Here is a 72,089-nt window from a genome sequence, read left to right on the forward strand (position 1 = left end):
ATGCAACGGAGTACGAGGGTGACCAGCAGGGTATGAGAGTGACGCAACGTGGTATATGAGTGACCAGCAGGGTATGAGAGTGATGCAGCGGAGTACGAGAGTGACGCAGCGGGGTACGACAGTGACAAGCAGGGCAGGAGAGTGACACAGCTGGGTAGAGGAGTGACGCAGCGGGGTACAAGATTGACACAATGGAGTACGAAAGTGACCAGCAGGGCAGCTGTCATTCCTATTATTACTAATTTATTAATATTAACACTACAATTACTATTCTACTATTTAAAAAAAATAAATAAAAAATTCGAGGTGGTATTTGCATTGTGCCCCCCCCCCCCTCAAAACCTAACACGGCAGCGGCGGATGGCCGCCCACCATTGAGTCTGGTTCTGCTCGAGGTTTCTGCCTCTTAAAGGAAGTTTTTCCTTGCCACTGTCGCCAAGTGCTTGCTCATGGTGGGATTTGTTGGGTCTCTGTAAATAATATAAAGAGTTCGGTCTAGACCTGCTCTGTAGGAAAAGTGCAATGAGATAACTTCTGTTATGAATTGGCGCTTTATAAATAACATTGAATTGAATTAATCCACGTGGTGGCCTAGCGAGTATTTGGGGCAGCAGGACGTTGTGTGTGTTCATGGTAATGAAGGAACATGTCACCCAGTGCAACAGTGTGGCTCACTGATGGGTTTTTAAGTTTTTGGAATAAGATCGATCAGGCTTTGATACACAATACTTGTTAGTCTGCATATGGGATTAGTTGAGAACAAGAAAAAAAATCTATATCAATTTATCCTTTAATGACCTGGACACTGGAATGACCTGATATCAGAACCAATACTTTCGCATTTAACTAAAAATGTATATTTGTTTTGCTGTCACATGCAGACAAGTTACAGCAGTATTTTCAGCATCTGGACTTCTCACCATGTAACTGCAGTGTGTGCAGAGCCTCTCATGCAGCACTGCAGAGTGTTTTTCCTAAAACAGGAACAGCAACATCTCTGGGAGGCATTTCTTACCTTGATGACACATTTCAGTTCACCCAAACTCACCTCTTCATCTAACCACCTCACTGTGGCTGCTGCCACTTCTAGTATGCCTCCCAAAACTCACCCCCAAATTTCTACAACTCAGCTCTGACCACATGGAAATGCGTGTATTCTTAAATAGACTTGTAAATTGGGATTCAAATGTGGGTGCCCTTCATGTTTAGTCTCATCTATCTACTGTATGTCCACCAAAAAAAGGCTCAAAGCTGCACAGATCTATAATCAATATTTTGAATTTTGTTTGGCCATTTGTTGGGATAACGACAGGCAGCAAGAACAGAAGCAGCAATGTGAAGTGACCGCATTTGTTTTATGATTCAAATGAAGTTTCTTGACTTAATACTGATCACCCATTTCAATTGTTTAAACAGACTTCCGAAGAAAAAGAGGCATTTTATATCACAATTTTGTTAATAAATCAATATTGATCACTGACACCTCTGATGATCAACTAAGTTAACTGCTTTAAAGTCGCAATCCCTATACTCTCACATTGTTTGCCCAACACGGCCTTTAGTAGCTTGTGATCATTTCATTAAATGTTGAGACAGTGCCTTAAGAAGTTTTTTTATTAAATGTTTTACCTTTAAGAGGTTTAGTCTCATGATCCAGCACACTTTGACTCTTCAAAACAACACAGCATAAACACAGGAGAAAGAGCAGAGGGCGGTATGAATTCATTCTGTGTACTGTGCAGCAGCAATATAGTTTCCACTGTTTGGATGTTTATCCTTCAGGCAGAATAACAACACATTTAACATGAAATGTTTAAGATATTCTTAAAATAAAATTAAGAAAACTAATTTGTGGGTTGTTTTATGTACTCTGACTGTACAATGTTCAGTACTGCATGTGCAGTTTGCACTGTGCAATGGCGGCAGATTAACAGGGACAAAAAACAGCAGTGGGAGAAAAGAAGATCACTGTAAAACTCAAAAGTACTTTTAAGTTTAAACGGCGTACGCGTATCAAAAATGCTCATGGTGTGGAGATGGAGAACCTGTAACAATGCCATTTGTATAACCTGAAAAGATCAATCAGCAGGGCATGTTCAGACAGAAATCATACACACGACTGGTGCTTCACATTTTCTTCTGAGACAGTTTTCATTGTGCAGGTGGTTGATAATGACTTGTGCTTGGAGGTCAGAGTTATGTCATGTTTTTATTGGTATTTTTGGAGAAGACCATAGGTTTTACAACAGATTTAATAATAATTCAGAGCTCTAAAGAGAGGGAGAGAGCCAGAGTATCATTCTACCATTGACTGTTGCCATCAGCTGCTTATATTGTCAGGCAAACTCCTAATCACCATAGGAAAACAAAAAAGAAAACAAGAAAAAAATCCAACATTTTTGATTTTTTAGTAAATAACATCCAGGGTTGCATCATTCAATTATTTCAGAAACAAAAAGGGAGAACAGTTTTCAGGTTTACATGTTTTAACATTTGCTTGGTAAAAGGAGGGAGTGAAATAATGAAGGAGTGAAAAGGGGAAGAGATGCTTTGAGATGTTTCCACTGGGAGAGAAGAACAGAGGGTCAGATGACTATCTTCTTAACTTCAGTTTCCAAAGAAACCTTACAAAAAGTCAACAGTGAAAGGAGGACAGAGACAGGGGTGGATGGGGGAAGGGTGTGTGTGTGTGTGTGTGTGTGTGTGTGTGTGTGTCTGGGGTGGGGGCAGGGGGCTACAGCCTCCACATCCAAAAAAACCTGCTTTTTCATTCTTCTTTTCTTTCGGAGTGCAGAGTTTTATTATATATACATATGAATATATAGATAACACAGCTGACAAAGGCGTGTGTAAATCCATACATTTCCATTACATAGATAGTTATTATGGAAGGAGAGACACAGACTTTCTGTTTGTCGCTTGTCCAGGAAGAGAGACTTGTTGGTCCTGGTCACCAACGCTTCTGCAGCTCTGCTCTGGGCAGAGACCACTCAGAAACCTACAGACACAGACAGAAACACAGGCAGCATCATTAGCACAGTGTTCGGAAGCCCACAGACGGTGGTGTCAGAGACACAGGCTCAACAGCCACCAGCAGGTTAGTGTCTGAAAGCAGGACAGCAGTGAAGAACAGGACACTGGAAGGAACAAATGGTACATTAAATAGGAATAGTGTCCTTAAAGGTGGGGTATACGATTCTGGAATAGTCCAATACCATGACAAATACCATGATTCAGAGCGAACAGCGACACAGCAAGTAATGTAACTAACGTTAGCTAGGTTGTGGGTTAGCAAACTGCCAGAGAGGTCGAGACGCTTTCCCAGAGCCAGCACAGCAGCTCCAGACAGCGACGCTCACAACTCTCCTGCTGCTACAGCTAACATCACAACAGCAGCACAGCTTGGCAAACTAGAAAGTTAGCTGAATGTCCGTGGGCAAGTCCTTTAACGTCACCTGACACACACATCATGGCTGGAACAGTGTTTGTTTGTTTCCCATTCACAGAGCCAGGGCTGAGTACAAACACCGGAGGGTTTTTCAGCGCACACACTGAGCGGACAGCTAGCAGATATTCACTGAATTTGCCAAAAAGACGTGTACTGGATTAGAATCTCTGACCCACCTTTAAGAGAGGTGCAGGAGAAAATCATGATACAGGACATACCAAAGTACAGTTCTTTAACTTTGTTCAATATCCCAGTTTGAAATACTCACTCTCCATAGTTGTCTCAGGTAATTTGAACACACTTTCAGGAAGTTATATTCCATTGTCCAGTTGCATTAAGCATCTTCAAATATTTTCTTGAGTTCACTTATTTTATTTTTCAAGACATCAAGTTGCAAAACTCAAATTCTGTGCTTAAACACAGAAAGAACAAAAGGTCCCTGGAAATGCACCAAAGGATAAAGCCAGATATGTGAAAGAACGTTTCCTGTTTTTCCACAGCACAATGTTGTTGGCAGAGGCAATAAGGAAGAACACTCGGAGGTCTTTATACTTTTGGAGAGAGGGAAACCCTGCACACTACTTTGTCTGGTCAGGTTATGTCTTCTGTCATATCGCAATACTTTTCCTCGTTTGTGCTTATTCATTAATCACAGTAGTTCTTAAACTGAGAGACTCACTTGCTATGATACATGGGAGCTACCTGAACATGGACTTAAATAGGAGAACTGTGTGAGCATTTGCACAAATTGTGCATGACATGAAGGCAGATAACCCGTGAACATCACAAGGTTTGGACGCATGTTACTACAGCAGTGTTCTCTGCACTGGGAGCTGATTAATCAGCTTTCAGCTCTAATTTTTTGGACGTTGCCAGCAAGTTTAGTGGTTAGCAATATCTAACGAAACTGGTCCATCTCAGTGGTTTGTAATCAAACAAAGAAAAATCCTCACTGAGATAGGCAGCACAGGCATTATGGATGCGACTGTCAGGCTTTTAGAGCTGATAGGCTAGAGTTCATGACAATCAAAAGACACGATATTTTCCTTTTTTACATTTTTTAAACGATTTAAATTGAGAGGACTAATGCCACTCATTAGGGTTGGGCTGACAGCCATCGACCACTGAAACCTCTACCATCGTTAACATTGTGATTTTGAAAATGCAATAAAAGCTTTGTGAGGTAACTTAAGCATAGTGTTAACTGTTCCTGCTGCAGCTTTCAGACCGTGGTCAGGAAGCACAGGGAAGACTGTTTTCCTCCAGGGCTGAAGTTGATGCTAACCACCTTCACTTTTACCCAGCAGCTGGGAGGCAAGACACGGGAACGTCTTGGGTACTGAGGAGCTGCAGCGTTTATTCATGGGCAAACTGTAACCTACGCTGTACATTTACTGCCACTCCACTGCTAACCTTTCCCTCTGCTCTGATCGCCAACACCTGTCTGCTCTGAGTGCAGTCACCATCACTCTCTCGCTCGCCCGCCCACACACTCACTGAGGATGGGCTTTCTGGACCACTGTCATATTTCCCTTTAAAGCGAGCATTCTGTGGAGGCTAACTCATTACTTTCTGTAAGTGCAACAAAGTAAAATTTCACCAAAGAAGTTATTGTGGCTGTAACTGTGACAAAAGATGCAGGAAGTATGCAGTTAGTCATTAAGGGGGGGGTTCAGAGTATTTTATAGGTTAGAGATGGGTCTCATTTTAACATCTGTTTTTAACATCTGTTTAAGATCTGTTTTATAAGTTGAACTATGTAAGTGACGAGTTGCAGTGCTTACTGTAGTTTAGATTTAAAAATCAGAAAGTTATTCGGTGCCACTGCCTGCTCAACTGGAAATGTATGTAAGAGAAAATTAACAAGAATATTAAGAAAAAATTAAAATGACTGATTGTATAATTTTTTTTTTTAAATTAAAGTGAAAGCTATTAAAAGACAATATGACTCAGCATTAAATCAGGTTTTAAACTGTACAACAGATTGACTAATAAGCCAGTTTTCCAATAAAGTTATGTACAAAGTGCCGTTGATAGCTCATGTCTGAACCAGGAAAACAGCAGCTTGTCCTGGCTGTGTGACTGTCCACACTGGACCTGTTGAAGCCTAAACTGACAGCAAAACTACTTCTACTTCGCAACTCTATAACGACAAAGGCATAAACGATTGGCCCAGTAGCATCCTACGATACATCCATGGCCAGCCAGTGCATCTGTGGAAGTTCACTTCTGATTAGTATCGCTGACCAATCTTGATTTAACTCTGAACTGACTTAGGTGAACGAGAATTGGTGTCCCTACTAGGATTGAGCGAGTACTCGGCTGAAGGGAGTATCCGGTACAAATAATTACCACTTTTTATGAGTACGAGTATCATCAGAGTAAAATGTGTTAATATCTGTAAATGTATCTCGTAAATATAGCTTATAGCTATAGCTAACTTAAAAAAAACAAACAAAAAAAACCCTTACTCTGAAGCTCAATTCTGAGGCTGTTCTGTAAATAGTTTTCTAATAAAGATAGCAACTTCTGATCAATCCATATCAATTAACTTCCGGTCTGTTTAGCACATTTCCGGTTTAAGCACCACCCACATCCGGTTTAAGCCCCGCCCGTTCCAAGTACAGGTACGAATACATATAATTTTGTTGGCTGAACAGATACAGATAATGATGTACTCGCTCATGCCTAGTCCCTACCTTTTCCGTTTCATGAAATGTCGCATTTTCAGAAAGCGTGTTCAGTGTTTACAGATGACACTAAAAAGTGCTGAACACGGCTTTGACATGCTTGTCAAATTTGTTGTCATGGTTTGTGACTCATGAAGTTATTGAAGTCGGAGTATCATTCGTTCATGTTTATGTTGTGGGTTTCTGACTTCTGCTACTGCTCTACTCTGCGCTAAAAGTGACCGCTGCATGCAGCTACTGTAGAAACATGGCAGTTCAACATGGCGGCCTTTGTGGAAGGGGACCCGCTCCCTCTGTCGATATAAACGGCTCACTAAGGTAACGAAAACACAACGACTCTTATTTTCAGGTGATTATACACTAATGAAAACATACTTACAAATATTATATTCCATTTCTGCCAATAGCTCCTCCTAAATGGAGGAGCTGGACCTTTAAATCACAAATAAAGCTACTTCGACGACCCTGGTCACAAGATGCCGCTGTACGACCTGAGCATGTCAAAATCAAGGAGCTTTATTGTCTCCTCATAGTACATCACAGAATAACTGTCTAAACCTAAATGTGGGGACAAAAACCAAGTCACTGGTGGGTTTAATGCAAGAAACCTTACAGACTGTAGGAAATGCTATTTATGTGCACTTGGCCACTCCAACGTTGATAGCAGGCTACAGTCACTGATTAACCTGGTTATTATTTCTGATTAACAGTTGTGCCAACATTTTTTTTTTTTTAATTCCTTCAAATTTACCTTCATTTTTAGTTTCAAAAATGCTTTACAAACATTTTCTTTGAATCTGCATGCGCCCGCGAGGTAAGTGCTGACTGCGCAAACTGGAGAAACAATACAAAACAAAATGCTTGTGTTTTGTCTATTTGCATGTGTTTTCTTAAGTTGCAGTGAGTTTTCCCTTGTCCACCACCGTGGCTCTACTCTGTTAGTGTTTGGTCTAATGTTGGAGGTGTTTTGCACCTCTGAGCCACTGTACAAAATAGTCAAGGCAAAGCAAACAAGTACCCCATATCTAATATTAAAACATGTCCTGAGGAAATTTTTAATACACTGCGTTTCTGAGGCTGTTCCAAGAGAAAGATCTAAGATTGTTGTCAGTTGATTGTCAGTTTGTTGCTTTTTGCAGATCTGTAATGCTCCAAGTAAGGCATATTAGTTGAAATTATATCTCTTGTTCACAAATGGCCCTTTCAAACAGACAGAATGACCTGACTGTACAGTGTCTGCAATCGAATGGGACAGTGTTATCTGACTTATGGCCCTCCTCATCACCAGGACTGGACCACCAGCTTTCATGAACTCTACTAGAGAAGATTATGCCAGGCAATGTTATTAATGTTTTAAGAAATTTATGTAATTAATAACCAAAGTGGTTTTTAACAAGAAAAATCAACAGAAAGTCAAAATGTGACAGTAAGTGTATGAGAAATTAAACTGAAACCATAGTATTTCATGTAATGTTATTTTGTGTAAATCTATGTAAATCTGTGGTTTCGCAGCAATGTGTATGGAACTAGCTGCCACATACTGACAATTTGACTTGATGACATATGCAGTAAAAATGACTTCTTCTGCATATAATAAAATGAAAGCTACGAAAAAGCTAAATGAACAAAAGGTAGTTGTCAACAATTCCATACTTGCTTAACAGTGTGTGTGTCTTATGAGCAGAATCAAAATGCAATATATCATGTTACCGCTTTACACATTTCTGTCTCAACTAAGCTAGCAGCAACTACAAAACTACAAAAAATTATTATATGATAGTGATTGCCTATCTTCAGTAGTGGAGAACAGCTTCTCTGCTGCAACATTAGTACCGGGGAAAGCCATTGTCATCCAAAACGACGCACAGGCGTAAGTCTTTTGAAATAAAAGTGACAATGGATCGAGTTATTTTCTTCACCTGCCCAGAGTTGGTCAGCTGGTCTTATTTGTTAGTGTTGGAGTTCAATGCTTGTGGGCCACCTGCTGCCCCAGTGTTCCTGCTCAACAACTGCTACTACAATTATTATTAGTCGTATTATTCCTACCATTATTATTACTACTATTATTAATTTATTAATATTACGACCACCATACATTTTTTATTATTAAAAAAATATGTAAAAATGTATAATAACCTCTCTCTCATGGCCGCCCACCATTGAGTCTGGTTCTGCTCAAGGTTTCTGCCTCTTAAAGGAAGTTTTTCCTTGCCACTGTTGCCAAGTGCTTGCTCATGGTGGGATTTGTTGGATCTCTAAATATTATAAAGAGTACAGTCTAGACCTGCTCTGCAATAAGATAACTTCTGTTATAAATTGGCAATAAATTGGCAACTGAATTGGTACAAAGTATCAACAAAGTACTTCACTTTCGTCATGCAAAGCTAACTATTAAGCTATTAAATTCAAAATGTGCCCAAATGCTTGATGGATTACAAAATAACTTGTGCATGCTGTACATCGCCAGCGTGTTGCACTGTGCTCTTGTGATTGGGCTCTGCTTTTTTGTTCCATCAACATAACTTTATTAAAAACGTACAAAAAAATTGAGTGAATTGATTCAGATTCATTGAGGGTAAGAATTGCAATTCTTATGTGAAATCGATTGCGAAGTCAATTATACAATAGTGCTTTACCATTTTAGCAGCATTTCCATTTTTTTGTTTCCCATGTGAACCCACTGTGGCAGAACTGACTTGTTTGCCACTCAGGAGAGTGGCTGTGGCAATGTCTGCATACAGTGACATAACGGGTATAACCTTTATTCCAGTCCTGAGGGACCAATATTCCTCAGGTTGTTGTTCCGAATGAGCCACACCTAGTCTCCATCTGCCTGACACCAAGTGTGGATCATTAATGTCACAGTGAAATAGCAAGGGAAAACAAGTGTTTAGTAAGGGGGGAAAAACAATGAAGATATTTTCAACATTATCCAGTTTGGAGAGGGAATGTTAATAAAGACAGACTGCAGAAGAGTCATAGGTGTGTGATCAGAGTGAGTTGGTCAGCATTAAAGCAGTGTCACAACGGAGAGAGCCCGTTGTCCAGCCCCAACAAAGGAACAGAATAGCATGGCAGCAAAGTTAGTAGTCAAATTCCCCAAGGACGTCTTTGCTTCTGCAAGACAGACCAATTGTGTCAAATTCTTTTATTTTGGATTTTCTGTTCTTTTAGGGTGCCTCCTCAAACTTATAATGCTGTTTTGCTCCATCATTCCATCAGGAATAATAAGCTTTATTTGCTTTTGATGTCCAATTTGGTGTTTTTACTCTTTTTAAAAAGGGGGCACTGGGGTGTGGGTTAGGGAATAAAACAATATTTAATAGTCCTAAATACAATACTGAATGAATATATGAGCAATTGGTGTCTGTAAAAAACGTCGCTTGGCTGTTTGCTACTAACCTTTCATGTTAGGCTTGGGTTTGTCAGTTTGCTTGCCTGTGGGGGTTTGTGCCTGCTGGCCCTGGCCCCCAGAGGAGGCCCCCTGCTGGGCAGCTTTCTGTTTCAGCATGGTCCAGTCAAATGTGTAGTCATACTGGTGGTTCAGAGTTCTAAAAAAACACACAGAAACACATTATCAACACAATATTCCAAACAATCAGCTGTTTGAAACAAGTTATAGAATGACAGCGGGACAAGGACTGCAGGACAACAACAGCAGCGTGAAAGTAGCAAGAGATGGAGGGCAAAGTCAGACAGGAGAGAAGAGGAGGGTAGGGAGGAAGGAAGGTAGAAAGGAAGAATAGTAGGAAGAAAAAATTTATTCCTACATGTGATGACATACAAATCACAAGAAAAACCAACAGTGGAGTACAAAAAAGAGAAAGTGGAGCATTCAGAAGCAGTTTTACTTAACTCTACTGCTGAGATAAAGATGTTACCAAAAGTGATGAAATAAGCAACAACGTCAGAACCTATAAGAATATATGTTGCTGATGTGGATAACGGCTGATAAGCAGTATAAACTCAATGACCAAAAATTGTAACTCCTCTACAATAGTTAGTCAAACTTGTGGATTTAACATTTATTGTATTGCTGTTGACTGCGACAGTTGTCATTTTAACCAGCACAAGTGATGGACTGGAGTAACCCATAATGACTGTCCTACTTTGCAAACTAACACTTCTGTCATAAGTAGTACAGACCTGTACTACCTACAGTAGACAGACGTGAATCAGTGCTGGTATAAAAACTGGCCACTGCAAAAATCGCCTTTTTCCTTAAGGATGTGTTTGCGTGTTTACCTGAAGAGGATGCGGAACAGTTGGCGCAGGTACATGTAGTCTGGAGCCTCCTCAAAGCGCAAGCCACGGCAGTAATTCAGATACATGGCAAACTCTGCTGGGAAACCCTGGGAACATGCATTCATAAAATTGAGTTGTGTGGATGTGAAGTAAGATAACTTTCACCACTGTCTCTGTTTAACATGGACTTACCTTACAGAGGACCTCAACAGGGGTGGACATTTTCTTCTCCGAGATCTTCTCATACTTCTGCTTCTTTGTGGCAGCCTGACAAACACGTGGAAACATTAATGCTACTAGCAACATAATATCACTGAAATGTCTGACACGGACAACATTAGCTTTTGCAACATGAATGCAGTATCTGCGTTACTATTTCTGCACCATAACCATGTTGGCACCACAGCTCACCGGCTGCTGTTGTAGTAGCTGGTCAACACTAGTGCTCGGTGGCATCAAACTGCATTTTCATGTGCATTCCGTGTCAATGCAAATGACACATTTTCAGTATTCACACATTGTGGCTCATCAACCCCCTAGTACAACTGCCCTCCGTGCTTCTGACCTGGACATGTCAAGTGGACCACTGACCATAGTTAAGTTACCAAGGCTTTAAAAACTTTATGCTCACCTTAACGCAAAAAAGCACCATTAGCAGTATAGACCATATACTGGAAAACACAATGTTTTTATAATGTGTATTTAAGTGTCGAATAAAATGAAAAACAAAACACACACACAAAAAAGGACAAAAAACAGCTTGAGAATAGAGGTCAGTCACATCCACAGTTATATTTTCATACCTTTAATCCCTGCCACGGCAGACTGGTTCTGTTGAAGTACATCAGCACATAGCCTAGTGACTCCATGTCATCACGGCGACTGCAGACAGCAATAATGTTAGTTGTTGAGTACACAAGCAGGGCATTACTGCTCTAAAAAAATTGTGTGTAGTAGATCTAATTTATTACAGTCATGGAAATTCAAACATTTAGTGAAAGGCTGGTTCCAGTGACCAGGATAAACTGCAACTTCAACAGATTCCTCTGAAAGCCAACTCAAGTCTTGCTTGGGTTGCTCTGCTCATCTGAGAAACAAGTTCCCATGTTTTCAAATGCCAAGTCCAAACACATTTTAATTATTGGCTTGATTTCTCTCTCAAAAGAAATTTAAAGTTATCAAGAAATCAAATATTAAATGTGCACAGACCTCTGTTCAATGCCCAGGTGTGCATTGATGGAGGCATAGCGTGCTGTGCCAGTCAGGTTCTTGTCTTCTCTGTAGGGGATGTGCTGTCGTGTTCGGTTGTCTCGGTACTTCTTCGCCAAACCAAAGTCAATAAGGAACAACTGATAGAGAGGGAGAGAACACATGGTGGTTATCTGTCAGTGACACCCCACAGAACCGTGATAATAATCCAAAAGTTAAATCAGAAATGATGATGCACAAAATTACTTCAACATATTTTCTTCTTTTTAGACACGGAAAATGAGTCCTGCTGTAAAACACGAATGTCAAAAACATTATTGCAGTGACTGATGAGATCCTTGTGACGACATTAATATGTACAGGGGGGAAAGTGCCATATCGACTACATCCCTAAAAAATGAAGTCACTTCTCATAGCTTCAGTGTAGCAACAGTACTCTTACACCATAGTAAAACTAGCCAACTTCCAGATGTGTTCTGTGAAAGCTGCAGACGACAAGTTTCACCTTCACTTTATTATTGTACAATATGAGAGTGCATTTTTTTCTTTTAATCAGCAAGAACCTTTTAAGATGTTGTAAAAAACAAAAGGAATACAAATTGAAGTTATTACCATTATTCCACTACAACACCTTGTTGTCATTAGGCTGAGAGACCACACTCAGCTTTTTCACCCATTTAAAAAAAAGGGCATTTGACTGTTTAGTGCAGAGGCTATGAAAAGTGGTTATTAACACATGACTTCTACATATAAGAGATTCAGCAATGGAATACAGTTAGCACTGTGCGATCCATTGAATAATCAACTGAGGTTGCTTAGTTTCACACTTGACTCAAGATCAAGCTGCCTTGTTTCAATTTCCTACCATGTATTGGGTGGCTTACTTATCCAGTTAAGCAGCTACTTTCCTAAAGCTTTGCTGTTCAGTCTGCTCTTTTGTTGGACTCTCTGACAATTATGCCACTTAGTTATACCCACATTTTGAGAGGTTGCGTTATATGGGTTACTGTGCTGCAGAGTCAGATTTTTTTCCATAAAAGTGACAGATGCCATCTGTACTTTTTAATGGCTTAATGACAGTAAACATCCAAGGTATGCTGAGGGATCAAGCACAAGTCGAACACTTCCTGAACAAGCAGACCAAAACCCACATTAAACCCACCACAAACTCTCCATGCCTTTGTGCTAACTGCTAATCTAAACAACAGCCAGATAAGCAGGCTATACGTTGGCTTTCCAGGCCAAAAAAAGCAATCGTGTGGATTCCGGGGCCAGTAGCAAGAGCTTCTGTTTCACCATAACAGGAGTTCAGCAGGGCACAAAATGACAGGCTGAGGGCGCTGCCTTCATGTTGTCCTGTGTCAGCTTATCCACCTGCATACTTCCTCAATAGTCAAGACAAGCCCTGTTGGCCCATTACCCATTGCTTTTCACAGTGACTGCTTTGGCAAATATTGACTAGCTGTGTGTTACTGGTGTAAATAAAGTCCAGAGAACACACCTCTGCAGTTTCAGTTCAGACTGCTGCTATTTGAAAAAAACAAAACAAAACAGCAGTTCTTAGTATTTACAGTTAGTGATTGTTTTCACCATCTTAAACCTGAATTCAACCCATATTAAAAAGGTAAGTAATAGTATGTGCCATGTTGTTTGTGAATGTAAATGATGAACATCTACAAAATATGTTCTACATTAAGGTCTTTTCATACAGACCTTGACACCAGGGCTTATATTGCCATTACATTAAAGAACCGAATAAATATTGATGTGGCATCTTAAACTAAAGCAGGGAACTGTAAAGCCCAACAAAAACTGATTTACAACCCTAACAGGTCTGTCAAAGGGAACACAACCAGAAGTGAGCTGTAAAGTCAACGCATTATTATAGAGAAACACTATTGAAAAAGTGTTTCACACACTGAAGATACCACAACATTATACTGCCACTTTGCACAATATATGGAAATTCCTTGTCCATACACACTATGACATGCTAGACCAAACGTGACCATACCAGACTATCTGGGATAGCCGCTTACACATATTGTGTCTTGAAATTTTGGTAAATTCAGACAAACTACAGGTGTGATTTAGGTGCACTTGCTCCCCAGTACACCTGAAATACATCCCCATACTGGCCATTATTGTCAAACAACTGTCCAATTACTCAGTGCATAATAAGCAAGCTGCTTCTGGGAAATGTCTACTTATCTGCATTTTAAATGTACACTTGCAATTCGTTTTAAGCCCTGGATGGAGTTAAGCTTTCTAGTTTGTGTAATTTAGATGTATTTACAATGCTGCCAATGGGTACTTCCATTGCCACAATTTCAATAACTCATGCACCACACCAATAAAATTTAAATAAAAACAAAAACTAATTTAAAAACAGAAAATCCAGTTAATACTTTACAGAGTGAAACAAATACAAATCAATCAAAAAAGGACCTAATCAATCCCAAGTTTGGACAGCACAAGCAGCAACAGCCAATATGAGAGGCCAATTCCTGGTAAACCTTGTGATATTTACATTGGCCTGAGAATAGCCTTCAGGAAGAAAATATTGTGTTTAGGTTTGTCGGACAACTATCACCAAAATTTCAAAAGACACATGGCGTGGATGTTGTGGTGCTTACTGCTAACCCAACTGCCTGATGAAAGCCCTGTGGGGCTAATGCTAAATGAATGTGAGTCACATGCCCTTATGACACCCATGGAAAATTAGACCGTACTTGTAGTTAAGCTGAGCTGGACAAAGACATTCAAATTTTTGAAAAAGAACAAGGTCCTTAAAAATTCTGGTAGTAATCAGTAATCACATGAAGCAGATGAGCGGTTAAAATGGTGCCTTAGTTTAGGTGGGCTGGCAGTGGATTATATGAAATAGGCAAGCTGTTTTTTAACAAGGGAAAGTGACTGCTTACTCAGACTTTGATGAAGCAGCTTCATCTTCTCTTTGTATCTTGGTGAGTAACTTGACATTTTAATCTAAGTGGTAGCTTGGCTGTGATTCATCTACTTACAAATCATTTCACAAATTGGACACACATTTTACATAAAAGGACTGGGTTTAAGTTAGTCTGAATATTATGATTGACCTGATTCCTTTTACTTGCTTGTATAACTTTAAATGACCGAGCACTTTCTTAAAATCTAAGATTGTGTTTCATTTTATGTTCCAGCCAAAACACTGTCTTCCATTGCCTCTTTTTTAGATGTCCCCAATGTTTCCCACAAGGATACAGGTGACGTTGCTTTCTGATTTATACCTCTAAACTATGAAATACCTGCAGGCTCGCTTGGCATTTTAAAATGAATTTGTTTGAGTTTGTTTTGTACTATTACCAAACATTTTATTAAGTCCTGATTTTTTTCTGATCTAATCTCATGAAAGGAGTCATGCAAGTAGATATAAAATATATTTTATATACAATATAAAATGATTATGTTATACTGTCTATGTGGTAGTATTATATTATTAGTTGTCTATACATTGTCTAATAACATTCTCCTAGTCAGCTAGCCTGCTATTTAATGATATATGATCAGGTCAAGTTCAATACTGCCTTAGCTCTGAGCTCAGGTTTGATTTTAGTTTAATATGAATTATTATAGAAAGAATCATTGGATTTCACTTGGATAAATGCTTTCACTACTCTCAGGCCAAACATCACATTAAAGAGAGACAGGACCTGGCTTTTAATGCTAAGAATCCATTTGAGCCACAATTAGAGGGAATGGTACCCCTTGTTACAACAAATAGGAACAATAGCTAATCCCTAGGCAACGCTGATGGAAAGTTTGCTTTTCTCTCCCACTGTTAATGAAGTGCACACTGGGTGGAGGAGTACATAACATTGGGCATTATGAGTGCAAGATGGGTGCTGGTGGTCTGATTCACTTTAAACCAGTGTAGTTAGGTAGTGATTGCAAAGCGACAACTGCTGTTGTGAGGCAGCTGGTGTTGTGGTAAAGGTCACACCTGGTTTAATCCTGAGAAAGATGGGTCCTGAGAAGAGCTAACAGCCAAGCTTCTTTTCCTCTTCCCCACTGACGAGTCTAAACACTAGGGCAGACAGTAGAGGGGCAGGGGTCAAAATCACACAGCCTCTATCCACCTTCAGTCACAGTTAGCATGAGTACAACAGGCACTTCTGGTTGCACCCACATGGTTTGCTCCCTTTGATACAACTAACTGTGTCCTGTACAGCTAGGATAGACACCACCTTCTGTACATCGAAGGCTGGACCTACACAGGCAAAGAAATCCACTTTAAATCTTTGTGGTACAGATATGATCATTCTGGCCATCAGTCTAGAAGAAACCACATGACTGTGATTTTCTTCTGTCAGGACAACCATGGAAAGATCAACCCTGTACAACAAGAAGCCAAAGGGGTCTCTGGAGACGTGGAGATGTTGAAACTTCAATATCATGTCTGACAGTGACAATAAAGGCCAGTGCAGACAGGCAACATCATGGCTCAGAAAAGACCTGGGGGAGAGGGGGATTTGGGCAGCAGATAAAAGGTCAAGAGCCCATGGTTGTTCATCCTCCAAAAACAAAGAATGCATATAAATATCTCCTAACCAAGAAAGCTTTAACAGGCCACTGAAGAGTGATTTCCTTAAATTGATATTATTTTAACCAGGTTGTTCATAGGCCAGCACTGACATAGGGAGAGTTCCTGTCTCTTACTTGTATGAAAAACTAAACAGACAGATAATAGGTTAAATCTGTACCAGAGTTGGGTTAGTACTGGAGAAAAGCGGGTAATAAGCCAGCTGTAAATTGCGTAATTGACTATCTTACACTAGCAACCATCTGTATCACATTAAGATGTCCTCTGACGTACTGTAGCCTTACCTTAGAACTCAAACTGTTCTCTTATCTGTCACTATGATGGACAAATGCTCCACACAAACGGTTAGCTGTGAAATAATGTGCTGGTTTATTGCAGAGCTCATTTGTAGGGACGGGAACTGATAAGATTTTACCGACACCATTCTGATTATCGGTCCTATTATCCTTTATCGATTCCCTTGTTGATTCCTGATCAATTTTCTATGTGGAAAAAAAGTAGGCCTACACAGGTTTTCAGCGTCAACGCAACAGTTTTATTATATCTGAGTGTGAACACAGTAGAAAAAAGGCATGCATGTGACTCAAGTGTGCAAAAGTTGCACGTTTAATAGGCAAGAAATCGCACACAGTCTATGTCTGCCTTAAGCTGTACATCAATTTACACAACTAACCTCTAGGAAAGCAGGTAACCTACCAAAATTCTGGTTCTTCTACTGTTGAGAAAGGGTGCAAAACGTTCACTACAAATTTTGTGACTGCACGGTGACACTCGTTCACCCTTTCTTCGCACCAAGTGTGAAAGGGTTTTGCTGGCTGGGAGCTGATTGGTGAGTTGAGCTGGCTGTAGCGTGAGAGCTAGCTGTAGCAACAGTCTGTCATCTAAAATGGATGAAATGAGAGAATATTTGTACAGCAGTCGTTTTCATTTAGTTTTCGTAGTGAAAGAAAAAAAATATGCTAAGCCTGGCCTGCGTAGTGCCAATGTTATTATAACATAGGATATTTACCCTCGGTAATGAATGTGCTGCTTGGTTGGGAAGCAGAGTGTCAAATACATGGCATTCCTGGAATGTAAGCCCATGCTGCGTGGAAAGATGTTTCAGCATACTGCTCGTGTTTCCACCCTTCCTTCCAAAATGATCATTTTACAGACATTACAACTAGCACTGTTATCTTTCTTTGTGAAATGAAGCCACGCTTTGGACCTTTTCTTCCTCTCCGCCATGACTCCTTGAAAGTTTACAGCAACACAGACGCATGAGTTTGACGTCATGGTTTTGCAATGCGCAATTGTCCGGAAAAAAATGCCAGCATCGATAAAAGGAATTGATAAGCTTTGAGTCATACAATTTCGATGGATCGGACATTTGGAACCGGTTCTCGATTCCCATCCCTACTCAGTGTTTTAGAAACCAACAAATTAAAAACTTACCCAAATACTCATGTACTTGAGCACAAATGACTACTGCAAGTACTTTTGTAGTTACACAGGCTACATCATAGGCTATGAAGAAAGGTAGCCAAACAACGGCAGCCCCAGCTTCAGGACGAAGTATCTCTACAAAGACAAGCGTGTGGTCTGCATTTGTCTTTTTCTGGCCAAACCAAAAAATGCTGGTCCTAGCACTGCTCTGGGGTCTGATCCCAGAACAATGTTTACTAAATTATATTGTTAACTTTGCTAAGTAAAGTAAGTAAGCCCCCTCAAATATAATGTAGACCCATTTTATAAAGCCGACACGTGAGACCAGCTGAGCCCCAAGTCGTACTCAGCCCTAGCCTAACCTGAGCCTGTATGTAGGGGTACGTGATACAATCAAAGCATGTGTTGACATTACGGTAAAAATCAGGAGCAGAGAGAGTACGTGGTAGCAGTGGGCTGCCGAACAATCTATTTTTTAAAGCAAGAATGTACAAAAAAAATCTTGTTTGCCGTTTGTCTGTCATGCTAACATTTGAAGGTAAACGCAGCAGTGTGCTCAGTATAAAACAAGGGCTTCAACTGTAACATGATCAAGTGCCTGCTGAATATAAAATACTTAACCATCATATAGTTGAGAGTCAACACTAGTCAATAAGATACTGAAAAGCATAATTTTGCCCAAAGCACATCAATATTAACACTAGTACACATCAGGTGCTGGTGCTAGTTAGGGTTGTAAAAATATATTGCTGCACAATTTTTCACAATACAAAAAGCACTGACGCACATATTGGTGCTTAAAAATGAGTTGAAAACAAATCTGGGGTTTATGACCAACTAAGTAAAGTGAGATGGAGAATGTTAGTCCAACAATGCAGGGCTCAACAATAAGGATTGACTGGTGCAAGTAAAATGCCACATTGGGCAAGTAAATCTAGCAAAAAAGAATGAAACATTACAAACAAACATATTTTTCGGGAGTTGATGATGGAGTAACGCATATCGATCGGGCACTCGCGAGTATTGATGGGTACTGAAACCCTGTCTTAAACAGCCCCCAGGGCTAAATCATTAAAGACTGTAGTATTCAGAGCCGCTGCAGCCTCCTGCTGTCTGTGTCGGGCTGAGCTCGTCCACACACAGAGCGCAGTCAGCGGTCAGCAGATCAGACAGGCAGCGGTGGAGATTACTTGAGTTCACAACAACTACGCTCGTTACTGTAAGTAAGTGCAATAAAACCTCCGTGAGTAAAAAGCCAATTCTGTATCAATACACCTGTTTAACAAGCACAACGTCTGAACATGTAGAAAGCGATATTTTAATCTGCTCTGTCTGCAGTCTCATGTTTTACACAAGCACAGCAAGCTAGCTCAGCTAATTGTGAATTGTTACAAACAAGCTAAAACGAAGCTGTCTGTATGGAGTCTGACTGTTTAGCTTAGTGTGCCACAGATCTTAAAATTTGGCTAATTCTGCACTGGCTGAGACAAAGCAGCCCTCCCCCCTCTACCAGGTAACTTACCTGCAGTGAATCACAGCAGCAGCAGAGGGAGGAGGACAGAGGACAGGAGGAAGGACTGATACTGACTGATGTTCAGAAAGAATGAAGAACACCGACATCACTCAGTATTTTGATATCACAAATCTGATTTATTTTACTGACATTTTAGATTTGTTTCCAGTGAGATTACTGCCATTGTAAACTTTACTGTTGCTGCTCTACAAACATTTAGTTATATAAAATATTCAGTTCCAATCCTGTTCTGAATGTATTCTTTTTTTTTTTAAAGGGAATATACTTTTAAAAAGCAATTATTTAGTAAAGAAAAAGAACCGAACTGATAAGAGCATCGATAAGAATAGCAGTATCAATAAAATTCTTACGATAGCCATCCCTACTCCAGAGAAAATGGCTGCGAGTTTATGATAATTTATCACTCACTCACAGTTAAGGAGTCCATCTCTTGGGGGGGGGATGTTTGTTGCTTTGCATTTATGACACACTGTCTTTGTTCATTTGCTTTCTGACCCACTTGCCCAGCTGGGCAAAAAAAATAAAAATAAAAGACCTTAATATTGAACCCAGCAATGTTCTTTATCTTCATGAGGACATTCGAAGAATTGTTTTATTCCAGTTTACAATATGCATAGACAGAACTAATGCCACCCAACACACCAGCTGCTCAAAACTGTCGTGGTTGTGGGACACATTCTCTGTTTCTGCAGTTACACTGGTTTCACTATAACTAGGTTTATTCCTTGTTTCAAGCAATTGCAATTCAAGTCTAATACTTGCCTGGGTCCAGACTCCACCGAGTGGACTGAGTGACACGAAACAGCGGTTTCTCAATTGAAAAAGCGATTATCCAATGGGCGCCGCAGGGGGACAACTACCAATTAGCCAATCAGCGCCAAGGGCGGGACTAACAGTTGTCAAGCTGTGCACCAGAACCAAGGAGTAATAACAATGGCGACCGCAATAGACAAGACAGATGCTGCTATCGAGGCTGTTCTAAAATCGATAGCAGCCCGACATCTAAGCTTGTTTTTTCTACATTCCAAGGCAAAACCAGTAGGTTGGCACATCTAACTATCAGTGTCGACTTAAAATGATGTTAGATCAGGCGGATACGTTGGTCTCAAATGATTGGCTAGGGAAAATTGAATTCCCCTCCCCCACGGAAATCGGTTAGAGTGGAGGCAATGTCAGACTGAAGATGACATGGTGGAGTGTTGAGAGAGCTGACAATTCTGTCTGATATCAGGCAAGTCTAATACTACAGTGATACACAAATTCTGTCATCTGGCATGGACATTAATATGGCAGAAAATGGCTTTTCTGAGTATGCTTTTATGATACTCAAGCCATAACAGTTCCTCCTTCAATGATCTTACCTTGTTGAGAGATTAAATATTGAGATTAAATACAACCTAACATTATGGTATGTCAGATATCTGTGGCATAGGATGCCTGAGCATCATATGTTGCCGGTTCTATGGTACACAGTGAATATACTGACTATCCTCAAAAAAACAACCAAAAAAACAAAAAAAAAAAAAAAAAAAAAAAACAAAACAAAACAAAAAAAAAAAACTACTGCCAACAATAGCTGGCCGTTCAAATGCTTTGCGTTGCCTCAGGTCTTCTTTTAACAGTTTCACTTTAACACAGTGCAAAGACCCCAGCCAGCAGCCAATTGATGGCCAACATACTTGTACATTCTGCATCTGAATGTGAGACGATAGCTGCTCAGTATTCTAAGACCAAGCATTCTGTTTAAACTTCGAGTGGCATACAGTAAGCTCTGATTTGCTTTAAGCTGGACTAATACTTCGATGTCATAGTATACAGACTAACAAAAAATTATAATGAAACATTCAAAAGAAGTGATTTAATATATTCTTCTATACAGCTGACCCATCTGTCAAATTCATAATTTTTCCAAGATGCTTCCCATTGTTTTTGGAATGGAATAATCCACAAAAGAATTCAGTTAAAACCATTCCATTATATTTGAAATATTCCATATTAGCCTGTACCCTTCCTGTCAATAAATGAACATTTGTCTGCAACAAACAAACTGAGCTAGACTGCAGTGTCAGGGATGGAAGGCTGGCTGCAGCAAGGCCGTCACATCCCACATCAATAAGCAAGAAAACATCAATGGAGGTTGGGCTGTGGTTGCACACCTGTTGTGCAGCAGAGCGCACATTCCTTTGGAAGTTGGCAAAATATACATCCCAAACTTTAACTTAACCAAACGTTGCCTGTCTGCAAGGGCTCAACATAATGGGCACAGAATATTCCATTTTAATTTCAGGCAACTTGATTATAGACCTCTGACCAGATGCAAACAAATGACATCACAAAGAGACAAAATTGGTTGAATATTTTTGTGGTGTGGGTAGCTAGAAAACCAGCATCATTGTCCAGCATGCAAAATGAGTTCTTCAGCAAGTATCCAGTACACAGATACTGGGCTACACCACCCTGCAACCTTTAAGTTACATCAACAATGATCTTTATAATGAAGGGTCGGTTCTATAACTTCAGGAAAATTTGTTTACATAACTAGAGTCTTAATTTGATCACTTGATCGGCTTAAGTGTGGACAGGCTTAAAGGGTCCATTCACTCAAAACTACACAAAATATTGTCTCAGTTGACTGCAGTATCACTCAAATACTAGTTTAAATGACCTTTTCAAAGCTACCCCCCCCCAAAAAAAAACACGAAGAGGTGCAAAATGAACAATAATTGACGCTAGGGAACTGCTGTCTAGCTTCTAAATTCTAAGTCTGAGCCGGCTTTGGATTTCAAAAAAGACCATTTGTGTCTGTGCCATGAAAATCAGGAGTATGGGTAACACTCAACATGTATTTCTATCTCGTTTCATCATTATCCTTAACTTGTGGGGGAAAAACAGCTAATACCACGAAAGCTGTATGTTAGCCTATACTAGATATGATGTATAAAGGGAAGCTGTCGTTGGGTCTCAAAAGGGGCTTCAAGTGTAACATATATAAAGTCATAGCATTTGAACAGAGTTCATATTTTTGAGATGCTACGAGACAACAGGGGCCACCTTCCTTCACTACAAACATCTTAACACTTTGACAGCTGCATGTTAAAATAGACTAAGAGGACACTTTATTTACATTGATTCTCCTCAGTCTACCAATATTCTGTGAAAACATGCAATGTGTGAAATTTGACGTTTTGAAACCTCGCAACTCATGATTTTATTAAAAACGCCGTTACAGATACCAACTAAGTGGAGAGTCATCTTTTATCTTGTTTAAACTCAGTGAAAAGCTGATTTTTAACATTAGCTATCGTTCAAGGAAGACAGCTTGTTAATGTTAATTACACAGCTCGTGTTCATGTTTGTGAGCAGGAATTATTGCTATTATTAGTAACTTAAAGTTACTGTCAACACTTAGAGATCACAGCAATCATGGCCGGAGGTTTAATATGTTGAACTGTCTGTTTTTTGCTGCTAGTTGCTCAACATTTTACTAAGTTTATGCTCCTAACTGGGTTTGTGTAGGTTTAGCCACTAACTTGTGTATTTCCGCAGACATTAACTGATGACAGAGATTACATTCAAAGCTCAGGCTCTGACAGTCATAACACTAGCTTGTGCACACTAAAAAGTGAAGGCAAATTTGGGAGCAGAAAGAGACCAGAAGTTCACTGGAAAAAAGGACAGCAGACAGACGGACAGCAGCAAACAAAAAAGAATGTAGCCTAAAATAATGAGAAAGCATCACAGACATTGACAGCGAAACCTAATTTATTGCATTATTGTGAATTCCATTGTTAGTGAAACTTTATGAATTGTGTTGTCAGTTTAACTTACAGTGGAAATCTCTGATTTGACTAAATGTTTTAGTTTCTAAAATAAAGCATGTTACTGAATTGTTGCCTGTTAAAAAATCTTATATCATAACTCCATTCAGTAATTAATACATTAATTTTGTGTATTAAAACAAAAGTAAGAGTAAACTGTCTTTATTCAAGAAAATCCTTAATTTTTTCCTGCCTAAGTAGATAGAACCTTGTAATTCCAAGCAAAAACTGGGCCATCAGTATTAGAAAGTTCAATCTGCAAAACACCTGTTCTAAAAACCCCATTTAAAAATGTGATAGGATTTTGATATTGTATATTCAGAGTGCCTTTGGGGTATCAGAGACTTAATAGAATAGACAAGTAAAGAAGTAGATCAGTTAATTAATGAACTGACAATGAAACATAAGTGTGATGAAATATATTAATACTGGTGTATTTATTTCAGGTCCCACGGAAAGCCAAAGTCAGCCAGGCGCATAAGCCAAGGTTTTAAAGTTGTACTGTTTAAAATGATTTCTAACAAAGTTAGTTATTTTTGTTTTATTTATGTCATGTAAATGCTGTATGGCATACTGGCATTGTGAGCAATAACATTGTTAGGAATCATTTTAACAATATACATTTAAAAGCTTGGCTTAACGTTATACGCCTAGCTTATCTTGGCACGGAGTCCTCAGCCTGGAGTTATCCCTGGTGCAGGTGCCACTTTAAATTTTTCAGAACTCCTCCACTAACTGTACTAGTTATGTCCTCTCTCCTTTTTAGATTATTTTTCATATAGGGTAATAACCATTATTGGTTGTTGCTGTGTCGAGACTAAGCAATGTGCTGTCAGTCAAAGTGATAAAAGTACGACATTTGATAGTGTTTGCAGGCTTACAAAAACATGCCATGGACCAAGTGCCAATTACAAGGTTTTTCTGAAACGGCAGTGATGGTGGGTCAAGTCATAGCCATGAAAATGTTCTTCTAAAATGGGATCTTTTCTGTCCTCGGCTGATGCAGAGATCCTAACTGACGCCTTTGTTTCATCCAGACTTGATTACTGTAACGTTTGTTGTCAGGCCTGCCGTGTGCTAGTACTAAAAAGGCTTCAAATGGTTCAGAATGCCGCAGCTAGAATCTTAACTAAAACTAGAAAATTTGATCATCTCACACCAATCTTAGCTTCCCGTCATTGGCTCCCTATCCATGTCAGATCAGACTTTAAGGTGCTTCTGATGGCTTATTAAACTGTAAAAGGGCTCTCAGAATACAGGACTCCTGTCTGTCCCCAGAGTTAAACGTCAAACGACAAAAGTCAGATGGCTGCAGGGCCTTTTCCTATCGTGCCCCCTTCCTCTGGAATAACCTCCCTGCTGACATTAGACAGTCCGACTCTGTTGAGACCTTTAAATCTAGGCTGAAATCTCCTCTTTTTGCTTCAACTTTCAATTAGTAACTATTCTTCCATACTTCAGGCCTTGTACCTGATTTTGATATCGACTGCATTTCTCCAACCCTCTGCTGGTTATGTTTCTGTGTCCTAAAAGCTGCCAAGCTGTGTATGCCCCCCCTTCCATTGTGAATCTATTCTGTACACATGACATCTATTTCCTGTCTGCCCGTGCTGGGAGACTGATCCCTCCTCTGTTGCTCTTCCTGAGCTTTCGAACATTTTTCCCCTTAAAAGGGGTTTTTGGGGAGTTTATCCTTATCCGAATTGAGGGTCTAAGGACAGAGGGTGTCGGATCCTGTACAGATTGTAAAACTCCCTGAGGCAAATTGTGATTTGTGATATTGGGCTATATAAATAAAATTGACTTTTAGAAGTATTAAGTATAGATATGACATCACCATGGAGAGATCACCATTTCTAAAGCTAAATTTGTAGCTCAGCTAGGGATCAGAACTGTCGAGTTAACATGGCTACCATGACATACAGCTGTCTACCAACAGCTCTATATAGACCTTCAATAATCCATACTGTCAGTATCAGGTCTTACCTTGTTACAGTGACGGCCGATGCCCATAAGAAAGTTGTCTGGTTTGATATCTCTGTGGATGAAGTTCTTTGTGTGTACATATTCAATTCTGCTGATCATCTGAAGATGAAAAAAAGGTCATGGTTAAATATTTCACCAAGTTATTTACCATCCTCCCAATTCTCTGCATGACGTAGTAAATGTGTTTACATTTTAATGAAAGTGATTCCATCAATTCAAGTTGCAAACGGCTTATCCTGTCCTGGGATGAGAGTCACCAACGGACCTTTTTCCACAGAGGACACTTTGATGTGTTATAACAGGGAAAACACAGGTTTAATTAATTAATAGAAATATCCCAGTAAACCAAGACAACGAAGCAGCATGCACAACATCACGGTCAACACAGCCCTTATTAATGTTATTAGTTACACCTGTGCTTTCCTGCTATGACAAGTCAAAATGTCTGCTGAAAAAAGCCTATTCAGCAGACCTGCATGTCTTCGGACTGTGGGAGGGAACTGGAGTGTCCACTGGAAACCCAACCAGAGATCACGCATACGCCACACAGATAGACAAAAGCTAGCAGCTTGGAACCAGGACCTTCCTGCTGAGAGGCGGCAAGGCCCCACTACTTGCATTTAACTATGTTCCTCAGGCACCTTCACTGCTTCAGAAGATTGCATAGGAGGTGGGTGTGTAAGTGTACGCTACCTGGTCTGCCAGCATAAGGACCGTCTTCATGGTGAAACGGCGAGAGCAGAAGTTGAACAGGTCCTCCAGACTGGGTCCAAGCAGGTCCATGACTAGGACATTGTAGTCCTTCTCTTGGCCATACCACCTGGTGACACAATAGTGATATAATGAGGGTGGGTCCGTGGCTGATCTGAATCAATCATAGTATATTGTCTGATCCGACTCATTGGGTTGAACACAGATCCGATACTGGTCGGCTTTCTTATGAAAGGGTTAACACGCATTTATAAAAAGGGATCTGTGTTGTCAAAAGGTATTGTTTTATCGATAGATAGAAAACTATTAATCCACAGAGGGGAGCCTAGTTTGGTCGCCCATGCACAATGACAAAAAGGTACATGAGTCAGACAGCTCATAGCAGACAACATATGAAAGACATAATGTCACAGTAATACTAACACCAACACCCAGACTAACGTATTCCAAGAGGACATTAGTGGAGCTCAGGAGTCTGCCTAGCCACCGAAAAAAAAAAAGGGGGGGGAAAAACCAAGATGTTTTAATTGATTGTATTAACAAACATCAAATACATAAAAAGCTGACCGTAAGTGATGCACCTTAAAACAGGACCAATAATACAGGCAATAAATGTGATGTGGTCACTCAACATACTTTTTAAGACTACTAAAAAACAACAAACAGGGGATGACCTTCAAACTAAAGTCTGGTCTGAACTCTCCTTCTGGTTCTTTCCTCCAAAACCGTCTCCAATGAATCAGGACTCAACCCAATTATAGAACTAGCCTTTTCAATAAACTTCTTTATCCTGTTCCTATCATTGGCAGTAATGCTATTACCACAACATACAACAGCATAAAACAAGTCACTCGCCATAAAACTCATAAGCTTTTAAAGGTTTTCTATCAAAGGACTTTATTGAATTCCATATCAATATGATATATTTGCATGATGAAACAATTTTGACCTGCCGATTATTGATGAGAATTGCTGACGGCCCCTCTTTTCTTTTTCGCAACTTTGTAACTAGCTTCAACATTTCAACATCTGTTAACATTTTTTGACATGATGCCTGGCTATGCCTACAATCAGCTGTGGAAAGGGTGAATAAAAAAAGGTGGCAAAACTGTTCTCCGAGCAGCTTGTGTTTTAATAAAAATGACACCAGAGACTTTGTTGTTCACTCTAAAGTCCAAGCTATTGTGGAGCTATGGAGTTTAAAATTCAGAAGTTTAAAAAAAAAAAAAAAAAAAAAGTCAGGAATTGGGCTTGTACTGTATTAATTGCACTTGAACAGAACTACCAGCTACTTTTGAATGACTTTAATAGTATGTAACAAGTAAAGCAGTGCATCATCAATGCCAAATCTTTCTATAATCAAACTGCATGGGATCTTGGAATGGGTGGACTTGGTTGGGCATATTAAGCGGTTCTAATATAACCTTCTCCAAACATTTCATAACATGTTAAGTCAGGGCGATCGGTCTTATGTCCTGAAAGACGACAAACCTGGTCAACAGTGATCGTAATGGGGGAATGTGTTGTTGGGGTTCCTCTGTGGTATGGCAAATAACGTTACATCCAAATTGTGATGGCTAGTGTTCACTAAATCTAAACAACTCAACCATATCAGGCTAATTAACGGTCTCAAGCTTGTCATATATCAGCATATAACAAGGCTGCAGGCCCCGATGGTGTTTGCCCTGGGGTTCTAAAAGCCTGTGCCCCCCAGCTATGTGGATGTCCTTCAGCATGTCTTCAACCTGAGCCTGAGTCTTCAGAGGGTCCCTGTTCTGTGGAAGACATCTTGCCTCGTTCCTGTGCCAGAGACGCCGCGTCCCAGTGGCTCCAAGGACTACAGACCGGTGGCACTGACTTCCCACATAATGAAGACCCTGGAGAGACTAGTGCTGGAACAGCTGCGGCCCATGGTCAGACCCCTTCTGGACCCCCTTCAGTTCGCCTACCAGCCCCGGCTGGGAGTTGAGGACGCCATTATCTTCCTGCTTAACCGCATCCACACCCACCTGGACAAGCCGGCAAGCACGGTGAGGATCATGTTTTTTGACTTCTCCAGTGCTTTCAACACCATCCGTTCAGCCCTGCCGGGTGAGAAGCTGGCAGCGATGCAGGTGGATGCCCCCCTCGTGTCCTGGATTGTGGACTACCTGACTGGCAGACCACAGCACGTGCGCCTGCAGCACTGTGTGTCGGACAGCGTGGTCAGCAACACTGGGGCCCCTCAGGGGACTGTCCTCTCTCCCTTCCTCTTCACCATCTACACCACAGACTTCAGCCACCACACAGAGTCCTGCCACCTTCAGAAGCTTTCTGAGGACTCTGCTGTGGTGGGATATATCAGCGGTGGTGATGAGACCGAGTACAGGGCTGTGGTGGGGAGCTTTGTCTCATGGTGTGAGCAGAACCATCTGCAGCTCAATGCGACAAAGTCTAAGGAGCTGGTTGTGGATCTACGAAGGGCCAAGGCACCAGCGACCCCGGTTTCCATCCAGGGGGTCAGTGTGGACATTGTGGAGGACTGCAAGTACCTGGGAGTACACATGGACAATAAACTGGACTGGGCTATCATTCCTGCCTGTGGCCATCAAAGTCTTTAACTCCTTAGACACTCCTCTTTAAGTGTCAGTCTATATAACCCTAAGTCATTAAACTGGACATTGGATCATTAACATCACTGCAATACTTAAAATTTTGTGCAATATTCTCTGTTTAATACTGCTGTGCAATATACTCTGTTTTCAGTTTAATTTATTGATATTTATTAATACTTATTACTGCTGTGCAATATCCACCGTCTAATCTGGTTAATCTGCACTTAACTTGAAAGTACTCATTATTGCACTATTACTTCTTACTTATATTATTACATTGCATTATTATACCGTACTATACTTAACCTGTTAATCCACTTTTGTACTTAATTTATCTTAGCTGTATTATAGTGTATTAAATTTTGATTTGCACATCTCTTATTTCTTACTAGAAATAATTATTAATATTTCTATTTTATTAGTACTTTTATTCCTGTGTGGATTGATGTGACAGGTTGCAGCTGTAACCAAAGTTTCCCCTCGGGGGTTCAATAAAGTATTTCTGATTCAGATATAAGACAATTAAGGTTATCGTAACGCTGCTGTAAGAGATTCTTACGGCATGCGAGCAGTCAGAAACTGATCTCCCAGAGATGGCCCTCTTCAGTCTTCACTCTTCTCAGGTACGTTGCACATACCAAGCACAGAAGACAGGAGCTTTTTTTTGGACCACTCAGAAGGCATGGTTCTCATTTAACTCCCTGTGACTCTGTCCTTGCAGATATTTTGGATTTAAAATGCCGATTTTCAAAGAAAGGTGACAAGTTTGCATCCCTGTCATTGTATCTGGCGAAAAACAAGTTAGCCTCATCAGGAGCAATAGTGCCCTCAAAAGCACATGTTGTGATCAGACTGCCCCAGAAGGTGGTAGTGCATGGGAGACATAGCTGATCTTAATGTCAAAACAAGTCAATTGTCTCTGGTGGGACAGGTAACAAATTGTTAAAAAGAGTGGGATGGCTGAGAGTGTGCAGTGATTAAATTCTGTTAATAAAAGATGTTAGCTATATTAATGCTCATTTCTATTGATTCTATTCATAAATCACATATGCTGCCATACTTCCTTTATCTTTTGACAATGAGCTATGTACACACACACACACACACCCCACTCCATCAGTGGAGCTGTGGCCCCACCTCCACACATTCACTATGCTTCTTTGCAGACTGTAAGCTAGCTTGCTGGTAGCTGCTGCAGAGCCTTGGCTCTGTGTGGAAATACTTCAGCTGAGAGGCTGGCAAACTAAAAGGATATCAGCTAGCCTCAAAGCAAAACATAGTACAGAGCAGTACCAACTTATGTTGCAAACAAGAAATTTAGCAAATTTCAACATTTCAAAAATCACTACATTAAACAAGATGACAAATTAAACCATGCACTGTGTTGTGCAGCCCCAATGGTTTGGTATTTCAATAGCAACATATGTGTGTTTATTTAACAGATAATTACAATCTTCTGCTGACTCAGATTGCTGTGCTGCTTCATAGATGTAAGTCAAATGGAAATAAAAACCAGTAACTTTCCTTTTAAAACCTTTTTGCTTGCATGTGTGCCATTGTTGGCCATTACAGTCACTGCTGACGTGTCCAGGGCACGCACCCTATTTTTCCGCTGATAATGCTACATTGTGAACAACAAATCTGTGTTGAAATTGTAGAAATAAACAAAGAAACCTCACTGAGAAAGAAAACTTACTGTCTGAACATGTACTGTATGTCTCCAGCACCAAATGGAAAGCAGCAAACCGGGTAGTTACTTTGGTAATGGCTGAAAAAAACTCCTCAAATACCGTTTCACCAGTCACACACGATAGATGGTGAAATAACAGTGTTATGAGCCGTGTTTAATTCAGCGTGTATCTGATCCACCAACCAGCATGTATTTTAGTGAGCAATCATACATTTTTGAAACGTTTGCCTCTCATTTCCGCGGTCTCACGTCTCCCACTAAAATAGCGCAGTTAAACAACGGAGGCTGGTAGCAAGTTGAGGTGACAAAATCTGAAATGTGAAGTTTGTATGGAAATACAGTTTCTTTATTGATGCCAAATTGACAAGAGGACTGTCGACATATGACGCCTTTTATCTTGTGTTTTAGCGGACACGTAAGGAATTGTTAGTGCGTCATTTCTTAAAGGGAGTCTGGTGTAATACTTTCCCCGTAACGTGCAGGGAGCTTCTGTTAAACTTTAAAAAATATACATACGGTATGTATATTTTTATACATACAATAAATAAATGATTGCCCTTTGTATGCGTGTTTTTAAACTACTTTCCTAATTTAACATGATGTGCTTGATGGTGTTTGACTCCTGATGAAACTTGAAAGCTCAGAATTCCCGGTGCCCTTTAGCTTCCCTTTTCAGCATTTGTTCACCCAGAAAAAGCTAATATTTCTCTGTATAATATAACTTGCTCTTTGTCAGCTGCTGTGCGTCTGCAGTGTATTTATAGACATGTTTCATTTTCAGATACATTTTCAACATACATGAATAGCCATAAATTATAACCACGAGTTTAACACTACAATTTGTCAAAAAAACAAAAACAAAACTCAAATGACCACCTGTGGGTCGCGGGGACTCACTAAATTGAAAACCTATCGACATCACTGTCAGTGCGAGACTAGCTATTACCAGTGATTTGGCCATAATTTTTCCCCCCCCGTTTAACTGTAATCCCTAAAATCTATCAAGCCTGAGAAATGTCACAAGCTATTCAGGAAGACACTGACACAGGTCAAACCCATGTTGGTAGTCTATCTCAATGGGTCAACGTACCTTATATTGTAGTTTTCACATTAGCTAAACATTTATTAAGAGAATTGAGACTCTGTGACAGGGCAGATGTGGCTTGGTGGTAGAGCGGGTTGTCAACCAATCGGAAGGTCGGCGGTTTGATCCTGGCTTCCCCCGGCCCACATGTCAAGGTGTCCTTGGGCAAGACATTGAACCCCAAATTGCTCCCGAGGGCTGTGCTTTTGGTGTGTGTGACGGATTAGTTTATTTGTACTGATGAGCAGTTGGCACCTGCCATCAGTGCATGAATGGGGTGAATGTGATATGTAGTGTTAAGCGCTTTGAGTAGTCGGAAAGTCTCGAAAGGCGCTATACAAGTACAGTTCCTTTAACATCAAAGACAGTCCAATTTCCCAGATTAGAAAAAGTTTTATTAGCTGGCAAATTGCACAATACTAATCAACATGTGCTCCAATTCAATTACTTGTACATAACCCATCATTATGCAATTACCAAACAGAGACAAAAGCTGAAACGCAAAGCTTTTCCTTTCTCAAACATGGTAAATATCTTAAATCTAAAATACTGGTGATGTGTGGGGAATGGGAAGCTCAGTCATACTTGCACACTTCGCTAACACTGTTTTAAAAAGGTGCATTACACCATGAAAAAGGACCAGAGTTCTTTCAACTTCATAAAATTCTAATTCACCATTAAGCCTGCTTTCTTCAACTGCACCAAAAGGCTTGAGTCAGTGTGAAACAACAGAGCAAGAATGGGGAAAAGACAGAAACTATGATAGGTGGTGACTGTATAAAAAGGTAAGCCAGGTTATAGTACAAGTGGAGGAGGGGCAGCAGGACCAGCAGGTTGGACAGGCTCTAACAAGACTTTGCGGCAACATGAAGCCAGTATTACCAGAACAAATATTCAATGAACAGTCCCTGCTTGCATTACAGTAAAGGTGGAAAACCTTTGCTTCAAAACCTGCAGGAAAAGTGGACCAAAACAACCACCAACATTGGCTGGTTTTCTCAGCCTCAGCTGATATTCACTGTCCTATGAAGGGATATTTGGTTAAAAGGTCAGGAATAAAAAGGTCCCCATTTTCTATCCAGCATAATAAAAACAACAGTAGTACATATGGCAGTGTTTAAACACAGGTCAGATCAGGTCAAAATGTGTTGTGTAGGCCAATGTGCTCACCAAATTTCAAGCAGAAGCTTCAAACGAGTTATTGTAATTAACACTGCCTCCCATTAGTCATACTGATGCTAGTTTGACAACCCATTATTACAACTCACTTCCTGGAGCCTACAAAAATTATTTTAAGTTGCCAGTTCTAGGACTCCACAGTGGGAGTGGCATCCAACCCACGTGTGATTATATCCATGACAGGGGTTACCTTACGCAGCTGGTGTAATTTGTAAAGATGTGTGTGTTCAGAGTTCAGGTTTCAACCAAGTCATCATGCCTTAGTGGCTCCACAGTCATTGTGTCCATTCATTCATGTGCCAGCTGTACTGTATAGTGAATATGGCCGCACATGTTAGCCAGATATAGAACAGGGAAAGAAAATCTACACCATGCAAATGATGGTATGTTCTGCCTCTTTCTCTGGCAGCCCTTTTAACATGTACAAGTATATTGGAAGAATATGCATGGTGTGCTTAGTAAATTCTTAATAATCTGCTATTGATCATTAACATGGCTGACATTTCATCTCAAAACATTAAAATGTGCACCCTTAATTTGCACTCTTTTTTTCCCTGTTAATGTCAAAAAAAATTCTAATCCTCTGATTCAATGCTGTTAACATTAACAGCTGACTAGTAGAATATAGACAATTCACACTGTCGCTCAGAGTGACTGAGGGGACAAGAATTTCTAGTAAATCAGGCCATGATGCACAGCACTACTTTAACCATGTGCCATCATGACCAACGTTTACGTTCCAACCCTACAGCAGTCAATTAGACAGTTCCTCTTCTCTGCTGTTGCAGAAGTTACTCAGAGTTGTACTATTTCAGGGGACTGTAGACAAACAGTAATTGTAAGAAGCTGTTGAGAATGCCTCTACACTTGCTAAACAGGCTGAGATCAAGTTTTAATTGGGGGTATGCAGTAAGTACACAGGTAGAGTTTCCATCTTTCAGACAAATTATGAACAAGATAGCAGACAGATAAGGGTTGTATGTCTTTTAGAAAGTAACACAAAGTCAATGGGCAATAGGATTGGGCCGATGAACGATGCCATCGTCCATCGCCAATGACTGACAGCCACTGAGCCCTCTACCATCATGATTTATCCATCAACAACACTACTAAATACCCATATACATTGGTTTTCAGCTGAAAAAAAGTGTTTGGGGTTTAGCTACTCTTTAAGCATAGTGTTCCTGCTGCAGCTTTCAGACCGTGGTCGGGAAGCACAGGGAAGACTGTTTTCCTCCAGGGCTGAAGTTGATGCTAACCACCTTCACTTTTACCCAGCAGCTGGGAGGCAAGACACGGGAACGTCTTGGGTACTGAGGAGCTGCAGCGTTTATTCATGGGCAAACTGTAACCTACGCTGTACATTTACTGCCACTCCACTGCTAACCTTTCCCTCTGCTCCGATCGCCAACACCTGTCTGCTCTGAGTGCAGTCACCATCACTCTCTCGCTCGCCCGCCCACACACACACTCACTACGCACTGCTCCTCAAAGAAGCCACGCTGCTCTTATAACATAGGGAGGAAAAGTAAAGAAAGACCAGGTGAGGATGGGATGTGAATGGGCTCAAATGACCCCCCCCAAACACACACACAACCATGTCATTGTCCATCCCGATGTTTCTCTGTGGACATCGTCATGTGCCAATTTGGTAGACATCGCCCAACCCTAATGGGTAACATGATATTTTCCACGAGAAGTGCAACAGAGGCCAAAATGACCCTTTTTACTTAAAAAAAAAAAAAATAAATAAAAAAAAGTATGCACCGCTGTTAATGATGACCCATACATCATGCCAGTCCTTGACCTTCCCTAAAATGGTATTAACGATAAGGTACAAGTAGATTTATTCTACAGAATATGTTAAATAAATCTGTGAGCTAATTAATCCGATACAAGTTGAACCATGATAATACTGACTGATGCTGAGTAAAATCTGCACAACTGTTGGAATTATAACATGCATTCTATTTCACCTTAACAAAATATTCAACACTAATGAATTTCACATATAATTTTATGTGGCAGACAAGAGAATGAAACAAACACATTAAAAAGAGAATAATAAAGAAATGATAAGCTGCGTTTCCCCAGGGACTAGGAACCTTTGGAGGAACTCAGTGTGTTTTCACCGCAGTGCCCAGGGTCTAAATTAAGGGACATTTTTTGTAGACCAGTGTGTTTACTCCTGCGACCACCGGTAGCCCTCGTCCCATGCCTCCTGCTGAAGCGCACAAACGCTGTATTTCGCACATTTATATTTCTGCAGATTAATAAATAGTTGTGGAAGTAAATGTGTGTAAAGTGGCTGTTCTTGTATCTGAAAACAAGTATATACTACTGTATATGTAAAAAGAAACGTAATGCTTATGCTTGTGCTATCATATTCTAATATTACAACACTCTGAGAAAGTAGTGGCTCTCAATTTCACCAATATACACTGGTAAGCTCAGTATTTAAAACAGGTGAGAGTGCACAGGTTAAAATAAGCAAAAGGTCTTTATGCTGAATTGCACGCGATGTGTTTAAGTTAAAACAATAGAGTTATGCAGCTGTGTGATGGGTGTAATTTGCCTTATCCTGGTTCCTGGTACTTTTGGTGGAACAGCAGCTTATAGTGATTTTTCAGTGGGACTGGTGGACCAAATAAACAGTGAAAAATACAGGAAAGGAAATCTATAATATTTCTCCACCGCTTTTGTCTGTAACTGTCAAAATTATTAAGAGGTAAGCACACACAGTGGCTTAAGCTTTTGTTGTATCTCACTCACAAAAAACCTTGGGTGTACCAAACAATCCTGCTACCATGATCAAACAATAAATATTAACATTCAATTTGTTTTTTGCTAAATTAACTTGCATTGACCGCAAATGACTTCTCATCACTTATGACTGTATTTCCACTTTGGTACATCTAGTGCCCAGTAGTACTGTCTTCCTCAATGGCTGCACGCACACAACCGTCTCATTTTATCCAATAAATAAACAAATAAATAACTGCCACAGGCACATGTGTCAGCTACTGTTTTCCAGTGACTGATCAATTTTACATGCCAATTCATAATATAAACATAAAGGTAAAACAGCACACCATAAATACTAGTACATAGTGTATGTTCTATAGCTGTAGTACACATAGTGGAAGTGGGGCACAGCTTGTGTCTCTCCAACGGTACCATTTGCTCCTTTGGGCTACACCCCACTCTTAACAGTTACTTGAATACAACAAAACATATTGTGTGACCCGTTACAGGGTAAGGCAGGGGCTGAAATCTCGCGCTGAAAACACGCTTCTACCGTGGGGCTCTGATTGTTGTTTTCGCTTCTGTGCTCCGCCGCCATTTTCTAACAGGGTAGAGGAGGACATGTTGGGAGCTAACAACAAAAGAGGAGCGGCCATTTCCAACCACATAGCTGCTTTTCCTCAGACCTAACAGCTGTTTTTCACGATAAAAGTGCACATCTGGGGTCTAAACAGGACTGACACAAAACAACGTAAGATGTTTAGTGAAAACGCGCCGGGGTTTTTAAGCGTTCGCGGAAAATATATCGTTACTAGAATAGACTAAGTAACGTTAGGCAGATTAGCAGGCCTAATACCAACAAGGTTGCTGCCACTTTAACATTAGGTGTCTTTTCCCCGAAAGCAAGCTTTACCACACCAATATAGACAATGAAACGTAACAAAAGTGTGTCACTTTATTGTCGGTAACGACAGCACGATGTAAAAACCAATTCCCCTTACCTGATGTGTGGAATCCCGACACCACCTTGTAGGATTTTGTACAGCTTGCTTTCGTATAACAACTGTGGATGTCTGGCTTTCTGTGATTCCAATTTTACAGCTACCTCCTGAAAATGTCACACACAAAAGATAACATTCATATTAACAGCTCTGTTGTCACTGCGCCAGTTACAGTTACGACAAACATCTTGGCACACGCTGTAAACTGAATAATGCCAATTAATGCGCTGTGTAGCCGCTGTAGCCGCATCAATGTTACAGCTTGATGGCGACAAGTTAGACTTGCTAACTTACAAAGCTATGTTGCAATCTGCCTCAAATACTTTTGGCTCAGCCACCGTTGTGTTCGCTACCAACTTTCCTACAAGAACAGACAAATGTAACGTCAGACGTTGATGCAGTAAATTACCTCTCCATTTGTGATGTTGATGGCCAGATATATGTCACCGAAAGATCCCGATCCAATTTTTCTGACAAGCTTGTATTTTCCACCGACTATAAATTCGGCTTTGGAGCCACTGCTGCTCGCCATAATATCCACCAAATGACAATCTCCGCCCGATTCAATTGTGTGTGGCAGTCTAGCCCGGTTGTCAGCAGAACACACAGAGTCCTGTATATCCACTTGGTGTTGATGAGGGTAATTATGGGCTAGCTGTTACTCCAAACAATATTATCGACAACTAACGTAACAAGCAAGTTGGAAAATAGATTTCTCCTGGCGTTATTCGCTTTATTCATATGCTACCGGCTACAATGGATCTGTGTTAAAATGAAATCTCCTCACGGGATACCGTGTCAGTATATACATCCAAAACTAAATCCGAAAAAGCTTACGGCCTTCAACAACCACCCAGCTACCTCGAAGTAGCAGCTAAGTTAGTGATATCTAACGTTAGCTAACGTTAGCATCAAGCTAAAGCTGTCTCAAGGACCGCCGCGGAAAAAGATGTCCGGACCTCCTCCGTGCTGAGGGGCAGAAACTGCCTTTTTAATTACACGTCCGATAGTATTGTTGCTTTTTCAATCTTTTCAGTCCTTTAAGAGCGTTTTCGGCAAACTTCAAGGGTCGCAACCGTCTGTACAAAGCGCAACCCACTCACTCCGCCATCTTGTCTTCTCTACCCTTTCTCTCAGCTGGTTTCCGTTGGAGGCGATTAGCTAAGGTTAGATATCTCATGACCACTTCAGGTACTATCGGAAAAAGTAGAATCTAGACTCATGACATATATGAACGCCGCAACAAGGTGATAAGAAATGGTGACGGGATAAGAAGGGGTTTCTCTGTGATGCCCGCAATGTACCCAGTCAACAACTGCAAAGTTAAAAAGTGATTTATTATGCAACCAGTGTTTGTTAATAGGATGCTAATTTATGCTAAAACACGAGTGTATTTTGTATTGCACTTTTGTGCACCTGTGCATCTTTTCGCGTCAGAATTTTAATGTCAAATATAAACGAAGCAACCACCAAAGCTTCTGGAGACCCTGTGATTATTTGTACATGGTCCGTGTTTTTGTCGTGTTCGACCCCAGAGCCCTTGAATGCACCCACAGGTGGTATTTACTACTGACGTTTGAATAGGCTGCGTCATGTTTCAGAAGCTGCCCATTTTCGACATTTTTCAGCAGCCAGATGTTGTGCTGTTTAGTTCATTTTTCTTTATCTTTTATTGGGTTTTTGCTCTCTCAATTCAATGGAGCTTTATTGACATGGAAAAACAGACGTTAACATTGCCAAAGCATTTGTGAAATAAAAACATAAACATAAAGAGAAGAAATGTGCCATTAAAATATATACAGATAAGTAAGATAAGATAATAATAATACAAATCTCTCTCTCTCTCAAACTTTATGATACGTTTCTCTTAAAGGAGACCCCCCCCAAAAAAAAAAAAAAATCATCCACTGGTGGTTTGTTTTATTAACATAATAACAACATAATGATGTAAAGGCCCATTTATACTCATAGGCCTAGGCCTGCACTGTTTTGTATCTGGTTTCACTTGTTAACGAACCACTATAAATATGTAGCACAACAAAAGCTAGTTTAGGCTGATTTAAATAATCTGACTAAGGCTGGCAGTGGGGGTAACAGTCTGTTCTTCCTATTCTGCCAATGTTGCCTGAATGCAGCATGAGGGTGGGGACTACATTGGTGTGGGCACGTTGCTTCAGGTACAGGTGAGAAAATCATAGCACAATCCAGATAGTCCAGTTTGAGCAATAAATCCACAAGTTTGAAGGTTTATCAGACAGCAGAACACAGAAACAACCGTCTGTTGGGGCAATACAAAATCATTAATTTCCTTATTTGCCTAAAAGTAGTAGATTTTATACAGAGAATAAAAAATACTGTAATCGGCCAATAAAATATTCACCAAGTATTAGATTTCCATTGTAGAATGTAACTTCCTCCCAGTTTCCTAAACAGGAAACATACAGAGGAGGTCAAGTGTCGTGCTTGGGTGATTGAATGTTGATCTTAGAGGTGCATTTATTTATAATTGCTGATTAGTTTGAGGACATATATCAGCCATATGCTGTTCAATGTCCACCCGCTTTTCCAGATGGACTTTAGAGTCCGTAAGTGCACTACAGTTGCACATAGACTACACTGCACAGTTTTTTTTTCACCTGCTGCCTCCTGCAGGTGTTTAACAGGAAGGTATTAGCCAGTCCGTGGGCACCACCTACTGCTGATCCACCTTTCACAACACATACTAAATGTACTGTGAAGGAAAAACAGCCAAACTACAGTGATTCAGTAATTGTATAGTATAGTACATTTAATTCAATTCAATACAACTTTGTTTAAAACTGCAAGGGCAATTGTAAGCAGCAGCTTGCCACCCAGGTCAACAAATACACACACAATAAGAGAAGAAAAAACACTGTCAATCACAAAGCTAAAAACAGTGAAAAGCTATAAAACTTTATGAGGAATTGGTAATTGGTAACAATAAATTGATATAGATATCTCAAAATATCTAAAGAAAATACAAACTAATGAAAAAAATAGTATAGTATTGTACAGCATGTTACAGTGTATAGTATAATAAAGTATAATAATACAGTGGTAGTATTGTACAATACTACAGTATAGTCAGGGATAGAAAGAGTACTAGACTATTTTATTAAAGTAAAAGAAGGTATATCCATCAGTGAGTTTGTCTTTGTACTCACCTGTCTGAAAATCATTCTGTGAGCCACGAAGTCCTCCACAATTCAATTCAATTCAATTCAGTTTTATTTATATACAACCAATTCATAACAGAAGTTATCTCATTGCACTTTTCCTATAGAGCAGGTCTAGACCGGACTCTTTATAATATTAATTACAGAGACCCAACAAATCCCACCATGAGCAAACATTTGGCCACAGTGGCAAGGAAAAACTTCCTTTAAGAGGCAGAAACCTTGGACAGAACCAGACTCAATGGTGGGCGGCCATCCGCTGCTACCATGTTAGGTTTTGAGGGGGGGGGCGCACAATGCAAATACCACGTAGAATTATTATTTATTTTTTAAATAGTAGAATAGTAATTGTAGTGTTAATATTAATTAATTAGTAATAATAGGAATGACAGCTACCTGGGGCACAATCTGCCCCAGGTTCAGTTTCTCTGCCTCTTTATTTTTATAGTCCACTCAACCTCTCCGTCAGCTGCGCTCCACAAACAGCCTCCAAACATTCTGAGCTGAGTGAGCGCTTTGTAGTCACACTGTGACAGACATTAACAGTCAAAAACAGCAGAAAGGTTGTGCACACAGTGATGTGTAGTAACAAGTGCTTAACCTGCTTTACCTGTTACAGAGTAAAAGAAGGATTCAGTAAACAGTGCTTGCTCTTCACCTAACTCTGTTGGGCAGTGAGGGAATGGAGGAGAGAGGAGACGAAGCTTCATTTATATGACGTAAAACTGCCTGGCAAACTAGCAGGGCTCATGCAGCATTCATGACAACTCGGAACTCAAACACTTCCAACCTCCTACTAGAAAATGTCCAGTGGAACGCCACTCACAGTTAGAGTTCCTACTTGTGAATTCAGGCAAATCCATCCACCCCGACTACAAGAAACAGCAGTCTGATGTCACAACAATGGCAGTACCATGGAAGCACACATTAGGCTACATTTCACTCAATAGAGGGGTGTAGGATGTATTTGTATACTACAGTATTGTGTTAGGCTAGCGAATGGAATATTAAGATACGTTTCGAGTATAAAAGTGCCGTAAAAAATATGCATAATGGCGTCTGTTCACACAATGTTTTTTCCTCCTTTGTTTCGTTTATATATATGACGAGGCTGCTCTCAGATCACTGCTGAGAGATCAGTTGTGTGTACAATCAAACAGTTTGTCACGGTCAGCCATGTTTTTTGTTTACGTTTGATGTCGTGCACCTGGAACTCTTGGAGGTTGGAAGTCGGAAATTTCAACTGGGAAATTCCGACCTCCGACACTGTCTGGAACGCAGCATTACAGTTCTGACCTACAGTCTATGGTGCTGACAAGCTCTTAGAAGTGATGGGAATTTTGGCTCTTTGAAGGGAGCCGGATCTTATGGCTCCGTTCCTTTCCGAGAGCCGGCTCTTTCGGCACCCAAACGGCTCTTCATTTCGTATCACTTCTGCTTCTGCTGGTCACTGCCTAAGTTAATTTCTTATTTGTTGCAAGAAATAAATATGCAAGATTCTTCTTCTGCAATACACTGAAATATTCTGTCATATTGATGGTTAAAAAGTTAAAGATATATCATAAATAAGTATCAACTAACAAAAATAACTCCCTACTAATGAAATAGTATAGTTAATAAATAATTACAAAAATCTATTCTGGGGGGTGGCTCTCAGACTGGAGCAGGCCGGCACATCACTTGCTAGGCCCGGCCCAGGTGCAACCAGCAGTGAACGTTTACATTTAGAACATGTATCTTTTCCAGAATGTCAGCTACGTGTTGAGTGACACATCTCTGGACGTGGAGCTCTGCCCTCCTGTGGTGGCAGACTAGTGCTGGGAGGTTCAGTGTTATGTTAGGCTTGTTTGAGATGAACTGCGCCTTGCCTGGAAAGTGGACGAGATCAGGCAGCAGGGGGCGGTGACAGAAAGCTGCCGTCAAGATGGACAGTTTCAAGCAGCCTTCAAAGAATATACAGGAAGTCACAGAAATATTTACATCCTGTTAGATCCATCTGGAGGCCGCCAGTAGTTTGCAGACCACGTTTGGGTAACTATGGCTGAAGAAATCTATGTGTTCTTGGTCGCTGGTGAAGTTGAAGCAGAAGAGATCCCCCTACTTTATACATGAAGACGGACAATAAACAATAACAATAAATCTACTTTTCACAGTGGTCTAAGTTTTTCTCATAACTTTTTATTTGTTTTCGATGCCACTGTTATAACTGAGGAAAGAATCAGAGAAAGACTGGGCAGATTTTAGCCCTTGGAAGTCACATATTGAATAATTATAGCCTACACAGAAAATTTAAGTAAAGGTGCTGTCATTTAAAAATCAGAATTGAACTCCTGAAACAGTCCAAACATTCTCACAGCTACATACAAGCTGCAGACAGGGAGGAGAAGCAACAATTATGATCACAAGTTTCCTTCAGAGACATAATTAGACTCAGTTCCAAACAGTTGTGTTATTCTTTTAATAGGTTTTTTGTCGCTTCACAATAGTTATAACCTATGGAATTCTTGGACTAAACATATTCCACTTCTCTGTCTGACAAAAGTCATCAAGTTGTAATTAGGCTTTCTAGTAATCTTTATGTATTGATATTTGTTTGTAATTATATATATGTGGAAATTTGTGTATTCTATCCTTTGTTCTTTTTATGTCTGCCTTGTAAAGCACTTTGTAATTGTTAATTTTTCTATTAACCTTTATTATTATTATTATCAACCACATAACTTGTTTGTTAACATATTAAACCGTCATTGAACAACATGAGACTATTATCCTACAATCTAGCGTTAAATTTTACAATTACACAGAAAATAAGGATCTTTGATCAGGTGACAGCCAGGCATTTCCCATCCTGGCCTAGGCGGTGTCTGGGGGTGTGGGCATGTTTATTTGTGCTTTGGAACGTAACTGCTGTGAAACAATCAGAAAATAACATTTTATTTCTCTGATTCACCGGCTTTCCTGCTAACAAGGCTCCCTCTCCTCCCCTCCTTGAACCGCCACCTTAACGTGGTGGAGGGGTTTGAGTACCCGAATGACCCTGGGAGCTATGTTGCCTGGGGCTGTATGCCCCTGGTAGGGTCACCCATGGCAAACAGGTCCAGGGTGACGGGTCAGACCAAGAGCGGTTCAGAAGACCCTTATGGATTATTTAAAATCAAGGCCAGTTACGTCGCCCGGATTGGCGCTACGGGGCCCCATCCTGGAGCCAGGCCTGGGGTGGGTGCCCGACGGCGAAGCGCCTGGTGGCCGGGCCTTTCCCCACGGGGCCCGGCCGGGCACAGCCCGGAAGGAGCGACGTGGGGCCGTCCTCCCGTGGACCCACCACCCGCAGGAGGATCCGTGAGGGGCCGGTGCAGAGAGATCTGGGCGGCAGTCGAAGGCAGGGGCTTCGCGACCAGATCTCCGGACACAGAAACTGGCTCTAGGGACATGGAATGTCACTTCGCTGGGGAAGGAGCCTGAGCTTGTGCGGGAGGTTGAGCGTTACCGGCTAGATATAGTTGGCCTCGCCTCCACGCACAGCCTGGGCTCTGGAACCCGTCTCCTCGAGAGGGGCTGGACGCTCCATTTCTCTGGCGTTGCCGGGCGGGGAGAGGCGGCGGGCTGGTGTGGGCCTGCTCATAGCCCCACAGCTCAGCCGTCACGTGTTGGAGTTTACCCCAGTGAGCGAGAGGGTCGCGTCCCTCCGCCTCCGGGTGGGGACAGGTCTCTCACTGTTGTGGCGGCCTACGGACCGAACAGCAGTGCAGAGTACCAGGCCTTCTTGGAGTCCCTGGGAGGGTACTAGACAGTGCACCACCTGGGGACTCCGTTGTTCTACTGGGGGACTTCAACGCCCATGTGGGCAACGACAGTGACACCTGGAGAGGGGTAATCGGAAGGAACGGCCCCCCTGATCTGAACCCGAGCGGTGTTCAGTTGTTGGACTTCTGTGCTAGTTACAGTTTGTCCATAACTAACACCATGTTCAAGCACAAGGGTGTCCATCAGTGCACGTGGCACCAGGACACCCTAGGCGGGAGGTCGATGATCGACTTTGTTGTCGTATCATCTGACCTCCGCCGCGTGTCTTGGACACTCGGGTGAAGAGAGGGCGGAGCTGTCAACCGATCACCACCTGGTGGTGAGTTGGATCCGCTGGCGGGGAGGAAGCCGGACAGACTTGGCAGGCCCAAGCGTATCGTGAGGGTCTGCTGGGAACGTCTGGCGGAGCCCTCTGTCAGCAGGGTCTACAACTCACACCTCCGGGAGAGCTTCTCCCAGATCCCGGGGGAGGTTGGGGACATTGAGTCCGAGTGGACCATGTTTTCCACCTCCATTGTTGATGCGCGGCTCGTAGCTGTGGTTGCAAGGTTTCTGGTGCCTGTCGCGGCGGCAATCCCCGAACACGGTGGTGGGCGCCGGAAGTAAGGGATGCCGTCAGGCTGAAGAAGGAGTCCTATCGGGCCTTGTTGGCTCGTGGGACTCCCGAGGCAGCTGACAGGTACCGGCAGGCTAAGCGTGCTGCAGCCCGTGCGGTCACAGAGGCAAAAACTCAGGACTGGGAGAGGTTCGGAGAGGCCATGGAGGAGGACTATCGGTCGGCCTCAAAGAAATTCTGGCAAACCGTCCGACGGCTCAGGAGGGGGAAGCAGTGCTTCACCAACACCTTGTGCGGTGCGGGTGGAGAGCTGTTGACCTCGACTGGGGATGTTGTCGGACGGTGGAAGGAATACTTTGAGGATCTCCTCAATCCCGCTGTCACGTCTTCCGAAGAGGAAGCGGAGGCTGGGGACCCGGAGGCGGACTCATCCATCACCCTGGCCGAAGTCACTGAGGTTGTTGGCAAGCTCCTTGGTGGCAAGGCTTCGGGGGTGGATGAGATCCGTCCTGAGTATCTTAAGTCTCTGGATGTTGTGGGACTGTCTTGGCTGACACGTCTCTGCAACATCGCGTGGCGATCTGGGACAGTGCCTCTGGACTGGCAGACCGGGGTGGTGGTCCCTCTGTATAAGAAGGGGGGACCGGAGGGTGTGTTCCAATCACAGAGGGATCACACTTCTCAGCCTCCCGGTAAGGTCTATTCCAGGGTACTGGAGAGGAGAATTGTCCGATAGTCGAACCTCGGATTCAGGAGGAGCAGAGTGGTTTCGTCCCGGTCGTGGAACACTGGACCAGCTCTATACTCTCCATCGGGTGCTCGAGGGTTCATGGGAGTTTGCCCAACCAGTCCACATGTGCTTTGTGGATCTGGAGAAGGCATTCGACCGTGTGCCCCGGGCGCTTTGTGGGGAGTGCTCTGGGAGTATGGGGTCCGGGGCCCTTTGCTAAGGGCTGTCCGGTCCCTGTATAACGGAGCAGGAGCTGTGTTCGCATTGCCGGCAGTAAGTCAGACCTGTTCCCGGTGCATGTTGGACTCCGCCAGGGCTGCCCTTTGTCACCGGTTCTGTTCATAATTTATATGGACAGAATTTCTAGGCGCAGTCAGGGGCCAGAGGGTGTCGGTTTGGGAACCACAGGATCTCATCTCTGCTGTTTGCAGATGATGTCGTTCTGATGGCTTCTTCAAACCAGGACCTGCAGCATGCACTGGGACGGTTTGCAGCCGAGTGTGAAGCAGCTGGGATGAGAATCAGCTCTTCCAAATCTGAGGCCATGGTTCTTGACCGGAAAAAGGTGGTTTGCTCTCTTGGCGTGGGTGGGAGTCCTTGCCCCAAGTGGAGGAGTTTAGTATCTCGGGGTCTTGTTCACGAGTGAGGGACGGATGGAGCGTGAGATTGACAGGCGGATCGGTGCAGCGTCTGCAGTGATGCGGGCGCTGTATCGGACCGTTGTGGTAAAGAAGGAGCTGAGTCGAAAGACAAAGCTCTCGATTTACCGGTCAATCTACGCTCCTGCCCTCACCTATGGTCATGAGCTTTGGGTAGTGACCGAAAGGACAAGATCGCGGATACAAGCGGCCGAAATGGGCTTCCTCCGCCGAGTGGCTGGGCGCTCCCTTAGAGATAGGGTGAGGAGCTCAGTCACACGGGGGGAGCTCGGAGTAGAGCCGCTGCTCCTCCACGTCGAGAGGAGCCAGCTGAGGTGGCTAGGGCATCTGATCCGGATGCCTCCTGGACGCCTCCCTCGGGAGGTGTTCTGGGCATGTCCCACCGGGAGGCGGCCCCGGGGAAGACCCAGGACACGCTGGAGGGACTATGTCTCTCGGCTGGCCTGGGAACGCCTCGGGATCCCCCCGGAGGAGCTGGAGGAAGTGTCTGGGGCGAAGGAAGTCTGGGAGTCCCTGCTTAGACTGCTGCCCCCGCGACCCGGCCCCGATAAGCGGAAGAAGATGGATGGATGGATGGATGGAAGGCTCCTCTCCTGCATTCACTCTCTCGGTTGCTCGACCACAGCTGTCTCTCTCTCTCTCTCTCTCTCTCTCTCTATCTCTCTCTCTCAAACAAATGAACACAAACCAAAGGAACACGATATGCGGCTATCAAGTGGAAGCAATATGCTTCATTATCCTCACAAAATATTAAGCTGTAGGCTACCTAAAGATAATAACTTATAAAATCAAGAAGGGTTTTTACTTAACTTGCTACATGAGGATTATTTTTATAGTAAGTAAAAAGAAATCTATCAACTTATTTGTACGTTGTTTTATGACAGTAGCAGAAATGAGAAATTACCTGCAGGAAATAAAAGTGTTTAAATCAAAATGCAAAACAGTTATTAACAATAACAGGCACTAAAAGTTATCAACCAAACAGCAGCAGTGTGTCGACAAAGTCTGCAGGCAGCAGGAATTGTGGCAGTTTAAGGTTTTGTCACTTCGTGTTTTATTTTGTAGTGTGTTCCTTCTCTTGTGTGTCTTGTGGTTTTAATTCCTGTCTTTGTTTGCGTTCCCTCCAGTTTTGATTGTTGGCCCATCCTTGATTGTTTGCATCTGTGTCTCGTCGGCTCACCTCCCCTAGGGTATTTAGTTCGGGCCTCTGTCTTTGTTCAGTGTTGGATCATTGTTGTTACTACTGTCTGGTGTGATTCCTGTCTGATGTTGCGCCTATCTTGAGTTTTGTTAATGTCTTGTGAGTGTTCCTGACAATGTGTGTGTCGCCGTTTGGTGCACTTTTGTTGTACCTGGTTCCTGTGCCCAGTTCCCGGCATTCTTACCTTGAGTTCTGCTTTGGATTCTTTGTCTCCGTGGACCTTGGTTGGATTCTGGATTTTGTATTTTGCCTGCACCCTATTGGACTGTTTAGCCACAATGGACTCACTTCCCTGTTTCCACCACTGCCAGCCGGTAACCCATTTTCCTGTTGCCTGTTACGGTCACGGTTCACGGTCTGCCTACCGGTCTGCCTGTACCTGCCTGTAAACCACATCACCCCCAATAAACACTGCAGCCATCCGGCTACTTCACCTCATTCCGCTTCCTGGTCATCTGCATTTGGGTCCACATATCACTAGCACAGCACACATGACAGAATGATCCGACCATAAAGATGGACCCAGCAGAGACCATGTCTGGCGAGTCTAACAAACTAGTTTTGGACCTTTTGAGCTTACTGGAGTGTTGGGAGACAGCAAGCAGCGAACAGTCCAGTTGAACAGTCAAAGCTGCCGTGCTTTTTGCTGTGTCCTGCAAGCCCTGGCTGTGGGACTCCCTTCCTGAGTTTTCCAAGGACTTTGTGTCTGCTCCCGGTTCCCAGCCAGACTCCCGGCCCACCAGTCATCAGCCTGCACCCCGGCCTGCTGGTCTCCAGTCAGCATCTCCACCTGCAAACCAGGTGGTACCTCAGGCTGTTGCTGTCTTGTTTCCTTCTGGGAAAACCCTCAGGAGGAAGCGTGGCTCCCACAGCCGCTCGCCTGTCCCGCTGCCGCCTCCAGTCCCGGCTGGATCACAGCAGCCATCACTCCCTGCTGGATTGCAGTCGCCTCCTTTCCTGGCTGCATCGCAGCAGCACCAATCCCTTGCTGCCGCTGGATCACAGTCGCCTCCTTTCCCAGCTGGATCGCAGCAGCACCAATCCCTTGACGCTGCTGGATTGCAACCGCCTTTTCCCGCTGGATCGCAGCAGCACCAATCCCTCGTCACCGCTGGATCGCAGCAGCACCAATCCCTCGCCTCCGGCCTCCTGTGACCTTCCTCCTGTGCCACCAGCATTCCGCCAGGCCTCCAGATGGGGTTGATCTTCGTCACAGACCTCATGAGATCAGCTCCGCACCTGTCCAGCCCCCGGGCCGTCCGCCCAAGGTCCTTGAAAGTACAAGTACACAAAAATGACTTTAATACAGTAACAAGAGTAAATGTAATCAGTTACTTCCACCCCTGAGGATAGTATAGCCTACTATTGTGTACAGTATGGAGTATATTATTCATTCATTCAACCTTTATTTAAATCTGGAGGAATCATTGAGGACATGCCCTCATTTTCAATGATGTCGAGAGTACAAAACAGAATAAATACACACAAAAAGTAAGTAACGAGAAAACAAACAAACAGACAGAAACAGAACACAGTTAAAAACAGTTACATTCAAGTGCGGAGTAGTTTGTACTACTGGGACTATCTGCTTGTATTTGGACTTTGGATTTTATTGTGTTCTCTGCCTGCCTGACCACCCCTGTAAGTCTTTGTACATTGACTTTTATTAAACCATTGCACTGCACCAGCTCTGCTTCTACCTCTGTGTCTGCACTTGGGTACAATCCCTCGTGTTTCCTGTTACTCAGCTTGAACTCTGATAATAGATCTAAGAAAATAACTAAGACCAAACCTTCATGTGTTCACGTGTTCATCAGAATTTAAATTTTTTTATGAGATAGAAAAACAATGGTATCATCAGCAAATAAAATAGCAAATACAGTTTGGGAAACAAAAGCTAGGTCATTTATATAAATCAGAAAAATAAAAGGGCCAAGGATTGACCCTTGTGGGACCCCACACAAGATGTTTGCTTTATGAGAAGAGCACTTCTGATTAGAGACGAACTGTTTTCTATTCCTTAAGTACTCACGTAACCATTGAAGTATAATATAGTATTGTAATGCAGTATATCATATTAGAGTATAGAGTAAAACAGAGTAAATTACAAGATAGTATATTACAGTATGGTGTAGTATATTATAGTATAGTTCAGTATAGTATAGTGTTACAAACCCTCCTCAGAGGGAAGCAACATGAAGGCGGAAACAAAGTTGGATAAACCAAATTTTAAGTTTATTAAGTAAATGAACAAAGAACAAACAATGTGGTGTGGGGAGACTCAGCTGGCAGAGAGAGTGAGGAGGTGGAGGAAGGGCCCATTGTGGCAGCCAGTTAATCCAAGTACAGTATAATATAGTGTATAATAGTATAGTTGCCCATATTTTAGTATAGTACAGTATCATATAGTACAGTAGTTTAGTATAATCTAGTATAGCACAGTACAGTGTAATATAGCATATTATAGTGCAATATAGTATAGATAGTATAATGCTGAATTATCAAAGAACTGCATGCAGAGAGAGAGAATAGGTTGTCCAGCAGGAACCCACAATCATAGATCCAGACTCTGCAGCTCCGAGTCAGAAATACCCATCATAATACCCATCAGCATCATGAGGCGAAAGCACGAAACGACGGGAGAGAGATGTCGAGTTAGTAACATGCATTAGTGGGATAAGAATGCATACAGAGGGAGAGGAGGATAAAGTTCGGGGTGGATGAGATCCGTCCTGAGTATCTTAAGTCTCTGGATGTTGTGGGACTGTCTTGGCTGACACGTCTCTGCAACATCGCGCGTGGCGGTCTGGGACAGTGCCTCTGGACTGGCAGACCGGGGTGGTGGTCCCTCTGTATAAGAAGGGGGACCGGAGGGTGTGTTCCAATCACAGAGGATCACACTTCTCAGCCTCCCGGTAAGGTCTATTCCAGGGTACTGGAGAGGAGAATTCGTCCGATAGTCGAACCTCGGATTCAGGAGGAGCAGAGTGGTTTTCGTCCCGGTCGTGGAACACTGGACCAGCTCTATACTCTCCATCGGGTGCTCGAGGGTTCATGGGAGTTTGCCCAACCAGTCCACATGTGCTTTGTGGATCTGGAGAAGGCATTCGACCGTGTGCCCCGGGCGCTTTGTGGGGAGTGCTCTGGGAGTATGGGGTCCGGGGCCCTTTGCTAAGGGCTGTCCGGTCCCTGTATAACCGAGCAGGAGCTGTGTTCGCATTGCCGGCAGTAAGTCAGACCTGTTCCCGGTGCATGTTGGACTCCGCCAGGCTGCCCTTTGTCACCGGTTCTGTTCATAATTTATATGGACAGAATTTCTAGGCGCAGTCAGGGGCCAGAGGGTGTCCGGTTTGGGAACCACAGGATCTCATCTCTGCTGTTTGCAGATGATGTCGTTCTGATGGCTTCTTCAAACCAGGACCTGCAGCATGCACTGGGACGGTTTGCAGCCGAGTGTGAAGCAGCTGGGATGAGAATCAGCTCTTCCAAATCTGAGGCCATGGTTCTTGACCGGAAAAGGTGGTTTGCTCTCTTCGCGTGGGTGGGGAGTCCTTGCCCCAAGTGGAGGAGTTTAAGTATCTCGGGTCTTGTTCACGAGTGAGGGACGGATGGAGCGTGAGATTGACAGGCGGATCGGTGCAGCGCCTGCAGTGATGCGGGCGCTGTATCGGACCGTTGTGGTAAAGAAGGAGCTGAGTCGAAAGACAAAGCTCTCGATTTACCGGTCAATCTACGCTCCTGCCCTCACCTATGGTCATGAGCTTTGGGTAGTGACCGAAAGGACAAGATCGCGGATACAAGCGGCCGAAATGGGCTTCCTCCGCCGAGTGGCTGGGCGCTCCCTTAGAGATAGGGTGAGGAGCTCAGTCACACGGGGAGCTCGAGTAGAGCCGCTGCTCCTCCACGCCGAGAGGAGCCAGCTGAGGTGGCTAGGGCATCTGATCCGGATGCCTCCTGGACGCCCCTCGGGAGGTGTTCTGGGCATGTCCCACCGGGAGGCGGCCCCGGGAAGACCCAGGACACGCTGGAGGGACTATGTCTCTCGGCTGGCCTGGGAACGCCTCGGGATCCCCCCGGAGGAGCTGGAGGAAGTGTCTGGGGCGAAGGAAGTCTGGGAGTCCCTGCTTAGACTGCTGCCCCCGCGACCCGGCCCCGGATAAGCGGAAGAAGATGGATGGATGGATGGATGGAAGGCTCCCTCTCCTGCATTCACTCTCTCGGTTGCTCGACCACAGCTGTCTCTCTCTCTCTCTCTCTCTCTCTCTCTCTATCTCTCTCTCTCAAACAAATGAACACAAACCAAAGGAACACGATATGCGGCTATCAAGTGGAAGCAATATGCTTCATTATCCTCACAAAATATTAAGCTGTAGGCTACCTAAAGATAATAACTTATAAAATCAAGAAGGGTTTTTACTTAACTTGCTACATGAGGATTATTTTTATAGTAAGTAAAAAGAAATCTATCAACTTATTTGTACGTTGTTTTATGACAGTAGCAGAAATGAGAAATTACCTGCAGGAAATAAAAGTGTTTAAATCAAAATGCAAAACAGTTATTAACAATAACAGGCACTAAAAGTTATCAACCAAACAGCAGCAGTGTGTCGACAAAGTCTGCAGGCAGCAGGAATTGTGGCAGTTTAAGGTTTTGTCACTTCGTGTTTTATTTTGTAGTGTGTTCCTTCTCTTGTGTGTCTTGTGGTTTTAATTCCTGTCTTTGTTTATGCTTCCTCCAGTTTTGATTGTTGGCCCATCCTTGATTGTTTGCATCTGTGTCTCGTCGGCTCACCTCCCCTAGGGTATTTAGTTCGGGCCTCTGTCTTTGTTCAGTGTTGGATCATTGTTGTTACTACTGTCTGGTGTGATTCCTGTCTGATGTTGCGCCTATCTTGAGTTTTGTTAATGTCTTGTGAGTGTTCCTGACAATGTGTGTGTCGCCGTTTGGTGCACTTTTGTTGTACCTGGTTCCTGTGCCCAGTTCCCCGGCATTCTTACCTTGAGTTCTGCTTTGGATTCTTTGTCTCCCGTGGACCTTGGTTGGATTCTGGATTTTGTATTTTGTCTGCACCCTATTGGACTGTTTAGCCACAATGGACTCACTTCCCTGTTTCCACCACTGCCAGCCGGTAACCCATTTTCCTGTTGCCTGTTACGGTCACGGTTACGGTCTGCCTACCGGTCTGCCTGTACCTGCCTGTAAACCACATCACCCCCAATAAACACTGCAGCCATCCGGCTACTTCACCTCATTCCGCTTCCTGGTCATCTGCATTTGGGTCCACATATCACTAGCACAGCACACATGACAGAATGATCCGACCATAAAGATGGACCCAGCAGAGACCATGTCTGACGAGTCTAACAAACTAGTTTTGGACCTTTTGAGCTTACTGGAGTGTTGGGAGACAGCAAGCAGCGAACAGTCCAGTTGAACAGTCAAAGCTGCCGTGCTTTTTGCTGTGTCCTGCAAGCCCTGGCTGTGGGACTCCCTTCCTGAGTTTTCCAAGGACTTTGTGTCTGCTCCCGGTTCCCAGCCAGACTCCCGGCCCACCAGTCATCAGCCTGCACCCCGGCCTGCTGGTCTCCAGTCAGCATCTCCACCTGCAAACCAGGTGGTACCTCAGGCTGTTGCTGTCTTGTTTCCTTCTGGGAAAACCCTCAGGAGGAAGCGTGGCTCCCACAGCCGCTCGCCTGTCCCGCTGCCGCCTCCAGTCCCGGCTGGATCACAGCAGCCATCACTCCCTGCTGGATTGCAGTCGCCTCCTTTCCTGGCTGCATCGCAGCAGCACCAATCCTTGCTGCCGCTGGATCACAGTTGCCTCCTTTCCCAGCTGGATCGCAGCAGCACCAATCCCTTGACGCTGCTGGATTGCAACCGCCTTTTTCCCCGCTGGATCGCAGCAGCACCAATCCCTCGTCACCGCTGGATCGCAGCAGCACCAATCCCTCGCCTCCGGCCTCCTGTGACCTTCCTCCTGTGCCACCAGCATTCCGCCAGGCCTCCAGATGGGGTTGATCTTCGTCACAGACCTCATGAGATCAGCTCCGCACCTGTCCAGCCCCCGGGCCGTCCGCCCAAGGTCCTTGAAAGTACAAGTACACAAAAATGACTTTAATACAGTAACAAGAGTAAATGTAATCAGTTACTTCCACCCCTGAGGATAGTATAGCCTACTATTGTGTACAGTATGGAGTATATTATTCATTCATTCAACCTTTATTTAAATCTGGAGGAATCATTGAGGACATGCCCTCATTTTCAATGATGTCGAGAGAGTACAAAACAGAATAAATACACACAAAAAGTAAGTAACGAGAAAACAAACAAACAGACAGAAACAGAACACAGTTAAAAACAGTTACATTCAAGTGCGGAGTAGTTTGTACTACTGGGACTATCTGCTTGTATTTGGACTTTGGATTTTATTGTGTTCTCTGCCTGCCTGACCACCCCTGTAAGTCTTTGTACATTGACTTTTATTAAACCATTGCACTGCACCAGCTCTGCTTCTACCTCTGTGTCTGCACTTGGGTACAATCCCTCGTGTTTCCTGTTACTCAGCTTGAACTCTGATAATAGATCTAAGAAAATAACTAAGACCAAACCTTCATGTGTTCACGTGTTCATCAGAATTTAAATTTTTTTATGAGATAGAAAAACAATGGTATCATCAGCAAATAAAATAGCAAATACAGTTTGGGAAACAAAAGCTAGGTCATTTATCTAAATCAGAAAATAAAAGGGCCAAGGATTGACCCTTGTGGGACCCACACAAGATGTTTGCTTTATGAGAAGAGCACTTCTGATTAGAGACGAACTGTTTTCTATTCCTTAAGTACTCACGTAACCATTGAAGTATAATATAGTATTGTAATGCAGTATATCATATTAGAGTATAGAGTAAAACAGAGTAAATTACAAGATAGTATATTACAGTATGGTGTAGTATATTATAGTATAGTTCAGTATAGTATAGTGTTACAAACCCTCCTCAGAGGGAAGCAACATGAAGGCGGAAACAAAGTTGGATAAACCAAATTTTAAGTTTATTAAGTAAATGAACAAAGAACAAACAATGTGGTGTGGGGAGACTCAGCTGGCAGAGAGAGTGAGGGAGGTGGAGGAAGGGCCCATTGTGGCAGCCAGTTAATCCAAGTACAGTATAATATAGTGTATAATAGTATAGTTGCCCATATTTTAGTATAGTACAGTATCATATAGTACAGTAGTTTAGTATAATCTAGTATAGCACAGTACAGTGTAATATAGCATATTATAGTGCAATATAGTATAGATAGTATAATGCTGAATTATCAAAGAACTGCATGCAGAGAGAGAGAATAGGTTGTCCAGCAGGAACCCACAATCATAGATCCAGACTCTGCAGCTCCGGAGTCAGAAATACCCATCATAATACCCATCAGCATCATGAGACGAAAGCACGAAACGACGGGAGAGAGATGTCGAGTTAGTAACATGCATTAGTGGGATAAGAATGCATACAGAGGGAGAGGAGGATAAAGGTGCATCATGGGAAGTCTCCTGGCAGTCTAAACCTATAGCAGCATAACTAAGGGATGGTTTAAGGCTCACCCAAGCCAGCCCTAACTATAAGCTTTATTTAAGAGGAGTGTTAAGCAGGTCATCCAGGTTTTTATGTACTTAAGGCATGCTTGAAGTTGATTGACTAACTGATTAGTGTTATCTGGCTTGATTGAAAAATATAATTGGGTTTCATCCGCATAACAATGAAAAGTTTATAGAGTGTTTTCTAATAATATTGCCTAAAGGAAGCATATATAAGATGAATAGAATCAGTCCAAGCACAGAACCTTGCGAACTGCGTGACTAACTTTGACATGTATGGAGGATTCATTGTTAACATGTACAAACTGAGATCTGATAGATAGAATTTGAACCATCTTAGTGCGGTTCATTTAAGACAAGTACAGAGACAAGTCCATGGTCTGATGTAATTAGAAGATCATTTGTACTCTAAATACTGACTGAAAAAATAAAATAATCAAATAAACTGTTAATATAGAAAGTCACACAACTGCTTGGTGACTTTCGTGCTTTCTCAAGGATCTTAGAGAGAAAGTGAAGGTTAGATATAGGTCTATAATTGGCTAAAACCCCTGGATCAAGAGTGGGCTTTTTAATTACAGCAATTTTAAAAGACTGTGGTACATATCCTGTTAATAAAGACAGATTGATCATATCTAGTAAAATGCTAACTAAGTTTAAAACTTCTTTAAGCAGCATAGTTGGAATGGGGTCTAAGAGACAGGTTGAAGGTGTAGGTGAAGAAATCGTTGGAAGTTAGTTGGAGAAGGTTGATAGGAGAGAAGCAGTCTAAATATATATCAGGTTTTACAGTTGTTTCTAAGATTCCTGTGTTTGAAGATAAATTGGTACCTGTTGATGGCAGGACTCTCATGGAAGCTCATGAAGTCGTTACTACTGAGGGCTATAGGAATACATGGCTCAATAGAGCTATGACTTTGTCAGCCTAGCTACAGTGCTGAAAAGAAACCTGGGGTTGTTTTTATTTTCCTCTATTAATGATGAGTATTAAGCTGCTCTGGCATTACGGAGGGCCTTCCTGTATGTTTTAAGTCTATCTTGCCAGACTAAACAAGATTCTTCCAGGTTGTTGGAACCATTTCCTTTCAAGTTTTCACGATGTTTGCTTTATTTTGCAGGTTTGGGGGTTATACTATGGAGCTAAACTTATCTTCTTTTTTAGAGGGGAGATAGAATCGAGTGTCGTTCGCAGTGAGCCTGCAGCACTATCAACTAGATAGTCAATTTGGGAGGGGCTGAAATTTGCATAGGAGTCCTCTGTTATATTGAGACATAGCACTGAATTAAATACAGATGGAATCGGTTCCTTAAATTTAGCTACAGCACTATCAGATAGACATCTAGAGTAGGAGTTTTTGCCTAATGGTGTGTAGTCCAGTAATAGCAGTTCAAAAGTTATTAAATAATGGTCCGATAAAGAAGGATTCTGTGGAAAGACTATTAAATGTTCAATTTCAATGCCATATACCAGAACAAGGTCGAGGGTGTGGTTAAAACAGTGAATGGGTTTATGTACAGTCTGACAAAAGCAAGTCGAATCTAATGATGAGATGAATGCAGTACTAAGGCTAATCATTATCAATGCCCACATGAATGTTAAAATCGCCTACAATAATTTATCTGTTTTAAGGACTAAACTTGATAAAAAGAAGAGAATTCACATAAAAATACAGAATAAGTACCAGGAGTGTGGTACACTATAACAAATAGTGTAGAATAAGGCTTTTGAATGAGTTATTTAGTTTAGGTTTAGGGTTGATTAATAGGCTTGAGTTGAAGATGGCTGCAACTCCACCTCCTCGGCCGGTGTGAGTATTAATATGACTGGGCGGAGTGGATTAATTTAGGCTAACATATTTTTCTTTACCAGCCAGGTTTCAGTAAGAAAAAATAAGTCAGTGTGATACTCTGATATTAAATTGTTCACTAATACACCTTTAGATGACAGAGATCTGATGTTTAAGAGTCCACATTTAATTCTCCTATTTTGTTGTGCTATTTCAACGATGGTAATTTTGTTTAGGTTTTTATGTTTAACTCTTCTTCTGTTAACTTTTTAATTAATTTAAGTGGTCGGGGGGCAGACACCATCACTAAGGATTAAGGATTTCTAGATATAAGAGCTGCTTCATCCAAAGTGGGATGAATGACATCTCTCCTAATCAGACCAGGTCTTCCCCAGAAAGTCCTCCATTTATCTACAAAGCCAACATCGTTTGTTGGACACCACCTTGACAGCCAGAGGCGAAATGAAGTAATATGACTAATAAGGCTGGGTTTAAAAAATCAATTTTCCGATTCAAATAGATCTACATGTGAATTATCATATATCGATTCATAAAATCCGAGATAGATCTTTTAATATATGCCTCTTCCTGTGGATGTGTGAAGCTGTAATCCCATTAGGACTTGTGTCCATATTGTTACAACCTGTCATTGCCTCACCAGCCACTATTCTCATCACAGTCACTCTGCACTCCCTCACCTGATTATTAATTCCCAGCACCTGTCACCTTTAGCACACCTGCACATAATCAACCACCCTACTCCCTATAAGACCCAGCTCCGCACCTCAGTCAGTGTCCGGTCTCGTTTCTACAAAGGACAGATCAGAGCAGTCTGCCTGTGTATGTTTCACGGACTCAACACTACGAATATTGGATAATTCTCGCTACGAACTCTAAACCTCAGCTCCTATCGATCTACCGTCTCCTGAGTGTGCCGCTCCTAATCCTGGCTCCCGCCTGTCTCCTGTGTGCGGAGCTCCTGAGTGTTCCCGCGCTTCGGTGTGTGGTGCCCCGGTGCCCACACGCCTCCGCCATCCGTAAGAGAAAGGACAGTATCTACTCCTCTCTATATACTTCTGTGTTTGCAATAAACTCTCTAGTCACGTTACCATTGTCTCCGGTGGTCTGTCCGTAACAGAAGACCGGACCAGTGAACAAAGATGACGGCCAAAACTTCCCTACTTCACCTGGGGGAGTTGGCCAAACGATATATCCTCAGCCTCCCTAGTCCCTTTATTGCGGTGGACGAGTTTCTACAGTCGGGGATTTTCTCCGGTAGAGTGGAAAATTGCGAAGAGTTCCTCACGGTGCTTCTTCGCGCTCCTGTTACACCCTGATCAGTTCCCGCCTGAGCGACACAGGTAGCCTTCGTGGTGCTTCGCTAGCCGGTCCGGCACTGCACTGGGCCGGATCCTGGCGGTTAAGGAAGAGGCAGTTCTCCATTCTCTGGACCTCTTCCTGGCGAGATTCTGCCAGGAGTTTGGCCCGCCAACCTATGGTCATCCACGAATCCCCAACCTGTCTGCCAGCCGCCGCCGCCTGCCTCTAGCCCTGAGCGCGCAGCTGCCGCCACCACCGCCTACCTCTAGCCCTGAGGCGCAGCCGCCGCCGCGGCCGCCGCCGCCTGCCTCTTGCCCCGAGGCGCGCAGCCGCCGCCTGTCTCCAGAGGGTCCCAGCCTTCGCCGCCTGTCTCCAGAGGGTCCCAGCCTTCGCCGCCTGTCTCCAGAGGGTCCCAGCCTTCGCCGCCTGTCTCCAGAGGGTCCCAGCCTTCGCCGCCGGCCCGCCAGTCGCCAGTGTCTCCAGGCTCCGCTCCGGCTTCGGCCCGGAGGTCCGCCAGTCGCCAGTGTCCCCAGGCTCCGCTCCGGTTTCCGGCCCGGGGTCCGCCAGTCGCCAGTGTCCCCAGGCTCCGCTCCGGTTTCCGGCCGGGGTCCGCCAGTCGCCAGTGTCCCCAGGCTCCGCTCCGTTTCCGGCCCGGAGGTCCGCCAGTCGCCAGTGTCCCCAGGCTCCGCTCCGGTTTCCGGCCCGGAGGTCCGCCAGTCGCCAGTGTCCCCAGGCTCCGCTCCGGTTTCCGGCCCGGAGGTCCGCCAGTCGCCAGTGTCCCCAGGCTCCGCTCCGGTTTCCGCCCGAGGTCCGCCAGTCGCCAGTGTCCCCAGGCTCCGCTCCGGCTTCCGGCCCGGAGGTCCGCCAGTCGCCAGTGTCCCCAGGCTCCGCCTCCGGTTTCCGCCCGGAGGTCCGCCAGTCGCCAGTGTCCCCAGGCTCCGCTCCGGTTTCCGCCCGGAGGTCTGCAGCCTGCCAGAGTCAGCTCCGGTTTCCGGCCCGAGGTCTGCAGCCTGCCAGAGTCCGCCCGGATTCGGTCCGGAGGTCTGCAGCCTGCCAGAGTCCGCTCCCGGATTCCGGTCCGGAGGTCTGCAGCCTGCCAGAGTCCGCCCGGATTCCGGTCCGGAGGTCTGCAGCCTGCCAGAGTCAGTTCCGATTCCTGTCCGGAGGTCTGCAGCCTGCCAGAGTCCGCTCCGGATTCCAGTCCGAGGTCTGCAGCCTGCCAGAGTCCGCTCCGGATGCCAGTCCGGAGGTCTGCAGCCTGCCAGAGTCCGCCCCCGGATGCCAGTCCGGAGGTCTGCAGCCTGCCAGAGTCCGCTCCGGATGCCAGTCCGAGGTCTGCAGCCTGCCAGAGTCCGCTCCGGATGCCAGTCCGGAGGTCTGCAGCCTGCCAGAGTCCGCTCCGGATGCCAGTCCGGAGGTCTGCAGCCTGCCAGAGTCCGCTCCGGATGCCAGTCCGGAGGTCTGCAGCCTGCCAGAGTCCGCTCCGGATGCCAGTCCGGGAGGTCTGCAGCCGCCAGAGTCTGCTCCGGATGCCAGTCCGAGGTCTGCAGCCGCCAGAGTCCGCTCCGGATGCCAGTCCGGAGGTCTGCAGCCGCCAGAGTCCGCTCCGGATGCCAGTCCGAGGTCTGCAGCCGCCAGAGTCCGCCTCCGGATTCCAGTCCGAGGTCTGCAGCCGCCAGAGTCCGCCCCCGGATTCCAGTCCGGAGGTCTGCAGCCGGCCAGAGTCCGCTCCGGTTCCAGTCCGAGGTCTGCAGCCGGCCAGAGTCCGCTCCGGATTCCTGCCCGAGGTCTGCAGCCGGCCAGAGTCCGCTCCGGTTTCCTGCCCGGAGGTCTGCAGCCGGCCAGAGTCCGCTCCGGTTTCCTGCCCGAGGTCTGCAGCCGGCCAGAGTCCGCTCCGGTTTCCTGCCCGGAGGTCTGCAGCCGCCAGAGTCCGCTCCAGTCTCGGCCCGGTTTCCTGCCCGGAGGTCTGCAGCCGGCCAGAGTCCTCTCCAGTCTCGGCCCGGTTTCCTGCCCGGAAGACTCCTCTCCAGTCTCGCCCGGTTTTCTGCCCGGAGGTCAGCAGCCGCCAGAGTCCGCTCCGGTTTCCTGCCCGGAAGACTCCTCTCCAGTCTCGGCTCCGGTTTTCTGCCCGGAGGTCAGCAGCCGGCCAGAATCCGCTCCGGTTTCCAGCCCGGAGGACTCCTCTCAAGTCCCAGCTCCGGCCTCCCCGCCTCCAAGCTCCTGGTCGACCGCCAGAGGTCGCGACGGCCTCTCGCCGCCTCCAGGCTCCTGGTCGTCCGCCCGAGGTCGCGTCTATCTCCAGCCCGGCCCAAGCTCCCGGTCGACCGCCCGAGGACGCCTCTCCAGTCTCCGCTCCGGCCTCTCGCCGTCTCCAAGCCCCTGGTCGACCGCCCGAGGTCGCCTCTCAGTCTCCGCTCCGGCCTCTCGCCGTCTCAAGCCCCTGGTCGACCGCCCGAGGTCGCCTCTCAGTCTCCGCTCCGGCCTCTCGCCGTCTCCAAGCCCCTGGTCGACCGCCCGAGGTCGCCTCTCCAGTCTCCGCTCCGGCCTCTCGCCGTCTCCAAGCCCCTGGTCGACCGCCCGAGGTCGCCTCTCCAGTCTCCGCTCCGGCCTCTCGCCGTCTCCAAGCTCCTGGTCGACCGCCCGAGGTCGCTCCGGCGTCCCGCCTTCTCCAAGCTCCTGGTCGACCGCCCGAGGTCGCTCCGGCGTCCCGCCTTCTCCAAGCTCCTGGTCGACCGCCCGAGGTCGCTCCGGCGTCCCGCCGTCTCCAAGCTCCTGGTCGACCGCCCGACGCACCGGATTCCGATAAGCTCCCCGGATCGGCTTGGTCCTTAAGGACAGGCCACGGTGTCGGGGGAAGGGGGGGGTCTTTCGGCCCTCAGGAGCTGGCCGTGGAGAGGGGGGTTCTGTTACAACCTGTCATTGCCTCACCAGCCACTATTCTCATCACAGTCACTCTGCACTCCCTCACCTGATTATTAATTCCCAGCACCTGTCACCTTTAGCACACCTGCACATAATCAACCACCCTACTCCCTATAAGACCCAGCTCCGCACCTCAGTCAGTGTCCGGTCTCGTTTCTACAAAGGACAGATCAGAGCAGTCTGCCTGTGTATGTTTCACGGACTCAACACTACGAATATTGGATAATTCTCGCTCACGAACTCTAAACCTCAGCTCCTATCGATCTACCGTCTCCTGAGTGTGCCGCTCCTAATCCTGGCTCCCGCCTGTCTCCTGTGTGCGGAGCTCCTGAGTGTTCCCGTCTTCGGTGTGTGGTGCCCCGGTGCCCACACGCCTCCGCCATCCGTAAGAGAAAGGACAGTATCTACTCCTCTCTATATACTTCTGTGTTTGCAATAAACTCTCTAGTCACGTTACCATTGTCTCCGGTGGTCTGTCCGTAACACATATAGCCTAGCGTTTTTTTTTCTGCCAGAGAAGTGCTGGACTTAAGCACTTGGCGGTGAGAGAAAAATGCTGCACGTGGGTTTTGTTTCTTTGACAAGCAGATTGACATTAGCTAGGTAGCTAAAAAGAAAAAAAAACACCTTGTTCAGAACATGGTGTTTATGTCGAGAGGCCGATTTTAGGACCCAAATGCAGGACACACGGGACAGAGCACGGTAAGGTTGGAAACAGTCTTTATTGTGCAGATAGTAGTTGAGACACGAAATATTTGGCGTGGCCACTTCACAAGTGGCGTAGCCACTTCACAAAAGACTTTATCAGCACAGACGACACGCTAACTCAGGATTACAGAGCGCCGTGCATTTGCATCTAAAAGCTACAAACCACACATTTGAAGACAGCAAGGTGGAGATTCTAAGTAGAGAGAAGAGTTGGTTTGAACGGGGTGTCAAGGAAGCCATTTTTGTGAAAAAAGAGAACCCCTCTTTGAACAGAAATGGTGGTCTGAGATTCAATCTGCCCAAAGTCTATCACAGTGTATTAACACCTTGGTCACGCCTATCATATGCTAATCAGGTACTTAACAGTGATGAGGTAGGTGCAGCCAGAAAACAATATGCCTGATTACTGGGCCATCTTGGAAACAATTAGGTCAGTTTCAGGTGAAACTAGCTATTAACAGATACTCAGGCAGATTCCTTCCTGAGGGCGGGGCTTATGTAACACAGAGTAGCTTAAATTTCTAGTTCCCGTCCCATTTTTTCACAATTGAGAATGACTTCCGGATGGGAGCCAAAACGTCTTGATTCTGAAAACAGTGTCCAGATGACTACAACTGAAACCTTTTCTACGATAGAACACTCCTGGACGAATGAGGGACTACACCGTCTTATTCGGCGTGGTTTGTGGCCGCCACGGGAACTCGCGCGGGCCAGGTCGGAGACGAGGTGCGCTGGTTCTGGGCTGGCGAACATGGTGGGATGGACTGGGCCGGCCAGGTGGAGGATCGTGGAAGCCTGGTGTGTAGTTTGGGTAGACTGCTGTCTCAGGAGGCAAGGTTGGCCGGATGGCGAGGTTGTCTTGGCGGTTAGCTTGGTACCGATGTCCAGATGATCCGAAGGCGGACTGGGGCCGTGATCACCGGCAGTGAGCGTGTCTATGGCAGAGAGAACCGAGATTACTAAATAGGCAGAAACAAAGAACACTTTAATCTTGTTTTACTTGACGTTGAGGCCGTTACGAAGGTTGTGTACACATGTACGGGGACGATCTGGCGTTGGTAGAGTGGAAGTGCCTGGTAGATAAACGGTGGAGACTGATGAAGATGGGAGTCAGGTGGGCCGGTGATCAACAGCAGACAGGAGACCAGGAAGCCAGGCCAGAACACAGACACACACACATACATATACACATACAACAACAGACAGGGAACAGCCAGGAGACATAAGGAAGGGCAGAAACACAGGATTACACGAGGATCAGGGGGCATAGTGGCTAACTATGACAGTTTAACTATATTTTTTCGAAACTGGGATGTAACAATTTTCCCCTTAACTCACCAGTGTTAGTTGCTCCTCTCCAGGATTAGGAAGCTTTCTCCAGCAGCAAAGTGCAGTGAGTTGGGCTCCGCGGATTGGAAAGGGTACCAAGGGTGCAATACTGGAATACTTGAGTGAACTTTAAAGATTTGGCTGCTTTTACGTGTTGTGCTGCTAGCTTTATGAGCTCTTTCTCTAAGCTAAAACAGCACATAGATGCGCCAAACATAAGAACGAAGTTCACAAACAATGCATATAAATGTTGATACATTACCACGTAGTATTAAAACGTGATTGATACTAAAATTCTACAACATATTATGCTGACTTATGTGTATGACAGAGATTTTGTGAGTCTAGTGAAAATCTGCCATTCAGGTATACAGGTTCCCGAGCTCACCTGACTGACTGAGTGAGCAGTCATCAAACAATCTGTCTAATCTTTCTAACAATCTCTTTTTTTCTTTTGCGCGGAAATAACACCACAAAATTTAGAAATGCAATACTTGATGATTAAGGGACATTATTTCAACCTTAAATGTCAAGTTGTTTTTCTTAATATCTATATATTTATTTATAATATAATGGTTGGGGAAACACTGGGGCATGGAAATATCAGCTCTGTTATAGGTGATTTAAAGGGTCAATTCTTTAATGTAAACATATATAATTTTAATAATGCACCAGGTTAGAAGGATCCTTGTACAATTTACTGCATTAGTTCTCTGAGAATCCCTTTCATATCCAAGCATAATTGGTATTCTTACTACACTTGTATAACAACCAAAGAATGGACTGCATCAGTATAATATAGAACCTGCATATGTAACACCTGTGTATTTAATATATGTAATGTATGTGAATCTTCTGTAAACTGCTTTGGTAACAACATGTTTTTGTTCATGCCAATAAAGTTATTTTAATTGAGAGAAAGAGAGAGACACACTGGGTTACAGAGATGCAGTGGTTTTCAGAAAGTTCCACTCTCCAGCAGGGTTGCTTGAGAGCACATGTTTTATCTGTAAACCAAGATGTAGACCTTTTTGACCATCTTGTTTTGGAAGAAAGAGGTGGAACTGAATCCAGGAGGCTAGAGAGTTGAGTTTAAGTCACTGGTACAATTTTCAAAACTACGGATGTGACAGGAGAGACGATCAGGGCAGAAACCTCTATCCCTCTATAGTCAAGTCAGTTATCAGTTGAATTTTAATATCAAGTTTGGAGGTTAGATTGAAAATCGATCGGTCGGGGCCCGGGTTACCAACGACCGCCACCGGTGCCGCTGACCTACAGGGTGGAAATTGGACTACTGTTGGTCAAAGACGAAGAAGGAGAGGAGGAAGGTGTGTTCGTAGGCAGAGAGAGAAGAGGAAAGCTAAGAATGTAGGACTGACAGTAGGGACTTTGAATGTTGGGACTATGACAGGGAAGGCTAGAGAGTTGATTGACATGATGCAGAGAAGGAAGGTGGACATACTGTGTGTCCAGGAGACCAGGTGGAAAGGTAGCAAGGCTAGAAGCTTAGGAGCAGGGTTCAAGTTGTTCTACCATGGGTCAGATAAGAAGAGAAACGGAGTAGGAGTTATCCTGAAAGAGGAGTTTGTGAGGAATGTTCTAGAGGTGAAAAGAGTATCAGACAGGTTGATGAGTCTGAAGCTGGAAATTGAAGGGGTGATGTTCAATGTTGTGATTGGTTATGCTCCACAGGTAGGATGTGAGTTAGAAGAGAAGGAGAAATTCTGGAGTGAGTTAGATGAAGTGATGCAGAGCATCCCCAGAGATGAGAGAGTGGTGATTGGTGCAGATTTCAATGGGCATCTAGGTGAAGGGAACAGAGGTGATGAGAATGTGATGGGCAGGTTTGGTCTTCAGGAGAGGAACGCAGAAGGACAGATGGTGGTAGACTTTGCAAAGAGGATGGAAATGGCAGTAGTGAACACTTTCTTAGGGTGACAAATAAGAGCGGAGGTAGAAGCACTCAGGTGGACTACATCTTGTGTAGACGTTGTAATCTGAAAGAGACCAGTGACTGTAAAGTAGTGGTAGGGGAGAGTGTAGCCAGACAACACAGGATGGTAGTGTGTAAAATGTCTCTGGTGGTGATGAAGATGAAGAGGACAAAGGCAGAGCAGAGGACGAAGTGGTGGAAGTTGAAAAAGGAAGAATGTCGTGTAGTTTTCAGGAAGAGCTGAGACAGACTCAGACTGGAGACTGGGTGATCAGGAAGTGCTCCCAGATGACTGGACCACTACAGCTAATGTGATCAGGGAGACAGGTAGGAGGGTACTCGGTGTGTCATCTGGAAAGAGGAAAGTGGACAAGGAGACTTGGTGGTGGAACGAGGAAGTTCAGGAGTGTAGACAGAGAAAGAGGTTAGCTAAGAAGTGGGACACTGAGAGAACTGAAGAGAGTAGACAGGAGTACAGGAAGATGCAGCATAAGGTGAAGGTAGAGGTGGCAAAGGCCAAACAAAGAGCATATGAGGACTCGTATGCTAGGTTGGACACTACAGAGGGAGAGGTGGATTTGTACAGGTTGGCCAGACAAAAAGATAGAGATGGGAAGGATGTGCAGCAGGTTAGGGTGATTAAAGATAAGGATGAAAATGTATTGACAGGTGCCGGGAGTGTGATGGGAAGATGGAAGGAGTTCTTTGAAGAGTTGATCAATGAGGAAAATGAAAGTGAATGAAGAGTAGAAGAGGTGACTGGTGTGGAGCAGGAAGTAGCAAAGATTAGCAAGAGTGAAGTGAGGAGGACGTTGAAGAGGATGAAGAGTGGAGGTATGGAAGTGTCTAGGAGAGGTGGCAGTAGAGTTTCTGACTACTTTGTTTAACAAGATCTTGGAGAGTGAGAGGATGCCCGAGGAATGGAGGAGAAATGTACTGGTGCCAATTTTTAAGAACAAGGGAGATGTGCAGAGCTGTGGCAACTACAGAGGAATAAAGCTGATGAGCCATACAATGAAGTTGTGGGAAAGAGTAGTGGAAGCTAGGCTAAGGGCAGAGGTGAGCATTTGTGAGCAGCAATATGGTTTCATGCCTAGAAAGAGTACACCAGATGCAGTATTTGCTTTGAGAATGCTGATGGAGAAGCACAGAGAAGGTCATAGGGAGTTGCATTGTGTCTTCGTAGATTTAGAGAAAGTGTATGACAGGGTGCCGAGAGAGGAGCTGTGGTATTGTATGAGGAAGTCTGGAGTGGCAGAGAAGTATGTTAGAGTGGTGCAGGACATGTATGAGAGCTGTAAGACCATGGTGAGGTGTGCTGTAGGTGTGACAGAGGAGTTCAAGGTGGAGGTGGGTCTGCATCAAGGATCGGCTCTGAGCCCCTTCTTGTTTGCTCTGGTGATGGACAGGCTGACAGACGAGGTTAGACAGGAATCTCCATGGACTATGATGTTTGCGGATGACATTGTGATTTGTAGTGAGAGCAGGGAGCAGGTGGAGGAAAATCTAGAGAGATGGAGGTCTGCTCTGGAAAACAGAGGAATGAAGCTCAGCCGCAGTAAGACAGAATACAGGTGCGTCAATGAGAGGGACCCAGGTGGAAAGGTGAGGTTACAGGGAGCAGAGGTGAAGAAGGTGCAGGACTTTAAGTACTTAGGGTCAACGGTTCAGAGCAATGGAGACTGTGGAAAAGAGGTGAAGAGGCGAGTGCAAGCAGGTTGGAACGGGTGGAGAAAAGTGTCAGGTGTGTTGTGTGATAAAAGAGTATCAGCAAGAATGAAAGGAAAGGTGTTCAAGATGGCAGTGAGCTATCTCCACACTTCGTTTTAGTGCTGTGCCAGCGCTAGAGATTCCTCACGGGTAAGGGACGAGAGACCATTAATCAATGCCCACTCATCTTTCTGGCAAACCCAAATGTCCTGGCTAGGCTTTCTTTTGTGATCTCTGACTGCTTCATCCTTACATTATTGGTGCTGACATAGATTACGATGTTGCTAAAGCTAGTAGCGGTGTGTGCCTGGGTTCCGTAATCCAGCCTACGTAATGCCAGCACCATCAGATTAGCCTCTATGTCGGAAACTCTGGCCCTGGGTAGACAGTAAACAATGGCTGGTTATGCTAATCTACCATTGTGGGTAATGGAGTCCCCTATTACTAGCGTGCGTTGTTTAACCCTGTCGGTGGAGGTAGGCCAACAGGACTATAAACAGGGCTGGTGAGGGTTGAAAACCGGTTTGTAGTAGGCAGGTGTAACTGCAGATCAGGCCACACAACCGGTTGCTTGCTCTTGCGAGCCATCGAACAGGGATAACCTCTGCATCATCTGCTAATGAGGTTATGCTAGTGCTATAACTAACAGGCCTCCTGTCAAGCCTGTGATTGTTACTATCTGGAGTGCCTGTGACATCTAAAGTAACATTAGCAGAGGTGAGCCGTTCTAACTGACGGACATGTCTCTACAGAAGTTACACCATGTCTGCAAAAGGGGAACAGTTAACACAAACCATCGTAACAGAGTTAGCAAGCTTGTGTTAGCTGTGGGTGCCTGCCTGTCTTATCTGTGCAGTTATAACTTGCAGATATAACTGGATATTTGTTTTTCCAGGCTGTTATTCTTTTGATGCAGTTGTGTAATCTTGTGGCCCAGGTGATCTAGTGAGTGTCACCTGACTTTTACAGTACAGCCAATCAGAGGACAGCTTGACAGATTGTGTATAAAAGGAAAACATAATATGTGAAACAAACACCTGTTGCCCACAGAAACACGTACACACACTGGAAGTCATGAAGCTGACTGTGCTGCTCTGCTCTGTCCTGCTGCTCTCTATCTCTGGTGAGTCCATTAACAGCATAAAGTAACAATAATAACAAGTCGTTTAGTCTCACTCCTTTATACCAGAAACAGTCAGCTGAAAGTGCAGGAATTTTCCACTTGTTTCTAGTGTAATTTTCTTGTAAAACAGGATTTTCTAGAAATTAGATACAGTATAAAAAACTGTCAGAATAAAGCAGAACACTGCGTAATTGTCTAGAAAAATGACAAAAATGACTTAAAGTATCGAAAAAATATAACATCACCCCGCTCTTTTTAAGAAGATAAGATTTTAGGACTCATTAGAGGACAAAATGATTTGTTGAGATGGACTTTTTGTCAGTGTATTGTTCAGAGACTGTAATGGTAAAGAATGATTACAACCTGCTTAACTTATTTTTTTATGTAAAAATACTTAAAATAGGCTAAAAATATTGCGATGAAAATGCCTGAAAATATACTGTGCATCTTCATGATCTAAAATCGGTCTGTCAAATCAAAGTGATGTCATTTATGTGAGCAAAAGGGTTTTGTTTGTTTAATTAAAAAAGAAATAAAAGTAAAAATAAATGTGTTTTGGACCCATGGCAGGGCATAACACCTTAGCTGTGGTGGATCATTTTTTCTCAGTTGTGGTTTTCTAAAGGCATTAACTCTGTGGTTCAGATGTCATCTTCTCATGGCTGATTTGAACTGGTTGAAGCAGCCATGCTTATTTACCAATCAAATAGTACACAGATAACACATATACCTGACATTAACATGTAAACTCAGACCAGATTATTGTGAAGCCTAAACATAGATACTAAAGATAATAAAGTTGTTTTAAAAAAGGTTTATTATGCTGTAGCCCGAAATTTAGTCCTAAAACACTTTTTTTCAGCCAAAAGTAGCATCTTCAATTTCAACATTGTTTCTCCAGACAACAGAAGCAAAACACAAAGAGCAGCAAAACAAGAGGAAGTTCAGAGGAACATGAGACTTTGCTGGGTTGCATTCAACTGGACAAAAAGCTGGTTACATGGTTACATTCTCACATAATGAACTTCTTTTGTGTGAGGGGAGATATTGTGTGGGTATGTGCGTGTGCATATTGGAAGTAAGAGTGTTATTACAAAATGAGGACTTTTTGTCCAGTGCTCACCTCTTCAGAGGGCTGTTTGAAGGTTCAGACTTGGTTTTAATGTTCTGGTTAAGTTAACACAGGAAAAATAATATAAAACTCCTCTAAATATAAAACATCCTCAGAGCTAGGAAATGTGTTGTCAATGAGGGCTCTCACAAGTGTGTGTGTGTGTGTGTGTAGACCTGTCCCTGGAGGATGAGACTGCAACTCAGTTTCCAGACAGTGATGAGACGATGATGTCTGGAGCACCCGGACAAGAAGATCTGGCTGAACCCAGAGAGGTAAGACTGGGGGTGATCTGATTCTGAGTTTTTATTTCAACTACTTGTTAACAGATTGAAAAAAGATAAAGGAAACTGTTATCACTGCTGCAGAATTTTACAGTGCCATGTCTTCAGTTTAGCAGTTTAGGTATTTACTGAGGTCATGACCAAACTAAGTGGAAAACTCATCTTTAACTCTTGCTTTAACTGCTACAACCTACACTGATGTTTTCACATCCAAAAAGGCATTTTGAAAATGCTAGTCTGGTGTTGTAATGTGGATAAGGAAACAAAACTTTACAAAGACAAGTATGTATACCAACCCGGATATGGTCTGTTCTGTTGTCTTTAGAGGAATAGTTCAACATTTTGGAAAATATGCTTGTTGTTTTGCACTTTAACATGACGCCGTTGGGGCGCGAATGAGTACGTACCTCCGCTTACACAGAGGACGTCAGTTGAGTAGGCGGTCCTTCAATGTGGCCCAGGACACACTTGCGTACACACTGCTAAAAGAATGTGACCATATGCGGCCCAGACCACCTTCGAATGTGGTCTGAGCGTTCGGATCTCAATGCGTCCTCAATGCGTCTTGGGTGCATTCACCTGTACTTAGAGCTGTCCACTTGTGATCGGATCACCCAAGACGCATGTTGATACCAGGTGTAAACAGGGCCTTAGTTGAGTTCAGAGCTAATAACCATGACACCAGATCACAGGATAGGTTGGCTTTAATAGTTCCTCATACCAACTCTGAACTGGGGAAGTTTCCAGTAACACCTTATTACTGGAATGAACTGCAACACAAAGGACTTTTAAGTTCTACTTACAGATATTTTTAATATCTGTCATTGTTCACCCAAGTAAAACTAATACAATCTAATACAACAGTCCTGCAATAAATCCTCCCTTCCTGACAGTTCTAATTTGTAGTTTTTGTTGAAACTGTTTTAATGAGGTGTTGATTCAACTGTATGATCACTTTGGAGGCTGTAGTTTGTGCTGCTGTTGACCTGTATTGGGTTATCATGAGAGGTGTTTCTGTTATTTACCTACCCTCATTGATATAAATGGGGTGGACAAAATAATAGAAACACGTGTCCGTATCTATAAATGTACTTATGGACTTGCCCCTACCTAAACCAATACCTACATTGAACTGACTTTCTGTAGTTCTGGACCCAGTCTGGGTTTTTTTGCCTCTGAATCTGAGAACAGCAACATAGGAGGGGCCGTCCAAGCCATAATACAGTCTGGCCCTCTCACATACAGACATTGTCCTTTCACAAACATATATTTTAACTCTCACACTAATTTATTTTTATTCTTACACCCACACATTTTCACTCTCTTATTTATATCTTTTCACTCACACATTCATACATTTGCTCTCGTGCACATGCAGTCAATGTATACATCTAATATCATAACAAATGCATGTCTGAGAAGAATGTCTGCAGGTGAGAGACAGAGCAGAGTGGAAACGGAAGGCAGCTCATTTATCGCGCTGTGATTGGCTGAGACGCTCGAGGTCGGGTCTGAGGGGAGGGGGCAAGGAGCGCGTCTCTCTCGGCCGTTGTTGGTTCACATAGAGCCTGACGTTAGCTAGCTGTCTCACGGCTAGCGCTAGTTCCAGCAGGCTTCTGCCAGACCAGCACAACGTCAGTTAAGTTCACTGTAACCAGCCCGGTTCTATGTGAGAAGACAACGGCAGAGAGAGACAGATTACTCGCTGTTTGAGAGTTCCCGGTGAACTCATGCCGTAGGTTTGCGGTGGTGCCGCAGGCTTCGGAGCAGACGAGAGACCGGCTGCTTCAGGAACAATGGCGGCCTGAATGCAGATGTAAATCACGCGCTCCTTGCCCCCTCCCCTCAGACCCGACCTCGAGCGTCTCAGCCAATCACAGCGCGATAAATGAGCTGCCTTCCGTTTCCACTCTGCTCTGTCTCTCACCTGCAGACATTCTTCTCAGACATGCATTTATTATATATGATATTAGATGTATACATTGACTGCATGTGCACGAGAGCAAATATGTATGTATGTATGAATGTGTGAGTGAAAAGATATAAATAAGAGAGTGAAAATGTGTGGGTGTAAGAATAAAAATAAATTAGTGTGAGAGTTAAAATATATGTTTGTGAAAGGACAATGATTGTATGTGAGAGGGCCAGACTGTATTATGGCTTGGACGGCCCCTCACAGCAACATCAAGGCAACATTAACATCAAATGTCTGTTAAACATTGACCAATGCACAAGTCCCAGAACTGCAGTTTTTTCAGAATATAATAATTCAAATCTAAGTGTAAAGCTAACCTAAATACCTGAGTGTCTAATCAATAATCATGTGACTGCCTGTGTTTGTGTCCAGTCGAACTGTGAGAAGTATGAAGGGGGAACCTGCACCAAGCAGTATGATCCAGTATGTGGCAGTGATGGAAACACCTACGGCACCGAGTGTGTTCTCTGCCAGCAGAACAGGCATGTAACACGCGCCTACACGCACGGATTATTGTAGCAATATTATTTGCAAATGTGTGTGGAGGGTTGTGAAACTGTATCTCAATCCACATGTGCGTGCCCAGATGATTGTGAATGTGTACAAGAATTATGGAAATATGACGACAAAAGATTTGAGAGTCTGCAAGTCGACATTTGAGCGTGCACAGGCACATTCGAGCAGAATCATAAGTCAGCGTGAAATGATGTGCACGCTCGTTTCTGAGTCTGCTCTCTCAGGTTTCTCCAGCTGTTTAGGCTTCTAAGCATTTGAGGTCGCTTGCCAACCATTTCTAACTAGCAAGCTGCAACAGGACATCACACTAGAAATAGAAGTTAATGAGAAGCTAACACTGCCACTATAATATATAGCTAGTAACTACTTTTGAATTAATTTGACTCAAAATTACCCCTGGATAATTTTCCAACAAATTGAATGTGATTTTAGTCATTTAGTGTAGAGGCATTCTGATTATTCACCTGATGTGTTTGCTGACTGTACAGTATTTTGTCTCAGCATGTGGAGGTTAGTCTGGTGCAGGTTTCTTACTGAAAATATAGTTGAACATGCAACCTGCATGTTCACAAACATAAAGACACGTACCACACTGTGTTTGTTCCCTGCAGGCTCTAACGTTAAGTACAGGGATGCCAACTCTCACGCATTGACCATGAGACTCAAGTAAATGACCCTTTTCACACGCAGTGAAAAACAAATGTATAACTGAGAACGTTGCGGCGCGAACATAGACTGTATAAATCAACTCCGCCCAGCTGATGCGACACCAGTGTATGCTGGGATAGTAATCAAGTGGACCCACTCTCGCTCTGTGAGTCGCAGACAGTTTGTGACAGAGTGGTAACGTTACTGTTTATGAGTTTTATGATAGAAAAATAAAAAACTGAATTATTGATTGATGTCTTTTGCCATCTTAACATGTCAAAGTTAAGGATGGATACATATGTTATGTTTCTACATAAGCCATTAAATTTACAATGAGATGATGGCTGTGCAATTTTGTTTTATATTTAGTATTTTTAAAGGGAGTAAAACAGGCATGTATTTAAAGTGAGAAGGCCCAGACCCCCGCTTTATTGTGTGTCCCCCACATTTTCAAACCAATGTTATGCCCTTGAGGTGAGTACTGTAAATTTGAAAATCAAATCACCAATAGCATCAATTGACCTTGTTTGCAGTTCGAGGTGTCCTGTCAACAGCTTTACACACATCTCTTTTATAATGGTGGCCTATGAGGAAAATACTTTTTGGCCCACAGGGGAATTTTTGTTGCAATATTATACTTCAGTGGTCTGGCCCCCCTCCCATTCAGACAGATTTCCACCCGTCCTGGATTCGGTCGGGCCAATCACAGCCGTTAATCTAATATGGGGCGGGTTTGATACGATGACTGACAGTGTAGAGTTACCGGTCCAGATTTTTTGAAGTCACACATCACATGTTTCGCTACTCTGATTGGTTGACGCAGCACAAGGCACAGGCTCACAAAACTCAGATCAAACTGTCCAACTAGGCAGTGGTGATCAAATATGAATCCAGATTCTGTTGCTGCGTTGCCTATTTCCCTCCTCAAATGTTTTCAGAAACACATTTTAGTGTACTGTTTAGCTGTAATTTGAGAAAGTTTGTGACCTGGCCGCCATTTTTTTCCTGCTTTAAAAACGGACCCAAACTTACATGTGTCGC

General features: G+C 43.6%; 2 protein-coding genes across 6 annotated transcripts in view; one reads left to right on the plus strand and one right to left on the minus strand.

The window, feature by feature from the left end:
- Positions 1-2,190: 2,190 nt before the first annotated feature.
- Positions 2,191-37,087, minus strand: csnk1a1 (casein kinase 1, alpha 1). 5 transcript variants are annotated; one of them, XM_044204428.1, is made up of 11 exons: positions 36,351-37,087; positions 35,942-36,048; positions 25,631-25,757; positions 24,938-25,036; positions 15,575-15,658; positions 11,593-11,732; positions 11,187-11,265; positions 10,576-10,650; positions 10,384-10,490; positions 9,577-9,689; positions 2,191-2,998 (listed from the first exon to the last, which is right to left on the minus strand). In XM_044204428.1, exons 1-11 carry the CDS (start codon positions 36,471-36,473, stop codon positions 2,991-2,993), a joined length of 1,062 nt encoding a protein of 353 aa, XP_044060363.1. In that variant the 5' UTR covers positions 36,474-37,087; the 3' UTR covers positions 2,191-2,990. The 5 variants fall into 5 exon arrangements, with proteins under 5 accessions (XP_044060363.1, XP_044060361.1, XP_044060365.1 ...); XM_044204426.1 differs by having other exon boundaries at positions 9,541-9,689; XM_044204430.1 differs by lacking the exon at positions 15,575-15,658.
- A 29,318-nt stretch (positions 37,088-66,405) lies between these two features.
- The window catches only part of LOC122880670 (serine protease inhibitor Kazal-type 1-like), a 6,837-nt gene continuing 1,153 nt past the window's right edge, over positions 66,406-72,089 (plus strand). Inside the window, exons 1-3 of the mRNA XM_044206006.1 lie at positions 66,406-66,514; positions 67,800-67,900; positions 70,257-70,366. Of these exons, the coding sequence (XP_044061941.1) occupies positions 66,466-66,514; positions 67,800-67,900; positions 70,257-70,366 (260 nt within the window). The 5' untranslated portion in view covers positions 66,406-66,465. The remainder of the gene's footprint in view (positions 66,515-67,799; positions 67,901-70,256; positions 70,367-72,089) is intronic.

The sequence above is a fragment of the Siniperca chuatsi genome, linkage group LG8, assembly GCF_020085105.1.
Source record: "Siniperca chuatsi isolate FFG_IHB_CAS linkage group LG8, ASM2008510v1, whole genome shotgun sequence".
NCBI classification, from domain to species: domain Eukaryota; kingdom Metazoa; phylum Chordata; class Actinopteri; order Centrarchiformes; family Sinipercidae; genus Siniperca; species Siniperca chuatsi.

What these genes read in the sequence shown, in the direction of transcription:
- csnk1a1 (XM_044204426.1), bottom strand. Translation starts at nt 36,473, where the DNA reads ATGGCGAGCAGCAGTGGCTCCAAAGCCGAATTTATAGTCGGTGGAAAA. An exon ending in GTCGGGATTCCACACATCAG is followed by an intron (nt 25,758 to 35,941) that starts GTAAGGGGAATT and finishes TTGTGTCACCAG; the next exon opens with GTGGTATGGCCAAGAGAAGG. An exon ending in CACCTGGGCATTGAACAGAG is followed by an intron (nt 11,266 to 11,592) that starts GTCTGTGCACAT and finishes TGCTGTCTGCAG; the next exon opens with TCGCCGTGATGACATGGAGT.